General features: G+C 40.6%; 1 protein-coding gene across 2 annotated transcripts; it reads right to left on the bottom strand.

Moving 5' to 3' along the window:
• Positions 1-4,619: 4,619 nt before the first annotated feature.
• Positions 4,620-60,502, bottom strand: MED21 (mediator complex subunit 21). 2 transcript variants are annotated; one of them, XM_004006766.6, is made up of 6 exons: positions 60,446-60,502; positions 52,178-52,292; positions 51,539-51,639; positions 48,662-50,991; positions 9,703-9,812; positions 4,620-7,771 (listed from the first exon to the last, which is right to left on the bottom strand). In XM_004006766.6, exons 1-4 carry the CDS (start codon positions 60,485-60,487, stop codon positions 50,815-50,817), a joined length of 435 nt encoding a protein of 144 aa, XP_004006815.1. In that variant the 5' UTR covers positions 60,488-60,502; the 3' UTR covers positions 4,620-7,771; positions 9,703-9,812; positions 48,662-50,814. The 2 variants fall into 2 exon arrangements, with proteins under 2 accessions (XP_004006815.1, XP_060269278.1); XM_060413295.1 differs by lacking the exons at positions 4,620-7,771; positions 9,703-9,812; positions 60,446-60,502 and having other exon boundaries at positions 50,509-50,991; positions 52,178-54,834.
• Positions 60,503-67,319: the final 6,817 nt, after the last annotated feature.

Here is a 67,319-nt window from a genome sequence, read left to right on the forward strand (position 1 = left end):
CAAAGGGGTGAATGATATTGCTTTAAATCACAAGATTTAGGGGTGGTCTATTTTACAGTATTAGATAAAACAAATGATGTGGTTCTATTGACTGAAATTGGTCTTTGATTGTGGCTTTTCTTCCCTTGCTAATCATATTGCTTTCTTACACTTAACTTCATACTTCGATTTTCCCTTGTTTAATTTTGGATAATATTCTCAGGTGATTAGTTAGGATGATTTCTCAACATTATAAAATACTATGGAAAAATGCACATATTTGATGTATGCGGTTTCCCAGTTTTCAGCAGTATGATAATAATTTTTCATTAGGAAGATATACTTTTTCAAAGACCTGTCCAAAAACATATCAGGTTGCCTTTTGGTGAAATAATCAAAACTTTATTAGACAGAAATATAAAGGCATGTAGTACTCCTGTGCCTCTGACCAATATATCTTACTCAGGTTGGGTGGAGTTTGGCTGTGTTGTCTAACTCAATGAATGGACTTCTTTGTGAAAGATCACCTGCCTAATGCATGCAGCCATGTTAACTAAAAGTACTAACCATCTTACTTCTGTCCATTTGAAGCACTCTAGCATACATAGCTCTAAGAGTAGATAAGATATTCCATGCTGTAAGACTCTAGCAGGATAGAAACTTCCTTCTATTCCAAACTGCTTAAAGGTTCTGACCTTCAAAAAATAAGAAAAAATCCTGGACAATAGTAAATTAAATATCACATCAGGCTTGAACGTTAGTTCAGTTCAGTTCAGTTCATTTCAGTTGCTCAGTGGTGTCTGGCTCTTTGCAACCCCATGAATTGCAGCATGCCAGGCCTCCCTGTCCATCACCAACTCCTGGAGTTCACTCAAACTCACGTCCATCGAGTCCGTGATGCCACCCAGCCATCTCATCCTCTGTCGTCCCCTTCTCCTCCTGCCCTCAATCCCTCCCAGCATCAGAGTGTTTTCCAATGAGTCAACTCTTCACATGAGGTGGCCAAAGTACTGGAGTTTCAGCTTTAGCATCATTCCTTCCAAAGAACACCCAGGACTGATCTCCTTCAGATTGGACTGGTTAGATCTCCTTGCAGTCCAAGGGACTCTCAAGAGTCTTCTCCAACACCACAGTTCAAAAGCATCAATTCTTCGGCACTCAGCTTTCTTCACAGTCCAACTCTCACATCCATACAATGACTACTGGAAAAACCATAGCCTTGACTAGACGGACCTTTGTTGGCAAAGTAATGTCTCTGCTTTTGAATATGGTATCTAGGTTGGTCATAACTTTTCTTCCAAGGAGTAAGCGTCTTTTAATTTCATGGCTGCAATCACTATCTGCAGTGATTTTGGAGCCCCCCCAAAATAAAGTCTGACACTCTTTCCACTGTTTCCCCATCTATTTCCCATGAAGTGATGGGACCAGATGCCATGATCTTCATTTTCTGAATGTTGAGCTTTAAGCCAACTTTTTCACTCTCCTCTTTCACTTTCATCAAGAGGCTTTTTAGTTCCTCTGCACTTTCTGCCATAATAATTCACTTTAATTATTTGCATATATTTAACACACCATTTGACAACTTTCATGTGACAGCTACAAAACTCAGCATCCTTTTGCCTTAAAGCCAAGATATGCTTGGATGTCTATAGGTCTACTTTTCACTTTTAGGAGGAAGGAGATCAGTTCTGTTCATGTGTTTGTAGTAAACCATCTTTCCTAGTCTTCCCTATATAGCCTATTAACATAAGTGAACCTACCCCTTAATATTGTCCCCCTTCTAGGAACAATGTAGACATTTCTCTCTTAAGTGACCATCTCCACTCTCAGTTGGGAATTGACATTACTATACATTTGGCAATGTTAGTTATTCATTCAATCAATAAAATTTTTTGCTATGTTCCAGGCATTGTTCTGAGAACTTTATATTTGGCCATGAAACAAAGAGACAAGGTCTAGTCTCATGAACCTTAAATTTCAGGGGCAGGATGTGATTTTAGTCAATTAAAAAAATTGAACAACTTCCCTGGTAGCCCAGTGGTTAAGACTCCACGCTTCTAATGCAGGGGGTTCTGGTTCCATACCTGGTCAGGGAACTGAGATCCCACAGTGCTGTGCAATGTGGCCAAAATTTTTTTTAAATAACTTTTTTAAGAACTTGGGTTTTAAAAATAAAATTAAAAATTGAGTGAACAAGATAATTTCAGGTAGTGTTATGAAGAATATATAGTTCTGTAATGTGCTAGAAGGGCTTCCCTGGAGGCTCAGCAGTAAAGAATTCGCCTGCAATGCAGGAGACAAAGATTTGATCCCTGGGTGAGGAAGATCCCCTGGAGGAGGGCATGGCAACCCACTCCAATATTCTTGCCTTGGAGAATCCCATAGATTCTGGTGGGCTACAATCCATGCAATCACAATGACTTGGATATGACTGAAGCAACTTAGCACGCATGCAGTGTGCTAGAGTGTCGGGGGGTGGGGAGCTACTTCAAATTTGATGCCAAGGGAAATCTCTCTGAGCAGGGAACCTACAAACGTAAACCACCCTTCCTATTCCCAGCCTGGTCTGACAATGAGGGATTGAGAAAAGGAGAAAAGCTAGCTGAACTTCATTATGAAATACCTAAAAGCCTTCTTCAGTGGTAGTGGGGAAAGGAAAAAATCTTCAGGAGATAATTTTGATGTGAGCTGATTTTCTTTTCGTCTCCTCCCACTTCTTCTGGTTGGAGCTAAGAGAGACGACGTCAAAGTCCCAGATTTCAGGAAGCAGGCACAGTGTGTTTGTTTCCTAAGGGAGCCATCATAAATTACCACAAACTGAAACAACTGGAAATTTATTCTCTCGTGGTTTTGGAGGCTAGACAGACAAGATCAACTTGTGAGCAGGGCCCTCCAAAAGACTCTAGGGCAGGATTCTTCTTTGTTTATTCATAGCTTCTGTTGGTTGCCAGCAATCCTTGGTGTTCCTTGGTTTGCGGCATCGTAACTTTAATCTCTGCCTCAGTTTTCACACTGCCTGATTCCCTGTATCTCCTCTGTGTCTCTTTTTAATAGAAAAAATAAGTATTTTTAATTTGAAAATTTCCCTCTTTTTATAGATACGTGTCATTGGATTTAGGAGGGCTTCCTGGTGGCTCAGCTGGTAAAGAATCAGCCTGCAATGTGGGAGACCTGGGTTCCATCTCTGAGTTGGGAAGATCCCCTGGAGAAGGGAAAGGCTATCACATTCCAGTATTCTGGCCTGGAGAATTCCATAGACTATATAGTCTACGGGGTCACAAAAAGTCAGACACAACTGAGTGACTTTCACACACCCTAACCCAATAGGACCTCATTTTAGCTTGATTATATCTGCAAAACCCTATTTCAAATAATACCATACTCATATGTGCTGTGTAGACATGAATTGGGAGGAATTATTCAACCAATAACAGAAAGTCAGCTGGAACTCTCATCAGTGGGAGAAAATAGACCGCAACGACTGACGTCATCCAGAGACTAGAGAGGAAGGAAAAGTGTGGGGACCTGCAGAGAGGCATGGTCTGCGGAGCCTTGCTGTCTAATTTTAACTTTGCTTCTAGTGTCATCAATCTCTTCTCTTATCCTCAAGAACTGAGTTGTTTGTCAAACTGCTAAAGCCTCTTAGGAAGTGCTTCAGGAGAAGGCCCAGAGTAGTTGAGTCCATGATTAAGCAAAGTGGGTGAGGAGATCACAGCAACCCAGAGAGGCAACTGCCACACAGCCAGGTGGATCAGCAGTCTTGTTCTGAGAAGACAGCAAAAATCAGGACTACTTGGGTGTCCTCAGAACTGCTTGGTGACAAAATCTTTAATGTTGCAGGATTCATTCACAAACAGCATTCCTCAAATACCTGCTCTCTGCCAAGTACCTTGTTGATGCCGGGGAAAAAATGCTGAAGTACCAGAAGCTGGTCCCTGCTCTGGAGAATTTTATTGCCATCAAGGATGGTGAGAATTTGAAGGGTGATGTTCTTCAGATGTAAGGGAAAATGTGACCACAGGAGCTGAGTTGAGGACATGACTTACACTGATTATAAAGTGATAGGACTTCCTTCATGGAGTGGTAGATTAGAATCTGCCTTGCAATGCAGAGAACACCACAGGTTGATCCCTGGGCTGGGCAGAGTCCACATGCTGCAGAGCAACTAAGCCCAGGTGCCGCAACTACTGAAGCCCGTATGCCTACAGCCTGTGCTCCACAGCAAGGGAATCCTGTGCACTGCAACAAAGATTAGCCCCTGCTCACTGCAACTAGGGAAAGCCCATGCAAAGCAACGAAGACTCAGAAGAGCCATAAATAAATAAAATTATTTTAAAAAACTAAAGTGATGGCTAGCACAACCAATGTTTGTTGATTGCCTCCCACATGCCAGGCACTACATTGGATACCAGCATTCAAATGCAGCATCCACCCTACTCCTCGTCCTTTAGCTTCTCCTTCACTGTTTCATGGAATCTTTAGACACAACAAATTCTAAGACATTGATGTCCCTACAACCTCCCTCAAAATAATCACTTTGATTGGTGTGCTTTGTTTAGAAATAGCCCCATAATAGTATCAAATATCAAACATTTGATCACTCAGCATTCCAGCCTGAAAAACATAAATCAATGCCTCAATGTCCCTCTTCTTAACTTTTATTTAAATCCCTTAGCACTGGCACAGAAACATACAGCACAGTTTCTGGGACAAGGCAGACATTCATTCACATTCAAAATCACTCTGCACCGGGTACTAACCAAATGTTAGTTTCTGTTTCCTTCCTAAAAAAATATCACAGGTCTGCTTGCTGCTCATAGCAATGAGTACAGAATAAAAGAAATAAAATTCTGATGAGTGATCTCACTATGATTTAGCCGAAGAATCACTGTAGTTCAAAATTTCACAAAAGTTTTGCCTTCTCAAGATCTTACAAGAATTCATCTCCAGCTTTTCTTTAATGTTGAATTTCCCTCTGGATCATAGTTTCTGTTGTGTAATCCTCTGGTCTTCTCTTCTTTCTTGGCTTCTCCTTGAATTCCCCATCTAAGATAGAGAGTCCTCACTATTAAGTTGGTTAACTACATGCAACTTGTATTACTTCTGCCTAAATAAAATTTGGATGGGCAACTTACATCTATTGTATAAGAGCTTGTAGAAATCAATGTCTAAGCTGTCACTTGTGAACATACCTCAGCTGATGTGACTCACTTTTCTTTCACAATTATGCACATCATGATATTAGGGAGAAATATCAACAACCTCAGATATGCAGATGATATCACTTTAATGGCAGAAAGTGAAGAGGAACTAAAGAGCCTCTTGATGAAGGTGAAAAAGGAGAGTGAAAAAGCTGACTTAAAACTCAACATTCAAAAAACTAAGATCATGGCATCTGGTCCTATCACTTTATGGCAAATAGATGGGAAAACATGGAAACAGTGTCAGATTTCATTTTCTTGGCCTCCAAAATCAGTGTGGACAGTGACTGCAGCCATGAAATTATGACATTTGCTCCTTGGAAGAATAGCTATGTCAAACCTAGACAATATTTTAAAAAGCAGAGACATCACTTTGCCAACAAAGGTCTGTATAGTCAAAGTTATGGTTTTTCCAGTAGTTATGTATGGATGTGAGAGTTGCACCATAAAGAAGGCTGAGCACAAGACAATTGACACTTTCTAACTGTGGTGCTGGAAAAGACTCTTGAGAGTCCCTTGGACAGCAAGGATTTCAAACCAGTCAATCCTAAAGGAAATCAACTCTGAATATTCATTGGAAGGTCTGACCCTGAAGCTGAAGCTCCAATATGCTGGCCATCTGATGTGAAGAACCAACACATTGCAAAAGACCCTGATGCTGGGAAAGACTGAAGGCAGGAGGAGAAGGGGACGACAGAGGATGAGATGGCTGGATGGCATCACTGATTCAATAGACATGAGTTTGAGAAAACTCAAGGAGATAGTGATGGATGAAGAAGCCTGGCATGCTGTAGCTCAGGGGCTAGCAAAGAGTCGGGCACAACTTAGTGACTGAACAACAGCAACAACAGTGACATCAGAAGAGAACACGGTGTAATGAAAGACCAGGGCTTTGGGGTCAGGTCTAGTTTTGAGTCCCTATTCTTCCATTTGCTGCCTGAGTGGACATAGACAAGTTCCTTAATATTTTTCAGCTGGAAGTCATAGTATATTTTTGAACTATAGTGAGAACTGGAAACAAACTATGAAAACTGTCTGGCAAGTGATAGGCACTTAATTCCTGGAAGCTATTCCTATTATTCTAGTCATGCCCAGTAATCTACATAATCTCTTGGATCTATTTATGGTTGCTTCTGACATTTCTACTTTTGCCTTTTTTATATCGGTTATGAATGTACTTGTAAAAATAAACCTAGTGTCTTCCAAATGCAAGGGGGGAAAAACCCAATTAAGATTACATTACATAGAATTGAGTACTGGAATTCAAGCTGTGAGATAAAGTTTAAACAGATTAACTACCATGAGCTGGTGGTGAGGTCATAGCTTAAAATAATTTGGCAGAGTTAAACCAGACTAGCACAAACAGACTTCTGAATTGGCACATTTCACAAAAGGTGGTTCTCTTATGCCCAAATATAGAGGTTGACTCATGCAGTCTGGGTTAAACATCTGAGGAACCAAGTGATATCATTCAAGGAGGCAGGATGACATCATTCTGCAAATGTTTCTCGTCTGTCTGGTTTTGGCCTTGAGACTTCTGGGACTCTTGTGTCTCATGATTTCCAGCAGTTGCTCTTAAACTCTCCCCTCCTTGAGGGAGGCAACATTAGTCCTCACCTATCTTTATATTTCCTGCATGTTATAAATATTTTTCCACGTCTGGCACAGTATCTGGTTTCCACTCTGCTCGTTCTATTCAAACTGGTCTCAAAATGGTTGCTAAAAATAGTCTAGTTGCCCAATCCAGTGGATCCTTTTAAGTTTCCTTCCCTCTGGAACTGTGGGCTGTGATTGGCATGTGGGTCAACTCGTCTTCCTCACCCCCTTTCTTTGCTTCCTTATACCTGTCTCATGATTCTCTGGATTCTGAAGATCACTTCTTATGCACCTTCTTCCCTTGTTTCTCTTTGGTAACTCGCCCTTAGACGTTCTCCAGGGCTATCATTCCAGCTTCTTCTCTGGCCCCCGGGCCCCTTGGCAAGCTTATCTCCTGGCTCCCCTAGTCTCAATCACTGTTTCTGCAATGACCTTCTCCAAACCAAAGCCAGACAGGTGACTGTCCCAGCTAAGAACCTTCCATTTTCACAGTTGCTTTCAAGTTGGATCCATACTCTAGGAAGAGTGTCGACTCCTTCATAACCTGGTCTCAGCAAATCCTCTGACCTTCCTCTCCCACCATGGAGCTTCTCTGCCTATGGTCATGCTACTTCTCTGTTTCACCACCCTCTGCATCCAAAAATCTCACAGATCCTCTAAGATCCCATTCAAAGGCCATCTATACAAAGTCTTCCTTAGCAGCTTCCTCCCTCCACCCTGGTGGAATTAGTGGGCTGCCTCACCACACACCATGTTTGCCTACTTCTAGCAGAGCTCTTATCATGTTTTGTTACTGTCTGTTCTTCTCTTTTTTGTCTGTACCTTTAGACGATGATTTCTTGAGAGCAGAGATTTTACCTTCTTTGTCTTATTATTATTCATACCCCCCAGCACAGGCCTTGCAGATAATTACATTCTCAAGAAATACTTCTCCATTTGAACTGAATCTATGTTTTCAAGATCAGTCTTCTAATCAGATTCAGTTGCTTTGCTACCTGCAAAAGAAGAAAGAGAGAAACACAAAGTATCTGCCATGCACTCAATGTATGTTAGGCTATTGGACTTTCTTGGTAAAACTCTTTTCCACACTCTCTGTATAATTAAACTGTGGGCAAAGAAAGGCATGTTCCACGCTTTTTTATGCACAACCAACTCCAAGGTCAGCTAAATTCCAGTGCAGAATCATCAGAAAGATCCAGCATATCTAATCAACTCTATGTGAATCAAGGGCCTCTTCCATGAAGTTGAATAAGCCCTTCTAGGACATCAGGGTATCATTTAGTAAATTTCTTCTCCTGGCAGATTAAATAGGGCTTGGATATATGTTATAATAGAGGCACATAAGCTCTAATTTTGTTCAGCAAAATAAATGGTTACTTAAAATTAAGTCTGGATCAAATAAAATGTATCATGTATCACTCAGACAGAAATAAAGCTCATGATAATGGTTGTGGAGAGCACTGTTTTTCTACTTGCACCTGCTCCATTCAGTCAAGATCTGCTTCACCACTAAACTCTGTATAGGAATATCTAATGGAGTTCTTTAGCTCCGGATTTCATTGAGGCATCAGAAAAAGCCTACTGTGAATGACTGAATTTCTACTGCTTAATAAGGGTGCACACAACATATAATATATGTTTCTATAAAATAATAGATAACATATATTAAGCAATACCACACACATGTCAAGCCCAGGCTGTATTTCTTACAAGGATTATATCATTTCCTCACAATAACCATATGAGGGAAATTGCTATTATCTCCATTTTATAAATGAGGAAACTGAAGGTCAGAAGGTCAATAACTTCCAAACGTTACAGAACTACTGTGAAGTGAACTAGGAGTCAAAGATTGCCTCTTGCTTCAGTGAATTTAGAAGGTAGAGAGATGTCAGTAACAAGCACCCATTTATGAAGGGAAGGATGATGACTCATGGCCATGTTAATATGGAAACGTGATCGGTCAGGTCTCAATCTTTTGGCACTTTCTTCTGGCCCAATGTTTTTCAATTACAGGTACAGAAGACTTTATTTCTTTTTGAAGTGGGAAAGAGAGAGATGTAGAGGAAGTTCAACTATATGGATGCACGTTTTCTTGCTCAAATCTCAGCTTATGACTATGTTTGGATAACATAGTCTGGTCAGTATCTTTTAGGATATCAACGGTGGGTCTGACTGCATCTTAGCAGAAACCACTCTGCCTTTGCCTGGATCTCTCTTCCCCCACCCTAGGGGAGCTCTGTAGCACGAGCCCAGTGGGCTCCAGTACAGGATATCAAGCACTGTCATTCAATCGCTTCATTAAAGTGGACATTTCTTTTGTAAACTGATATTTCTCTTTCATTTTTCTAGTGTCTACTGGAAAAATACTCCCATATCATTTTTGAAGTGTAAGAGCTATAATATTGAACTGTATCTCTAAGAATAATTGTTACTATCTCTCAAATAAATCACTTCAAGGCTATCATTTAAAATAGAATTGAAATTATTATGAAATGCAATGATTAATGCATTGCATTAACTAAAATTGCATTTTTAAACATCTTAGGTGGATTACCAACAATCATTAATAATAAAAGTACAGAAAAATACAAAGCATTTGACAGCACACTGTATTACTGAGGGTGTGAGAAAACAGACATTCTTGTATATTGCCAGTAGGCATAGCAATTGAAATTTTTCATAGACAGCAATTTGGAAATAACTATTGAAGTTAAAAATGCATTTACAGATGATTCATAGGTAATTCACTGTAGCTTTGTTTGTAGCAGCAAGAGACTACAGCCTAACTATCCATCAATAAGGTATATACAGTGCAAACCTAAAAAGACTGAGGCAGCTCTGTTGGTGATAAGGAATGAGAGCTAAATTACACATGTGTGTGTGTGTGTACCATTGGTGTGCTGGCTAATGTTCAATTACCCACCTCCCCAAGGGTAGATCCACGGATGTTGGTTGACAAGTAAGATGAAAGTGAACCAGTGAAGATGTATCTGAAGCTTCATTGGTTCCTCAATGATGCCAGTGACTTCTTTGCTGGAATGGATAATAATTTCAAATAATGGAAGAACATTTCCTCAATTTTTTGTTATATTCACAACGACAAACACTTAGGTTTAATTTGTATTCTTAACATATTTACCATCCCCAGACAATCAATCAAACAAAAAATTAAGCCCTGATTTTTATGATTTGCTGATTTCTGGTGGAAATACTCCCACATGGCCAATTTCGAGTTGCCAATGTGACATCACTGAATACAGAGTTGGAAAAAAGTACACATACCTACATGGAGGTCATTATATAGCGTTTACCCCTTTAAATACAGTAGATGCAAATAACTCACAACAAACATATAACAGTAAAATATAGTAGAATAATTAGGATGTCATGAATTTTTAGTATTTCTTATCTGTTATAACTTAATTGTAAGTTTATTTTGAAATAGTGGCTGTGTTCAATAACCAACACACAAAATTCCTGAACATTTAACAATCAGCTGTCATGAGCTGATATGAGCTGGCACCAACATACACAACATATACAATGAGATAGTGTCCCACCAGGAAACAGAAAGCACACTTAGAGGAAACTCTGAAGAGAATTTGTTGAAGGGTATGATCGAGGTTAAGGAAACACAGAGAGAGGCTGACTGGTGTGTGAATACACACACAAAAAGGAATTGTACACTTAAAGTGAGTGATGTGTATGGTATGTGCATTATACTTCAACAAAGCTGTTTTGAAAACATGAGAGAGCTGCTGGGGCCTCCGGGGACCAGCACTGTCAGGAAGTCATTAACATCCCTAAACCTTATGGGGCAAGAGGAGGGAACAGTGTTAACAGAGCCTGTGTGAGATAAAGACCACGAGGAGGGGCTCCCTGCAAGAGCTGCAGTTGTGGATGGATTCATCCGCTGCCCCAACAGCAGTTCTGAAGCGAACGATGTTGTGGAGGAGGATAGTGCAGCCTTTCTCTTCTCCTGCCCTTCAATCCACCATGCCTCATGTTGGCCAAACTCAGCTCCAAGTCAGAGGGCAAGGCAACCTCAGTGATGTTTGCATACAAGTCAACCCCTTAGACTCCTTGGAAGGAAAGCTATGACAAACCTAGACAATGTATTAAAAAGCAGAGACATCACTTTGCTGACAAAGGTCTGTACAGTCAAAGCTATAGTTTTTCCAGTAGTCATGTATGGATGTGAGAGTTGGACCATAAAGAAGGCTGAGCGCTGAAGAATTGATGCTTTGGAACTGTGGTGCTGGAAAAGACTCTTGAGAATCCCTTAGAGAGCAAGGAGATCCAACCAATCAATCCTAACAGAAATCAACCCTGATTATTCATTGGAAGGACTGATACTGAGGCTGAAGCTCCAATACTTTGGCCACCTGATGCAAAGAGCCAACTCATGGGAAAGACCCTGATGCTGGGAAAGATTGAAGGCAAAGATGGTTAGATCGTCTCATGGACTCAATGGACATGAATCTGAGCAAACTCCAGGAGATAGTGAAGGACAGGGAAGCCTAGCATGTTGCCGTCCATGGGGTTGCAGAGTCAGACATGACTTAACCGCTGAACAATAATAACTCCTTAGAGCACAGAGCAGATCCATAAAAGGTAGATAATGAATCTGAGGGCAAACAGAAAATGATCACACACACATACCACACACACACACAAGTATTCGCTAATAAAGTATTTGTATAGAATATTTCTGGAAGAAACACAATAAAATTGTTAGTACTAGTTAGCTCCAGGGAAGGAGAAAGATTGAAAGACATAGACTTTTTCAGTCTATAATATTTTGTAGCTTTTGCATTTTGAACCTTGTGAATATATTACCTATTTCAAAAAATTAGTAACATTAACATTTAAAAAATAACTATAGAAACAATGAAGTTTTTGGTTGTTAAGGCTGGTCATGAATAGCCTGCTACTTTTCCCCCGAGTGCAGAGTAGGACTGTAAGTTAGGTGTCACTACAGAGTACATCATGAAAATGCTGGGTTGAAAGAAACACAAGCTCAACCTTCAGAAAACGAAGATCATGGCATCTATCACTTCATGGGAAATAGATGAAACAGTAGATACAGTGTCAGACACTTACTAAGAAAAGTTATGACTAGATAGCATATTTACTGCCAGGTTAGTCAAGGCTATGGTTATGTATGGATGTGAGCCTGAGTGCTAACTGCCTTTTGAGAGTCCCTGCAAGGAGATGTCCATTCTGAGTAGCATTTCTTTGTGAAGCTGAAACTCAGTACTTCCAGTGCCTGTTGAAGTTAGGTGTCACTACATGTCTTATTTGAAGGATAAAATATGAGAACTAATGTGCATCACATCAGGCAGAAGCTTTAAGAGCCAGTGCAGGTATTGCCATTTCCTTTTTTTGCCACCTCATGAGTCATGGAAGCATTGCAGAACCTCTGTCAGCCAGAGTCCAAGATATACAAGGAATAGACACTCTCCCTCCTACCCCACCACACTAACATTAGACTTTGAGTACGAGTGAGAAATAACCTGTGTTGTTTGAAATTATTGAAATTATAGGATTGTTTGCTACTAGAGCGTAAAATGGTCATAAATTTACATTTATTTTTGGCTGCGCTAAGTCTTCGTTGCTGCACATGGGCTTTCTCTAGCTGTGGTGAGGGGACTATTCACTACGGTGCTCGGGTTTCTCACTGCAGTGGCTTCTCTCATTGCAGAGCTCAGGTTCTAGGCACACGGGCTTCAGTAGTTGCAGCACGTGGGCTCAGTGGGTGTGGCACACGGGCTTAGTTGCTCTGCAGCATGTGGAATCTTCCCAGACCAGGGATTGAACCCATGTCCCCTACATTGGCAGGTGTACTCTTATCCACTGCACCATCAGGCAAGTCCTAAACTGGCCTACTTTTGTTGATAAAAAATGGAGCCAAATGACTCCTGGCATTATTTTCAAATAAAAAATATTTTATTTGAATGTACATAAAGAATATGTACATTTAGCCTCTTGTCTTACAACAATACATATATTTGGACCCATGGAAATATCATGGATTTTGACAATATGAATTTTATGAATGTCAATGCTAACTTTACATTCAGCAATTTATATCAACTGCCTCAAAAAAATGCATTTTGACCAAATAATTCTGTGCTAAGTCACTTCAGTCATGTGTGACTCTGAGTGGCCCGCCAGGCTCCTCTGTCCATGGGATTCTCCAGGCAAGGATGCTGGAGCGGGTTGCATTTCCTCCTCCAGGGAATCTTTCCAACCCAAGGATCGAACCAGCATCTCTCACGTCTCCTGCATTGGCAGGCAGGTTCTTTACCACTAGCACCATCTGGGAAGCCCTGAACAATTCTACTCTTAGGAATTAATCCTAATGAAACAACCGTAATAACAGCTAAATTTTATTGAACAGTTATTATGCAACAGACACTCTTCTAAGAGCTTCGCACAAATTAATTTAGTATGCTTATAGCAATCCTATGATGTATGACATTATTACCTATCACTGTTACACTTTTATACAAAGAGACTGAAGCTTAGAAAAGTTGAGCAACTTGTCAAAAATTATACAACTAATAGGCAGAGTAGCCAGGATTTAAATCAATTAGCTCAATTCCTGAGCTTATGTGAAATTTCAGCCACTGTGATATATTGCTACTTTTTTCCCTATCTATTCCTTCTTTGACCTACAGACTTCTTAATTTTCAAAGGTATGGTCTTTTCCTAGTGATCTTGTTCTTCTTGAGTTTACTGAGGAATATCTGATAGATGTAGTCATATATATTTAAAGTGCATGACATGATGATTGTATATATTATTAATGAAATGAAACAATTGCCAAGATCAAGATAATTAATACGTCCATCACTTAGTGATGAGGATGCTTAAGATCTATTCTCAGCAGCTTTCAAGTGTACAGTAACTTATCATCATCTGTAGTCATCATGCTGTACAGCAGACATTCAGAACTTGTTCTTCTGTAATTGAAAGTTTGTGCCCTTTGACCTACATCTCTCCATTTCCCCCTCCCAGCCACCCCTGGTAATCACCATTCTATTTTCTGTTTCTATTAAATTGGCTTTTTTTTGGTTTAAGATTCCACATGTAAGTGGTACCATACCTACTGCTACTTCTTAAATAGCTTTAAGGATATAAATCACAGGACTGCTTTAGAACCTTGAAGCTGGGAAGCAAATCAAGTGTCCAAACGTGAGACAATGTTGAATCAATTGCAGTCACACTGAGTGCTAGAATACATACTATGGAGAGGCAGTTGCTTCCTACAGATCACAAAGAGGCAAAGGAAAAATGATTGCAATATATAGAATAAGAATAAATTTTTACACTCTTATCCTAATTGTCAAAAAGTATGTGCATACACATATACTTTGCTGGTTTCGAGCTCTGGAGTGGAGCCCAGAGCAAGACAAGGATCTGAGCAAGTCCAGTTTTCAGTCTGGAAAGCTTATTCTTGGATAGTGGATCTTGCATGAGTTTTTCTTCTTAGTATCTCCATGCATTTTTAAATTTTCTGTAATACCACATACAAATTCTGTATTTAATGGTGCCACACTGAGCTCACATAGAAGATCCTGAAACAAGAACTTGCCCACAGTGACTGGTTTGGTCAGTGATACCAGGGAACAGGAGTAAGAATGTGAAAGTGAAACTATTGCTGGTAAATTTAAGGTTCTTTCTTCATGTTGAAAGAACACAGAGATGAAATAACAGGTAAGAAGTGGATTTATTTAGAGAGAAGCACATTCCACAGACAGAGTGTGGGCCATTACAGAAGGTGAGAGAGCTTTGAAATATGACATGGTTAGCTTTTATGGGCTGGGTAATTTCATAGTTAATTAGTGGCAGAATTACTCCAATTATTTGGGGGGAGGGGGGGCAATTTCCAGGGACTGGGTTGCCAACCACTTTTTAGCCTTTTATGGTCAGCCTCAGAACTGTCATGGCACTGGTGGGTGTGTCATTTAGCATATCCTGATGGTGTGATCACTCACCTAGAGCCAGACATCCTGGAATGTGAAGTCAAGTGGGCCTTAGGAAGCATCACTATGAACAAAGCTAGTGGAGGTGATGGAATTCCAGTTGAGCTATTTCAAATCCTGGAAGATGATGCTGTGAAAGTGCTGCACTCAATATGCCAGCAAATTTGGAAAACTCAGCAGTGGCCACAGGACTGGAAAAGGTCAGTTTTCATTCCAATCCCCAAAACAGGCAATGCCAAAGAATGCTCAAACTACCACACAATTGCACTCATCCCACAGCTAGTAAAGTAATGCTCAAAATTCTCCAAGCCAGGCTTCAGCAATACATGAACCATGAACTTCCTGACGTTCAAGCTGGTTTTAGAAAAGGCAGAGGAACCAGAGATCAAATTGTCAACATCCACTTGATCATGGAAAAAGCAAGAGAGTTCCAGAAAAACATCTATTTCTGCTTTATTGACTACACCAAAGCCTTTGACTGTGTGGATCACAATAAACTGGAAAATTCTGAAAGAGATGGGGATACCAGACCACCTGACCTGCCTCTTTATATGCAGGTCAGGAAGCAACAGTTAGAACTGGACATGGAACAACAGACTGGTTCCAAATGGGAAAAGGAGTACGTCAAGGCTGTATATTGTCACCCTGCTTATTTAACTTCTATGCAGAGTACATCATGAGAAATGCTGGGCTGGAAGAAGCACAAGCTGGAATTAAGATTGCCAGGAGAAATATCAACAACCTCAGATATGCAGATGACACCACCCTTATGGCAGAAAGTGAAGAGGAACTAAAAAGCCTCCTGATGAAAGTGAAAGAGGAGAGTGAAAAAGTTGGCGTAAAGCTCAACATTCAGAAAACTAAGATCATGGCATCCAGTCCCATCACTTCATGGGAAATAGATGGGGAAACAGTGTCCGACTTTATTTTTTGGGGCTCCAAAATCACTGCAGATGGTGATTGCAGCCATGAAATTAAAAGACGCTTACTCCTGGGAAAGAAAGTTAAGACTGACCTAGATAGCATATTCAAAAGCAGAGACATTACTTTCCCAACAAAGATCTGTCTAGTCAAGGCTATTGTTTTTCCTGTGGTCAAGTATGGTTGTGAGAGTTGGACTGGGAAGAAGGCTGAGCGCCAAAGAATTGATGCTTTTGAACTGTAGTGTTGGAGAAGACTCTTGAGAGTCCCTTGGATTGCATCCAACCAGTCCATTCTAAAGGAGATCAGTCCTGGGTGTTCTTTGGAAGGAATGATGCTAAAGCTGAAACTCCAGTACTTTGGCCACCTCATGCGAAGAGTTGACTCATTGGAAAAGACTCTGATGCTGGGAGGGATTGAGGGCAGGAGGAGAAGGGGACGACAGAGGATGAGATGGCTGGATGGCATCACCGACTCAATGGACATGAGTTTGAGTGAACTCCGGGTGATGGTGATAGACAGGGAGGCCTGGTGTGCTGCCATTCATGGGGTCGCAGAGAGTCGGACACGACTGAGTGACTGAAATGAACTGAACTGAACTGAACTGAATGTATTACAATGAGCATACAATGAGGCTCACGGTTTATTGGAAGATGAATCTTCTCCATCTTGAACCTAGTTATTTCTAACTAGTTTTTGTCATGGCCTATAAGCCATGTTTTTCTTTAAAGGTTGTGCCCTGCCCCCTTCCCTCTTGTTTCAAAATCAAGGGTGTGATGTGTTATAAAGCTGCTCACCACTATGGGAAACTGAGGTATTCTTTCTAGAACGCTCTCTAATGAGCCAAGTAGAATGGACTGCCCCACCATCTGTCTGAGGGACATAAGACAGGTCCTCAGCGCCTTCTCCATATGTCAAGGGTTTTAAGTCCTTCCTATTTCCAAGTTTGCACGTTTGTCAGAAAAGCTAAGAATTTGCTGAAGATGACCCTCTGCAGAGCAGAGAAGCCTCTAAGCAGCAGACTAGAGCTATGAAGGGCAGCTGACATGAGGTGTTGGAATGGAACTGAGGTGAACAAGGTGAAATGAGAGGTGAGCCTTGAGACACAAGAGGTGCACCATATATAGCTTTATGAAGTTTCAGGATGGAAATTGCTGACTCTTCCAGTCATGACTCTTCTTATCTTGTTTTTCTTTTACAGTAGAGCTTCACTGTAGAAGAAAATGTCAAGTGGGATTCCCTAAAACTATCAACTTCTGCATCCAGCCAAGATGGTAAATAAGAAACTGAGTTACATCTCAGAGGAGCGTGGCAGAGATCAGAGCCATCCTCAAAGATTGAAAGGCTACCCTGCTGGCTCAGTGGTAAAGAATGCATCTACCAATGCAGGAGACACAGATTCAAACCTTGGGTCAGGAAGATCGCCTGGAGGAGGGCATGGCAACCCATTCCAGTATTCTCGCTTGGAGAATCCCATCGACAGAGGAACCTGGTGAGCTACAGTCCATAGGGTCGCAGAGTCCGACACAACTGAGCAAATAAACAACAACAAAGATTTAAATGCTGCAAAGGTGGTGGTGCCCATTTAATTGTTCTGGAATGTATGAAAACCAGATGGTGGATGATCATGCATTATGTAAATATAACAAAGGAGTAGCCCAGTTGCAGCTGCTGGGCTGGATATGGGACCTCTACTGAAGCACGTTAATAGAGCCTCAAGTATGTAGTGTGTGGTTGATCTGGTGAGCATATTATTTTTCATATCAATCAAAAGAGGAACCTAAAGCAGTTTTCAACTGGCACAAAATGACAATAATATATATTCACATACTGTTCATGGGGTTCTCAAGGCAAGAATGCTGATGTGGTTTGTCTAGTCAAAGCTATGGTTTTTCTAGCAGTCATATATGGATGTGAGAGTTGGACCATAAAGAAGGCTGAGCACCGAAGAACTGATGCTTTTGAACTGTGGTGTTGGAGAAGACTCTTGAGTGTTCATTGGACAGCAAGGAGATCAAACCAGTCAACCTTAAAGGAAATCGATTCTGAATGTTCATTGGAAAGATTGATGCTGAAGCTGAAGCTCCAGTACTTTAGCCACCTGATGCAAAGAGCCTACTCATTGGAAAAGACACTGACTCTGGGAAAAACTGAGGCCAGGAGGAGAAGCAGGCAACAGAGGGTGAGATGGTTGGATAGCATCATTGGCTCAATGAATGTAAGTTTGAGCAAACTCTGGGAGATAGAGAAGGACAGGGAAGCCTGGTATGCTGCAGTCCAAAGAGTCAGATATGACTGAGCAACTGAACAACAATATATTCTCAGGATTTCCCCAGGACCATGTTGATTCTCCCAATTTCTCTCACAGGGATCCTTGCTATTTGGATGTTTCACAATTACCATTTTGAGGAAATGTTAACGAACAAGATGTGCCATGTACCCTAGAGGCCTTGATGAGACATATCGAATCCAGAGGGCGAAAAGTTAGCCCTAGAAAGATCCAGAGGCCTGCCAGATTAGCAGACTATTTGTTTGCAGACTATTCCATACTGAAGTACACTCCTTCAGTCCATTTACAGGGTGACTTGGAAGGCTGCCAGCTTTGGAGTGGAGCCCAGAGCAAGAGAGGGGTTTGTAGCATGTCCAGTTTTCAGTAAAGGCAGCCTTGCAGCTTGGGATCCCATGCCTCAGCAGATCCCAAAAGATGTCATATGAGCTCTTGGGCAAGTCTCAGTAGGAAGAGCACAATGCAGACCTCCAGGGTTCTCAAAGAGATGCTATGCCACTTGCTGCAGAGACTAGGAAGAGAAAAACAAATACCATATATTCATGCCTATATGTGAGATCTAGAAAAGTGGTACAGATGAACTTATTTGCAGGGCAGAAATAGAAATCCAAGCATAGGCAATGCACGTGTGGACACGTGAGGAGGACGGGTGGGGGGATGAATTGGGAAATTAGGACTGACTTTGTGCACTGTACATTGTGATGTATAAAAGAGATAGCTAATGGGAAGAAGCACGAGGAGCTCAGTCGGTGCTCTGTGATGACCTAGAGGGGTGCGATGGGGGCGAGGGGAGATGAGGAGGAGCTCCAAGAGGAAGGAGATACATGTAAACATATAGCTGATTCATGTTTTTGTAGAGCAGAAACTAACACAGCATTGTAAAGGAACTATGCCTAAAATTTTTTAGAAATGCAGCTCCTGGCAGGCTCCTGGGCCCTGATGTAGTCTAGCCTCTACCATGGGACATCAAGGGACTCTGTGTCCAGAATTGCTCATCGTGAGCTGGATGCTCTCGGATCCCCAGGTCACATGTTAGGCTGGCCTAGCAGCAATGCTTTATTGTAAGTGAGAAGCTGTACCCTGGAGACTGTGCTTGAGCAAGTGCAGAAGCCAAAGAAACTTTGTGAAAGATGACCCCAGCCCCTAGAAAAGCTATTTAATCTCTCCTGACCTTAGTGTCCTTTTTGAAACAAGGTGGATGATACTTTAACTAGGCTCTTGAGAGGCCTGTCAAGTACCATTGTGCAGCCAGCCTGTGAACTGTACAAATGTACTGAGTAGAGGAGGTGAGAAGAGGCTGACATTCCAGTTGGCCTCAAATCCCTGGGCAGCATCTACCAAGCAGAGGTACCCATTTCTAATTTGCAGAGGTACCCATTTCTAATTTGCACAAGGCCCCCTGTGGGCTACTTCAGGCCTGTCTATTGTCAGGATTTAAGTGAGATCACAGATGTAAGGCACCTATTAATAGTAAGTGGTCATAAATGGTAGTTGCTGCTGTATTCTGCTGTCTCCAAGTCCATCAGTTACTGAAAGCCTAAGTTAAAAGGGTGACGCTAGTGGTAAAGAATCTGCCTGCCGAAGCAGGAGACTCAGGAGATGCAGGTTTGATCCTTGGGTTGGGAAGACCCGCTGGAGGAGGAAATGGCAACGTACTCCGGTATTCTTGCCTGGAGAATCCCACGGACAGAAGAGCCTGGGGGGCTATAGTCCACGGGGTCACAAAGAGTCAGACATGACTGAAGCAACTTAGCATGCATGCATGCATGCTAGTTAAAAGTAGAAGTCAGCACTGAAGCCCTACATGACAAAAATGGTCACAGGGGAATGGCATGTCTCTGACAGAATCAGCTTCCCCCAGTGGACTCCAAGGACCATGAGGTGGGGATCTGCCTCACTTACTCCTGGATGCTCCTGGGACTTAGTAATACAATAAATACTAACTGAATGATTGGGTAATTGAGGGAAAGGATAATTTTACTTTTTGAAAAAAATAAAGTAACAGCATCTTTGAAAATATTTGCTTGGAGGTCTTCTTGAATATCTTTCCATATCTTGATTTCAGCTTGCCAGTTCTCAGAATTTTCTGTAGTTTTGAGGCCACTTCTAGAATAAATCTAGGTCAATGTTCAGAATAACTTGCTTTAACTCTCTAGAAGTTAGAGAGAGAATCCTCAATAAGGCAACCAAGCAACAACAGTCCCACAGAATCTCCAAGTTCAGCTCTTTGTCTTGGTTACTATGTAATCAGACTATATCTCTTGGCCCATTTATGTTACACTAATCAAGTTTAAAAAGACACCATGAAATTAAAAGATGCTTGCTCCTTGGAAGAAAAGCAATGACAAACCTAGACAGCATATTAAAAGGCAGAGACATTACTTTACTGACAAAGATCCATCTAGTCAAAGCCATGGTTTTTCCAATAGTCATGTATGGATGTGAGAGTTGAACCATAAGGAAAGCTGAGCACCAAAGAATTGATGCTTTTGAACTGTGGTGTTGGAGAAGACTGAAGAACTGACTCATTGGAAAAGACCCTAATGCTGGGAAAGATTGAAGGCAGGAGGAGAAGGGGATGACAGAGGATGAGATGGTCGGATGGTAATACTGACTTGACGGACATGAGTTTGAGCAAGCTCCTGGAGTTGGTGATGGACAGAGAAGCCTGGCATGCAGAAGTCCATGGGGTCACAAAGAATCAGACACGACTGAGCGAATGAACTGAACTGAACTGATCAAGTTTAAGTCTGATTCATTTAAAGTTACCCAGCTGACCTTTGTTGTCACTTTTAGACTATGTAGAAAGAGTCTGATTACTTACATTAAGCTTTAATTACTGAACTGTGTGATTGGTTGATAAGATGAGAAATAAGTTTCTGATAGAACCTTCTCTGGTCCTATCTAGACTCTTCTCCTTTGCTATTGTGCAGTAGAGAATCAAACCTCCTTGGTGGCTTAGATGGTAAAGAATTTGCCTTCAGTGCAGGAGACCCAGGTTCAAAGCCTGGGTCAGGAAGATCCCCTGGAGAAGGGAATAGCTACCCATTCCAGTATTCTTGCCTGGAGAATTCCATGGGCAGAGGAGTCCAGTGGGCTGTAGTCCACGGAGCTGCAAACAGGCAGACATGACTGAGCAACTAACACACTTCGGCGTCCAGCAAAAGACTGTTTTCAGTTCAGCAAATTTAATTTTCCTCTAGTTACCTCTGATTCAGTGTAAGTGGTCTGAACTAGCTCTAAAATATGATATGGTGTGATGAGGTGCAATGTGATAAATTGTGATAAGCCTTACTCTTATTAGTCATTTATTCTGTGTGTGCTCCCTCTCTTTTGTTCCATTGCCTGGTTGAATTCCTCTGTTCCTCCTACCTCACCACTGACTGGGCTGATTCACTTGTCAGAACTGAATTTTACATGTTGCAGCACCACTTTTAAACATCTCTGAGGACTCCAGGCTCTGTGACAGTAAAAGCAAGAAGGAGCTTCACAAACTTCCCCATAGAAGGGCAACCTCATTGAGGATCAGAAGGGCCTTTGTTCTTCCTCAGAACACTTAATCTCTCTTGCTAAATTTGCCTTCTACACTGTCCCAGAGACTTCTGAAGAGTTCTGTTCTTGGAGCATTTCTCTAGTCGCTCCCAAGATGCTTTACTGTCCCAGTAAGCCATGTCTTTTGCTTGTTTTAGTTGCCTGTTTAAAGGCTGCTTTTAAAATAGTCTTCTTTCAAATTAATCTTTATATTCACTAACTTGGATGGTAAACAAGCAGTATTATGCTGTCATTTCTCTATGAGAACAGAATTTCCTAGAATTAATTATATTAAACACAAGATAGCAACATATTGGGGCATTTTGAGAACCCATATCTGTAAATGCAATTTTAAAATCTTTTCTGTATAAGTACATTTTATTAATGCTACTTACTTCACAGAAAAATGGTAAGAGGAAGGAGGAGAAAATTACATTCTGCATAATAATTGTGTTTTGGAAAGCCACATTTTAAAAATCACAAAAATTTGAAGAGAAGACGATACAGATTTCTTTAGGTAAGGTTTGCCATTTTCGGTCTTAGTAGAATAATTGATGCCTGGCATTCTATTCCTGATCTAAGAAGTTCTAGATTCCTTTCTTTTCAAAAATATTGGCTAAGACTCACTCCATTCCCAGAATCTTCTCAGTTCAGTTCAGTTCATTTCAGTCGCTCAGTTGTGTCCGACCAAATTGTCTTTCTCAGATACCCCTATACTGCTCAATTAACACCTCAAATCCCATTTCTCAGATAACCTAGGAAAACAACAGCAGCGCTAATCCTTGTAAGGGAATGGCTAAGAGCATGCATCCTAATGCTAGACTAGCTCTACCACTTACTACCTGTGTAACATTGGGCAAGTTGACTAAGTTCTCTGTGCCTCTTTTTTCCATTTACAAAATGAGGATAGCTATATTATGTACCTCAAAGCATTATTAGGAGGAGTCAATGATTTTCTCTACTTAAAGTATTCAGAATAGTAGGGAGTAAGAACTATATGAATGTTGTTAAATAGACGTTTATAAAACAATGTCTAATCCTGACTTTTTCTCTCTAAAATCTTTTGATTATACAAGATAGACCAACACTAAACATTAATTATCCACAACATAAAAAAGTATTTTTATTCCATAAATCCACTGGAAGAAATTGTTAGTAATTTTTAATGTCTATTATATTATAAACATATCTAATACGTATCTTTATCACTGGTTATAAACAAACTAGATGTTTAACAATACATGAAGATATCAAGATAATATATAATTTGTATATATATAATATATAATTTGTAAAATGAAGTACCAATTTATTTTCAATATGTTTAAGTGAAAAAAAGCAGGTTCCATGAGAACAGTATGTATATGATTCTATTTTTTCATTATTTATTTATTATCTTTTTACTTTCGGTTGCACTGGGTCTTCGTTGCTTTGAGCAGGGTCTACTCTTCACTGCGGCGTGTGGGTTTCTACTCTCAGTGGCTTCTCTTATTGCAGAGCACAGCTCTAGGGTGAGTGGGCTCCAGTAGTTGCGGCACACAGGCTTAATTGCCCTACGGCACTTGGAATTTTCCCAGACCGGAGACTGAACTTCTGTCCCCTGCATTGGCAGGCTGATTCTTATTCACTGTACCACCAGGAAAGTCCTGATTCTATTTTTTTATTGAAACAATATGTACCAAATAACAGGTTAAAAAAAGCCTGAACAGATAGACACCAAAATGTTCATAGTGGTTATTTTTAGGTGATGAAATGATGAATGGCTTCTATTTTCTTTTTTTTTTCAAAGTCTGGATCTTCTAAACTATCTTCAAGGCTATTAATTACTTTTGAATAAAAGGTGTGTGTGTGAGTCGCTCAGTCATGTCTGACTCTTTGCGACCCCATAGATTGTAGCCCGCCAGCTCCTCTGCCCATGGAATTCTCCAGGCAAGAATACTGCAGTGGGTTGCCATTCCCTTCTCAAAAAAAACTAAAAATTAATCATAAGAATATAGCTTAATTGTGGAAATTTATTTTCTCTCCATGGGAATCTCTAAAGAAAATGGCAAAATGCATTGAATTCCTCTAATTAGATACAATCACAACTTCCATAAACCTCAAGTTTAGTAAGATTTCTTAAATCCCATTGCCTTTAAATAACTTAAGACACTAAAAGGTATTTTAAACAATCTTGCACTTATTACCTTGGATATTTTAGTCATTTGTTCTCACTTTCTTCTTACATTGTACATGTGCTTAGTCACTCAGTCATGTCTGATTCTTTGCCACCCCATGGACTGTAGCTCACCAGGCTCCTCTGTCCATGGGGATTCTCCAGGCAAGAATACTGGAGTGGGTTGCCATGCCCTCTTCTAGGGGATCTTCCCAACCCATGGATCGAACCCAGGTTTCCCACATTGCAGGCAATTCTCCACCATCTGAACCACCAAGCAAGCCCATGAATACCTATATTAGCTGTGGATAATTAATTTTTAATGTTGGCTTATTTTGTATAATCAAACTTCTAAAACAATTTATTACACTAAATTAGAGAACTGAAACATTTTCTGTGAATAAAATAATTTTAATTACTTCAATTTATAAAATAGCAGAAATAAAAAGTTTTAAGGTACTTATTATGAGACAAGATAGATGACTACTTAATTGAATACATTTTCCAAAAATCAGAGAGAAAAATTAAATATAGCATCTTATGGAACAGAACAGAGAGCCCAGAAATAAGCCCGTACACCTACAGCCAATTAATCCTTGACAAAGGAGGCAAGAATACACAATGGAGAAAAGACAGTCTCCTCAGCAAGTGGTTTTTGGAAAGTTGGACAGCAGCATGTAAATCAATGAAGTTAGAACACACCCTTACACCATACACAAAAATTAAACTGGCTTAAAGACCTAAACAGAATACATGACATCATAAAACTCCTGGAAGAAATCATAGGCAAAACATTCTCTGATATAAATTGTACTAGTGTATTCTTAGGTCAGTCTCCCAAGGCAATAGATATAAAACAATAATAAACAAATGAGATATAATCAAACTTACAAGTTTTTGCACCACAAAGGAAACTATAAACAAAACAAAAAGATTACCTACAGAATGGGAGAAAATATTTGCAAGTTATACAAACAACAAGGGCTTAATTTCCAGAATTTACAAACAGCTCATGCAACTCAAAAACAACAACAAAAAAACCAATCAGAAAGTGAGCTGCTGCTGCTGCTGCTAAGTCGCTTCAGTTGTGTCCGACTCTGTGCGACCCCATAGACGGCAGCCCACAAGGCTCCCCTGTCCCTGGGATTCTCCAGGCAAGAACACTGGAGCCGGTTGCCATTTCCTTCTCCAATGCACAAAAGTGAAAGTGAAGTCGCTCAGTCATGTCTGACTCTTAACGACCTCATGGACTGCAGCCTACCAGGCTCCTCCGTCCATGGGATTTTCCAGGCAAGAGTACTGGAGTGGGGTGCCATTGCCTTCTCCAGAAAGTGAGCAGAAGGCCTAAATAGACATTTCTCCAAAGAAGAAATACAGATGGCCAATAGACACATGAAAAGTTGCTTAACATTGCTAATTATTAGAGAAATGCATATCAAAACTACAGTGAGGTATCACCTCACACTGGTCAGAATGGCCATGATTAAAAAGTCTACAAATAACAAATGCTGGAGAGGGTGTGGAAAAAGGGAAACTTCCTACCCTATTGGTAGGAATATAAGTTGGTTCAGCCACAATGGAAAATAGTATGGAGGTACTTCAGAAAACTGAAAATAAAATTACCATATGATCCAGCAATCTCACTCCTGGGCATATAGCCAGACAAAACTATCACTCAAATCAATACACACACCCCTATGTTTATAGTAGCACCATTCACAATAGCCAAGATACAGAAACAAGCTAAATGTCTGTCAACAGATGAATGGATAAAGATGTAGCACATATATACAATGGAACACTGCATGCGTGTGTGCTAGGTCACTTCAGTCGTGTCCAGCTCTGTGCGACTCTGTGGACTGCAGCCTTCCAGGCTCCTCTGTCCATGGCATTCTTTAGGCAAGAATACTGGAGTGGGTTGCTGTGCCCTCCTTCAGGACATCTTCCTGATCCAGGGATTGAACCTGTGGCTATTAGGTCTACGTACATTGGCAAGTGGGTTCTTTACCACTAGTGCCACCTGGGAAGCCCCATAGTGGAATACAACTCAGCCGTAAAAAAAATAGTGAAATAATGCAACTCGAGAGTATCATACTAAGTGAAGTCAGAAAGAGACAGCCAAGTACAGTGTGATATCATGTATATGTGGAATCTAAAATATGACACAAATGAGCCTCTCTAAGAAACAGAATCACGGACATAAAGAACAGACTGGTGATGGCCAAGGGGGAGGGGTTTAGGGGAGGAATGGAGTGGGAGGTTGAGATTAACAAATGTAAGCTATTATTAATATATAGCGGATGGATAAACAAGGTCCTACTGTATAACACAGGGAATTACCTTCAACATCCTGTAATAAACCATAATGGAAAAGAATATTCGAAAAAAAAGAATGTGCACATATATATGTATAATTGAATCACTTTGTTGTAAAAAAACAAAAAAATCAAAAAGTAACACAGCATTGTAAATCAGCTGTATATGTGTGTGTGCATGCATCCATGAACAGTCATGTCTGACCCTCTGCGGCCCCGTGGACTGTAGCCCGCAAGGTTCCTATGTCCGTGGGATTTCTTGGGCAAGAATACTGGAGTGGGTTGCCATTTCCTCCTGCAGGGAATCTTCTGACCCAGGGATCTAACTCTCATCTTCTGCATCTTTGGCAGTGGCAGGCAGTTTCTTTACCACTGAGTGACCAAGGAAGCCCGAATCAACTCTGTTCAATTTTTAAAATGTGTAAAGGTGCCATCTTAGCATTTAGGCGATTACATGGGTCACTTCTGGTTTTGCCTTTCTTCAGGTGTGACTTTGTTTCTCCTCAGGCTCAGCTGTAATATTTTTTCAGGCTCATCTGTGACCCCTGTGGTTCTTCCTTTAATCACCCTTTAAAGCGTTCCACAGATTAAGAAAAATCCTTGCAAAACTACCAACTGCTCTTTTTCCTTTTTTTTCTTTTTAAATTACACTGGCGATTATCTTTCTATCTCATACTAAAAACCATAAAGCTAAGAGCCACAATGAATCAATACATTGGGGAACTAATAAATCAATACAGTTAAATATGACGGAAGTCAGCTGATTTTTGTTCTCCTACAAAACTGAGAAACCAATTTCTGTCACTTATTTAATCAAAAATTAACCCACTAATTTACATAATTTTCCCCCGAAATATTTATTTCAACCTTGCTAACTCCATGCCTGGAAAATCCCATGGACGGAGGAGCCTGGTAGGCTGCAGTCCATGAGGTCGCTAAGAGTCAGACACGACTGAGCGACTTCACTTTCACTTTCGTGCATTGGAGAAGGAAATGGCAACCCGCTCCAGTGTTCTTGCCTGGAGAATCCCAGGGATGGGGGAGCTTGGTGGGCTGCCGTCTATGGGGTCACACAGAGTCGGACATGACTGAAGCGACTTAGCAGCAGCAGCAGCAGCAACTCCATACAACCCTCCTCTCTAGCTAGTTTACTCATTTTTGTCTCTAAGGGGAATCCCCCACTGGATTGTTGAAAACCTGCTACCTTTGTTTCCCTTGAATTTGTTCTCTGACTTTTCTCTGAAAGAAAAAGTTCTGGAAAGAAGATGACCCAGTTTTTCAGAGTGAATAAAAAGTTTCTTCACCCACAGTAGAAATCTTATAGTAGTTTTTTCCCCAGGGCTATAAGACAGTGGTGAAGGAATATTTTTTCTTATTTACAAGTACTGAATAAAAAGTTTTAAAAAGCTTAAAAGATTTTCTTACTTAGAAAATCTACTAACCAAGAATCAGTAGAAAACACCCAGAAAACTACAAAGAGGTTTTAAAAAAAATTAAGTCAAAGACTCTTCTCTTATAATCTAATTTCTCTAACTACTGAAAGGTTCGATGAGTATTTCTATTCCAGATCTTATAGTATAAAGAAAGACATGGGTTCTTATTTGCAAAACTATTCCACAGATATTGCTTTTATATATTCAAAATATACTCCCTTTTGCTCCATTTGGAAATCTGTAACTCTAGATAAAATTACTCTTAGGTTTTATTGAACGGAGCCACATTAGATAACTTTTATTTCCAGCTGTTGCTTTATTATTTATTTTGAATCATTGTAAAGAAAACATCCCTGGGACTTCCCTGACTGTTCAGTGGTTAAAACCCCAAGCTTACACTCCGTGGGTCACAGGTTCGATCTCTGATGAGGGAACTAAGATCCTGCATGCCGCATGGCCACAGGGGGAAAAAAATTTTCTTCTATCAGAATTTTCCTAAAACTCCAAACATACTTGGTCACTTGTCATTGGGCTGTTCTTATCTGCTTTTTAAAAGTTTATTCTTATTTAAAATAAATACATGTATATATAATAAGGAAAATATTACTATTTTAGTAGTAAAATAAAATGAAAATTTACAAGCCCTGAGTCAGAGATAATCACAATTAATATTTTGTTGTATGCTACTGCTGCTAAGTCGCTTCAGTCGTGTCTGACTGTGCGACCCCATAGACGGCAGCCCACCAGGCTCCCACGTCCCTGGGATTCTCCAGGCAAGAACACTGGAGTGGGTTGCCATTTCCTTCTCCAATGCATGAAAGTGAAAAGTGAAAGTGAAGTTGCTCAGTCGTGTCTGACTCTAGCTACCCCATGCACTGCAGCCCACCACATACATATAATTCATTATATCTCTTCAGAATTTTCATAAGGTAATTAAGTAAGAAACAAACAAAGAAATGTTTCCCCTCAGCTATAATCAATGATCCATTCCCATGATCTTCTGTTAAATAGTAAATTATATAAACATTTATTGAGTCACTGCTGTCTGCTTCTCACAAAAATGGCACGATTCCTTTATGTTTCCACATAAGCAACATTGCCACCAGGTTCCGTTATTTTACTTTACTTATCTCTTAGCCTTATTTTAAATTCTAGTGGATTTTTCCTTTATCTCATAGATTGTGTCTGTCTGCTATCAACTCAGCATTTCCTTCTATAGAAATCACTAGGAATCCTGATTTTATAATCTGTCATTTGAGCTGAACCTCCTACTTTTGTGTCCTCAACATACTTGAAAATAATTTCTTCTAAGCGTTCATTTAAATTGTTCGTTAAAAATGTCAAACCATTTGTAGAATAAGATTAAGCTGGCTAAAACAAACAAACAAAAACACACAAGGATTCCCTGGCAATCCAATGGTTAAGAAGACTCCATACTTCTAAAGCAAGGGGTGCAGGTTCAGCCCCTGACTGGAGAACTAAGATCCCACATGCCACACAGCGCATAAATTTAAAAAGACAGACATAGAGAGAGAGGACAAGAACAAAGTAGCTCACGACACAGTTCCAGTGTAAAGACAACTGGAGAACAATAAGGAAGTGCACCGTGGATGCATAGCCGGAAGTCCAGTTTAAAAGAAGGGGAGGAACTGAATCTACACTGTGTTCCAGAAACAGTACCCACCCTGAGAAAAAGTGTTAGAATGAGGAACTGAATTCAAACAAATCTGCACAAATCTTTTGATATTACATGAGGGAGGGTTATATACCTGTATGATTGCAAAAACTTGCATGCTTATGCCATGTAAGTTTGCCTGGAATGTTACAATAAAAATATATGCTTTTCATAACCAATTAGAGGATGGAAGGAAGATTTGATTGCTGGGGTTTCAGTCAGCAGCGTGTGGACTAGTCTACATGGCACCTGTGTGCAAATTAGAAAAAAAGGACTCTTCCTCAGGCTGCCAGAGCTCCGCACAAGGGCTTGGCAAGAACAGCAGAGGTTGGACTTTCGCCCTCACTGGCCCCCTTGACAGGAGTCCGCGTGCATGGACACAGAGGAGTTTGCTGCAACTCTACAAACCACATCTCTGCTTTGGCAGCAGCTCCTTGTTAGGCTCTGACAATACGGGGTGCTAGAGAAGGCAATGGCACCCCACTCCAGTACTTTTGCCTGGAAAATCCTATGGATGGAGGAGCCTGGCAGGCTGCAGTCCATGGGGTCCCTAAGAGTCGGATACGACTGAGCAACTTCACTTTCACTTTTTACTTTCATGCATTGGAAAAGGAAATGGCAACCCACTCCAGTGTTCTTGCCTGGAGAATCCCAGGGACAGGGGAGCCTGGTGGGCTGCCGTCTATGGGGTCGCACAGAGTCGGACACGACTGAAATGACTTAGCAGCAGCAGCAGCAGAGGGAGCAGGAAGGGCTGGAGGAGGAAGCAGGGCCTTGTTCCTGCCCGTGGCCTTCCAGCTGGCTATGGTTATTGCCAGCAGCACCCCATTAACTCTTATTCCCTGCAGCAGCACGTAGATCCAGTATGCAGTTTTCTCAACTTGCAGGACAAGTTGCCTTGCGTCCCCTCAAGGACACTAGGCAGCGGACTCTTCCTCAGAGTTGGGTCCCAGCTCAGGGGGGCTCCTCCTCCGACCCAGAGACGCCAGTGCAGCCTGAGAAGCACCCTCTTCCTCAGATGGCTGAATTTCAGCTCCTCAGGGCCCCTTCTCTAAGTTTCTCCGTTTTATTAATCATTCCAATCTCTTGCCAACCATTTCCTCGATCCTGAAGGTAATTAACAGTTTCCTGTAGTTGCTACGTGGGCAGTATGTTCAATTTTTCTTTATGCCTTTATGGTTACCAACTTGACGATCTTATACCTAATTGACAGTTCATTATATTAAATTCTTTTTGTCAAATAACTGTGCAGTTCCTGTCTCTTGACTAGACTCTGGTGCAAAGAGGAAGACGCAGTGGAACAATAAAGGGTACAATCTGCATATGTGGTCTTTTTCAGACATTACTTGAACTGCCCTAACAGCCAGGTTACTCAAAAAGGGGAAACTTTCCATCAGCCCCTTGAGCTGAGGATTATTGCCAGAATCAAAAAACTAGCTGGCTTAGCTGACAAACTCTCCTTAGAGAATCCTGGTTGAGGAGTGATAAACCCAGCTTACATCTTTCCAAAGAGGTTGTATTAATCGCAAACAAGTTATGCTACAATAACAAACAACTCTCCAATTAGCAATGGCTTAGAATAGCAGTCCCCAACCTTTTTGGCACCAAGAACAGTTTCGTGGAAGATAATTTTCCACCAACCTGGGAGAAGATCGGGGAGGGATGGTTTCCAGATGATTCAAGTGTATTACATTTATTGTGCACTTTATTTCTGTTATTAGTACATCAGCTCCACTTCAGATCATCAGGCATTAGATTCCAGTCATTGGGGACCCCTGGCTTAGAACATTTACCTATCTTGATGGTTTCCTGGTAGCCAAGGATCTGCTGCAGCTCTGCCCCATGGTTCTGCTCCAACTATCTCCTTCATTTCAGGGCTTGGGCCAAAGATGATGCCCCTCCTTTTCTCTTCGCAGAGAGAAGAGCGTAGGAATGGAACCAGGCAATGGCTGCTATGTCTATTAACAGTCAAAGTTAATAAGGTAGTCAAAGCCATTATCAATAGGGCAGGTTGGATAAATAATTAACAGAATCTTCCCTTGCTGTTTAAGAATTCGACCTTCAGTTAATGCGCTAACTCTGTTCCCCTGGACCCAGAGGAGAGTAATGTGTTAACAGTGTTCTTCAACGACAATGCTCATAGTAAATATGATCTCAGATTGGAAACTGCATTTGTCCTGAGAGGAACTGGACTTCCACGGGGGCTCAGTTGGTAAAGAATCCTCCTGCAATGCAAAAGATCCAAGTTCAATCCCTGGGTCAGAAAGATCCCCTGGAGAAGGAAGTGGCAACCCACTCCAGTATGCTTACCTGGGAAATTCCATGGATGCCAGTCCATGGAGTTGCAAGAGTCAGACATGACTTAGAGACCAAACCAACCAAGCAACAACTGGGAGGAACTATAAATGCACAATAGATCCCTGATGGAGGCTGTGTAGATGTAGGTCCTCTGAGTGTGGTGACAGTTTTCACTGAGCATGTCCTTGTGGGGCTGCTAGAAGCTATGCTTCTGAAGTTTTAAAGGAGATATTGGCTCCTGTGGGGCGTGAGTGGATTCTGCACCAGTCCCAGCTATGTCACGTCTTGCACTTGAGCTGTCCCCAGGAAGCTGTGTGATTTGATGGCCCATAGAAGAGGAACACTCGATGCTTCACTGCTGGCAAATTGTGGTTCCTGTCCTATGTGCTTCTGCTGAATCTGATGCCAAAGTAATCGATGGTAGTTTTGTGCATCTGAATATTGAGTTGAATCTAAGAATACGCCATGGTGGAAATGTAGGTGGAAAATGTATCAATATAGTCTCCAATGGGGAAGCACTACAAGGCTGTAGGCTCTTCTTATAGGGAAAGGAGCAAATAATTAGGTGTGGTAATAAATTCTCCTGGTGGCTCAGACGGTAAAGAATCTGCCTGCAATAAGTCGGACATGACTGAACGACTAAATACACACAATAAACTCTCCAAGGGAGATTCTCCTACAGGACCCTGGTACCTTTCAGCAAACAATAGATTGAGAACCACTGATCAATAGAGGCAAAATGGAAAAAGTAATGGGTTTGTGATCTCGAAGATCTCCGAAGCCTGCCTCTCCTGCTTACTGCTTATAACTTGAGTGATTGAGCATCAGAATCCTCACCTATGACTATATTATCATTCTGGCCTTGTTACTAAAGAGAAAAAAGTTGAAACGAGCAAAAAAAAAAAAAAAAGTGGAATTATTTGTCCATGTGATTGGAAGGGGCTGAGATGCAGTCAGAATCTAATGAACTTGAGTTTCTAGGACTCAACTTTGTCCCCATCTCTAATTTTTTCTCTCTTCATGCTAACCTACTTCAGGGAGGATTTTTTTTTTCACATGACAGAGCTATTGGCAGTTCTTGATCACAGTCTTACAATGAGCATATAGAAGTCTTTTTAAATTTATGATTTCATTTTACTATGTGGCTGGGTTCTCTCATTACCACACCGGTCTTAACTAGACTGTCTATATTTAGGCAGATTGTTCTGCTGTTTGTAAACTGAAGGCAATCCTTCCTGCTAGAGAGCCTGGAGCAAACGTAGAAAATGAGTAAGCTGATTATCATGAAGTACTACGAATGGTCAGGACCATGGAGATCATCTAGTCCATGCGCTCTGTGTTCATTTAACCTTTGTCTAACCTGTCTTCATGTAACTTTGATCTAACTTTCCCTGGTGGCTCAGATGGAAAAGAATCTGCCTGTAATGCAGGAGATCCAGGTTCGGGCCCTGGGTCTGAAAGATCCCCTGGAGAAGGGAATGGCCATCCACTCCAGTATTCCTGCCTGGAAAATCCCATGGACAGAGGAGCCTGGAGGTCTACAGTCCATGGGATAGCAAAGAGTTGGACACAACTGAGCGACTAACGTTAACTGTCTAACATCCTCTCCAAGATGCTGGCTTACCTGTCTCTTGTTCTTGTTCAGATAATGCCTTAAAAATCTTTCCATTTTTATTAAGAATTTTCACAAACGTACTCTTATTCTGGACTTTAATCTTTGCAGCCATCCTACTGTCTTCTTATGTTTCTCCTACTTTTTTTCCTTTGGAATTTTTACATTTATGCAATGAGATAATGTTTTAGAATGTTCTCCTTTTTTCCCTATTACATATGGTATTTCCTTGAATTTTTGCAAATCCGCTTTGCTAAACATATCCATTCCATTGGAATGTAATTGTTGTTTAGTCACTAAGTCATGTCTGACTCTTTTTCAACCCCATGGACTATAGCCCGCCAGGCTCCTCTGTCCATGGGATTTCCCAGGCAACCATCCATTTCCTTCTTCAGGGGATCTTCCTGATCCAAGGATCAAACCTGCAACTCCTGCATTGGGAGGCAGATTTTTACTGCTTAGTAATTTCCCTAATATAATCAATCTTTTCTTTCTTATTGGTAGGAAAAAAATTAGAATGTTGAGTTTCCTTTTGATTTTCTCTACTTTCTAAGAATGTTTCAGTTAGAGTTCTTGCAAACAAAGAAAATAAATGTAATTTGCCCAAGGAGAAAAATAATTTTGGGAGGGTTTGAAAGTTACACAATAGGCAAGAAGACCAAATAAACAGACTCAGGCAGAAACATACATGGACAAAGTGCAGCTAAGACCCAGCCAATAGAGCCGTCTGTGAAGGGTGCCCTATTGGCACTGGCCCTGCTGGAGAGACACAGCTGTGCTGCTGGCATCTGCTCCCTCTGGACACTTAGGCTAGTGCCTCTGAACTCACTGTGTCTCTGTAGATACAGTAAAACTTGTTCAGTCATGTCCGACTATTTACAACCCCATGGACTGTAGCCCACCAGGCTTCTCTGTCCTGAATTATCACAATTAGCTGTTAACTTGGACAGCCAGGAGACCAGTCAATTCTAAACGAAATCAGTCCTGAATATTCACGGAAAGAATTGATGCTGAAGTTGAAGCTCCAATACTTTGGCCACCTGGTGCAAAGAGCCAACTCGCTGGAAAAAACCCTGATTCTGGGAACCATTGAGGGCAGGAGGAGAACGGGCCCATAGAGGATGCGATGGTTGGATGGGATCATTGACACAATGGGCATGACTCTGAGCAAACTCCAGGAGATAGTGAAGGACAGGCAAGCCTGGTGTGCTGCAGTCCATGGGTTTGCAAAGAGTCAGACACGACTGAGCAACTTCAACAACTATTAACTAACCAGAAAGACTGTCCTTCCCTCCAGTTTCCATATCAATCAGAGCTCTTCATTTTTTATTTCTCCCCTTATGATTCTCTCAAAGAAGACGTTCATGTATTGGGCTACCAAAACAATAAGAGATCATTACAAAAATATCCAAGAAATGCAAGGATTTGTCAGTGTCATTCCTTTAACATAATTAGTTTTCAGGGTGTTGGTATATTTGAATTCCTACATTACCACTCTAATCTGTCCTCTGTAGTTTTCATAATTCATGAGGAAAACATCTTTTGTATAATTTATTATCCTATGGCCTCATTATAATCTAAAGAAAATAGCATTTTTGTTTGGCTCTGTTTTTATCCTAGTCTGAGGTCTTATGAAATGTTAAAACTGTATTTGGTGGGGAGAAAATTACCAAATAAAATTGAGAAGCGCTACAAACTCAAAGTGTAGAAGCACTACAAACTCCCTTTTGAAAAATTTCAAACACAATAGCATATTAAAGGTTTGGAGAAATCATGAAGCAAAAAAAAAATTTTAAGGTTAATTAAAATTAATGGATTTTAATTTAAAATTAATTAAAATTAAATGAATTTAATTTTAAGTCAATTTTTATTATTCTTACTAGAGTATTGTTCTAGTTACTTGACTGTTGGCCTTCAACTTCATACTATTCTTCCTGCCTCTCAGGGGCTAGAAGCCTGAAAACCACATCTCCAGACTCTCCCATCTGCTGGGTCTGATTAGGTTCTGGCACAGAAAGTCCTGGCAAGAGGTTAGAAAGCAGGAGGAGCCAAGGAGCCCTGATTTTCCTCCTTCTGCTCTGGCTGCAGCAGCTGGCCAGCTGGCCATGGCAGGTCATCACAGGCCACACAGGTTGCTATAATGGTGGTATGGTCATAGCAAAAGTGCCAGAGGACAAGTAGCAGCTTCAGCAGCAGCAGCAAGTCTATCAGCAAAAGCCAGAAAGCTGGTTTCCAGAATCCTGAACCATCACTTGGACTGCTGGCTTCACGTGAAATAGCAGCTCTGGTGGTTCCAGCAGCAGAGCTCTCAAAGCCTCAATAGCACAGCACTCACAGGATTCAGGAAGCATCCTTTTCCCTTCTGCTCCTTCTGCCATGCAGGTTGACAGCTTCCTGGACTTAGTGATATCTGGGGAGCATCCTTTCACCTCTTTACACCTTCAGCCCTTCTAACACTTTTGCAGACAATCTCTATATTAGGCTAAAGGCTGAGTTGTTTCCACTGTTCTGGTTAGACACGGAACGATACAAACATAGTATTTCCCTCCCAGCAAACATAAGATCTTTTATAACTACAGTATTCTGCCTGACTTTCCAATACTTTGGCCACCCGACGCCAAGAGCCGACTCACTGGAAAAGACCTTGATGCTGGGAAAGAGTGAAGGCAGGAGGAGAAGGGGATGACAAAGAATGAGATGGTTGGATGGTATCACCAATTCAATGGCAAGCTCCAGGAGATGGTGAAGAACAGGGAAGCCTGGCGTGCTGCAGTCCATGGCGTTGTAAAGAACTGGACGCTACTGAGCGACTGAACAACGAGCAACAACATTCTGCATGACATGGTTTAGGAAAGGCAAACAGCCCAAATCATCTCTGCCTTTCTTCTGTTTTCCAGTTGTTGATTTTTCTATAAATAGGTACTTTGACTATTTACAATGAGTGAGAAAAAATAGGAAGAAATTAAAAGTGGAGTTACAGTAAGATCTTCTATTTTTCTTAGTGTGAATCATCATGTGTGCTTAAATATTAGATTTATAAATAGGAATACCAAATTTCATATCCTTGGTGAAGTTTACTAAGAGAAACTAACATTTCACAAATGAGCCAAATGCTCCTCAGTGTAAAAGTTTGGTTCTCAAATATCTTCAGGAAAACCATACACATTTCAGCACTGTAATAAGAGTCAACAAGCTGGAACCAGTTTTGCCCTTTTAAGCACTTCAAAGGAAAGGTGTACCTCAGCCACTCCTATTCTTTTTTTCTAGAAGGTAAATAAAAGTGACTAAAGCAATTGGTAATCCCAAGCCTGTATTTTTCTTATGTGGACAAAAAAGACCTCATAAGGATTTTGAGTTTCGTTATTCATAATGAGCCCCTCCTTTTATTCTTATAACATGCCAAGCTTGTTCCCAGTGCCTGAGCCCTGGCTCCTTGCTCAGTTGGTTGTTTTTAATGATCAAAGTCTCAGCTCACATTGCCACCCCCACAGATAGGTCTTCCCAGACAACTGCACCTGACTTCCCCACCACACCGCAGCATCTCTCCCATCAGCCTGTATCCACCACTCTGTTTTATTGTCTTCTTAGCTCCTACTTACACTATCTGAAATGACCATTCTGACGTATTTGCTTACTTGTTAATTGCTCATCTCCTCACTCCAGTATGTGATCTCTTTAAAAGTAAAGACCTGGTCTGGCTCACTCATTGCCTATCCCAGAGCAGTCCCTGCACATATTGGGGGTGTTACAAATATTTGCATCATGAATGAAAAAGTAGCTGACCTCTCCCCTATTATACTCAGCTGTTTAGGCCACGCTGCTGGACTCTCTACCATGCTAAGACAGTCCCTGCTCTCCAGAATTTTGAGAAACTACCACATTCAATGTGACCCAATTATCCTAAATATAAAGTTTGGGTCCATAAACAGCTACTGATAGAGATGAATCTTAGTACCATGTGAAAGTAATAAAACAATATATTTTTTGTTGTTTATTTGCTAAGTCATATCTGACTCGTGGACGCCACAGTCCATGGGGTCACAAAAGAGTCAGATATGACTAAGTGACTAAACCACCATCACCATGGACTGTAGCCCACCAGCCTCCTCTATCCATGGGATTTCCCAGGCAAGAATACTGGAGTGGGTTGCCATTTCCTACTTCTGGGGATCTCCCCAACCCAGGGATCGAACTCACAGCTCCTACACTGGCAGGTGGATTCTTTACCTCTGAGATACCAGGGAAGCCCCAAAACAATAGTAAACAGAAAATTAAATAAATCCAATAATGAATGTTTGTTCACAAAGGTTCAAAGTTCAAGTTTATATGCTTATCTAGATTCCATAAATTCTCTGAATTTATTAAATGAGGTATAAGATTATGTAAGAGTTCAAGCTTTTATGAGTCTTGTTCCTATACTTACAAGATTCAGGATGGAGAATTAGGAAGTGCCCTGAGTTTGGAATCAGAGGGCCATGGGCTCTGGGTCAATGGACAGTTAACTGCTGACCCTCAGTATTTCCTTAGAAATAGTGATTTCTACCTCACAATAATCACAGAGCTGTGGGAGGTTAAAGAAATAAAAGAAAACCAATTATAAATAATGTTTACTGGTTACTTCATATCAGACCAAATACATTTATTATTCATATCAACAACATAATCCTATGAGGTTGGTCATTATATTTCTTATTTTAGGGATTCAATATCTGAGTGGTAATGTCACTTAGCCAAGGTCACGTGACTTGTAAGTGGTACGGCCAGGGCTAAACCTGGAGCCTATATACTAAACTGTTACATCTTATGGCTTCTACAAAGAAAAGAGTTGTTCAATGCTGATCTATCAATAATCTTTCAAGAAGTTCTTGCAACAGTAATCGGGAGACTGCAGAGTAAGATCCTATTTTCCTAAGCTCAGCTTACATCTACTGACCCTGAAGCCAACGCTTCTGGTATTCTCAGTAGCTGCATCTAATTTCTAGCAAAATCAAGGGAGTAAACTTCGATTCGGAGTCACCATATAAGTCCTGGATTCTGCATAGCGTGCTTTATTGGCAACTATTCCTTTGTTTTGATTTAGCAAAACCAAAAAAAAAAAAAAAAAAGGCTGACATTGAACTCGCATCTCAAATCTGAAAAAGCCTCTCTGAATTCCTATGTATCAACCATTGTTAGAAAGAACAAGTATAAATCAAGGGAATTAAGTTTAATCCCCCTAATAAATAAAGAGAGCCCCAGCCAGGGTTAGGGGGAAATCTATTCCAGCAGCACTCTCAGGAAAGATAGAGATTTACTGTACTGTTTGGTGTTATTTGCTGAAGCATTTAGAATAAGCCACTGTCTGACAGAGTAGACTACGTCAGGAAGGAGCTTAACTCTTCCAAAATTAAACTGCGCATTCAATCGCTTATTGGATTTTTTTTCCCTCCAAAAGCACCTGTGTTTAATAAGTAATTTTTTCACTATGGGTTGAGAAAAATAATTTTAAGATCATAGTATGACCCTGGTGTCTAAGGATTTTCTTAAATTTTAGCTCTCGCAGAAGAGTGTACTTTAAGTAGAGTCTTCCAACTTTAGCCAATCTTGGGTCTGAGAAATAAAAAAGATTAATATAAACAGTCTAGAAGCAACTGACAAGAAAATGCTTCATTGTCATGCTCATCAGGGTTGTGTGACTTATGATGTACCTCCAGAGCGTCAGAATTCTTCTTGCCATAATAAAATAATCAAAATAAAATACCAAGCTATACCAGGGGATGGAGAAGGCAATGGCACCCCACTCCAGTACTCTTGCCTGGAAAATCCCATGGACGGAGGAGCCTGGAAGGCTGCAGTCCACGGGGGCGCTGAGGGTCGGGCACGACTGAGCGACTTCACTTTCACTTTTCACTTTCCTGCATTGGAGAAGGCAATGGCAACCCACTCCAGTGTTCTTGCCTGGAGAATCCCAGGGATGGGGGAGCCTGGTGGGCTGCCCTCTATGGGGTCGCACAGAGTCGGATACGACTGAAGTGACAGCAGCAGACCAGGGGAAAGAGTAAGGAGAAAAAATGTAGCCACTGATGGTTACACCTGCCACCTCACTTCTCTCTCCGAGACCCTTAAGCAATCTTAGAAATGTAAAAGTATTGTCTTATTTTTCTTTTGAGGCAGCGGTTCTGTTTATACTCTTTCTATACTCTTAAAAATTATCAAGAACTCTGAAGAATTTGGGGTTGGATGATATCTAACAAATGGGAAATTGTTAACATTCAGGCATACCTCAGGGATATTGTACCTCAGAGATATTGTGGATTCTGTTCCATCTAAAACTAATCTCACAATAAATCAAGTCACATGAATATTTTGGCTTCCCACTGCATATAAAAGTTATGCTTACACTATGTTGTAGTCGCATTTTGTCTAAACTATGTACACACCTTCATTTAAAACTATGCTGTTGCTAAAAAATGCTAACCATCATGTGAGCCTTCAGTGAGTCATAATCTTTTTGCTAGTGGAGGTTTTTGCATCCATGTTGATGGCTGCTGACTGATCAGGGCAGTGTTTGCTGAAGGCTGGGGTGGCTATGGCAATTTCTTAAAACAAGGCAATGAAGTTTTCTTTCACAAATATTTCTCTGTAGCATGTGATGCTACTGAGATGACCTAATAATTAAGTGTAAGGGTTGCTTTATTATCACGTAGGCGTTATGATCCCAAATTTTTTATTGGATACCCCATCCAAACAAATGTTGAGCTGATATTCCTGATATATTCCTGATATATGAATATATTTTATAAATTATTTTATATATATGAATATATTTTTATATATGAATATATTTTATAAATTATTTTATTTTTTATAAACTATATACATAATACTGTGCTAATATATTTCAGTTGTCATACTTCTAAAGACAGAAATTTTGAAAGGATTTAAAACTATTCTTAGCAGCATGCTTGGGGCTGGTGCATGGGGATGACCCAGAGAGATGTTGTGGGGAGGGAGGTGGGAGGGGGGGGTCATGTTTGGGAACGCATGTAAGAATTAAAGATTTTAAAATTAAAAAAAAAATCTACCACAAAGTTAAAATAAATAAATAAATAAAATAAAAACAACCTTAAAAAAAAAAAAAACAAAAAACTATTCTTAGGACTTCCCTGGTGGTCCATTGGTTAAGGATCCGCCTTGCAATGCAGGGGACACAGGTTCGATCCCTGGTCAGGGAATTAAGATCCCACGTGCTGTGGAAGAACTAAGAGCAATGAAGATCTGTCGTGCCGAAACTCAGACTGACACAGCCAAATAAATATTTTTAAAACAAATTTCAAATTACTCTTTAATATTTTTATTTTATGTTTTATAAAACTTTTCTTGGACTTCACCAAAGAAATTTTAGTGAGAGAAACGTAACTGAATAGCTTTGTTTCTATAGTATTTGGTTTGGGACTGTGGGATAAAGTGATATGAAATTCTGGTTTCAAGTTTAGTTTATTCTAATGTTTGATAGTAATGGCTCTGACAGCTAAAAAAGATCTTGCAAAAAATTATGAATTCAAACTTAAAGGTAGCTGCATTTACTAAATCAGTTCATCCACCTGTTATAAAAGGTTTTTTTTAGCATTTAAGTAGTAAATTTCCACCTTCCCAGATGTCAATACATTGTTCTTGCAAAGACTAAAACTTTTTCTATTTCTATATTTTAAATAAATTCTTTCAAAACTAATGTTTGGGAAATTTTTAAAATAGATCATATAGTTTTATTTTAGAGATACTGTAAGTGTTTAGATAGGAGAGTTTTTATAGATGATGAAAATCATTTTTGGCGAAAAACACCACATAATGACAAGGTCTACTGTCCAGAGAACTACATTTAACATCCTGTGATAAACTGTAAGGATAAGAATTTAAAAAGAAAAAAAGAATGTATATATGTGTATGACTGAATCACTTGGCTATACAGCAGTAATGAACACAACACTGTAAATCAGCTATGCGTGTCTGCTAAGTCACTTCAGTCATGTCCAACTCTTTGCAACCCTATGGACTATAACCTGCCAGCTCCTCTCTCCATGAGATTCATCAGGCAAGAATACTGGAGTGGGTTGCCATGCCCTCCTCCAGGGAATCTTCCTGACCCAGGGATCAAACCTGGGTCAATCTTCAACAAAAAATAAAAACAAAACAGGAGAATGTGTCCAGAAGAATGATGCTAGACTACTGTGCCCGTATAGTCATTTACCCTCCATAATAACCCCAGGAGGTAATTAGTAATATTATTGCTATTTTTCAGCTCTGCATGGACATAGGTAACCTGCCCAAGGTTGTACAACTAATAAGTGGCAGTGCAAGCCAGGTGGTGCATGCACCTATACTATTAATCACTTTTTACTTTGTCTCTCCTGCCTTCAGCCAGGTCTCTGCTATGTGACCTGTCCAATGAAGGTGGACATAAAAGATAATTCACCATCCAGAAGAAGTGCTCAAGGAACATCCTCTGTGGTCATCACTAGGACTTAACAACTTCTCTATGTCCCTCTCCTTTTCAGACAAGAGTAGACATTTGGTCATTGTGGTCGATTCTCAGTCCCTAAGTTGTGCCTGACCCTGCAACTCCATGAACCACAGCAAACCAGGCTTCCCTGTCCTTCACAATCTCAGAGCTTGCTAAAACTCATGTCCATTGAGTCAGTGATGTCATCCAACCATCTCATCCTCTGCCGTACTCTTCTCCTTCTGCCCTCAATCTTTCCCAGCATCAGGGTCTTTCCCAATGAGTCAACTCTTCGCATCAGGTGGCCAAAGTATTAGAGCTTCAGCTTCAGCATCAATCCTTCCAATGAATATTCACGGTTGATTTGCTTTACGATTGGTTGGATCTCCTTGCCGTCCAAGGGACTCTCAAGATCTCCAGCACCACAATTCAAAAGTATCAATTCTTCGTTGCTCAGTCTTCTTTATGGTCCAATTCTCACATCTGTACATGACTACTGGAAAAACCATAGATTTGACCATGAAACCTTTGTCTGCAAAGTGATGTTGTCTCTGTTTTTTAATATGCTGTCCTGGTCATAGATTCAAGTTTCTGGCTCCATCAGGACACTAGTTCAAATCAGAATCACAACACTAGCTTTGAGTGGATTCCAGGGGACTTGTGACGTCTGCTACCAAGCCAGCTAGTGCTCAGGTTCCTTTCTAGGACACATCAGCTTCCCAAATAGAACCAAAGTTCAGGGTCAGACTGCCCTCTTGTGGTAAAAGATTGTTGCCTGTTTGGTCTCGGAAGACTCAATCTGCATCCTTAAGGCATCAGTGCCTTAAGGGAGTTTCTTTTCCTCCATCGAAGGCCTTTCTCAGGCAACCAGAAGAAAAAAACAAAAATGCAACCCTCCACAGGCAGGAGCAAGGATGAAAAGATAGGACACGGCGGCAGGCAGTTCATCTTTCTTAATTCCACTTAGTGTCGAACTTTTGAGGAGTTCAGGAGACAGAGTGAGAGTTAGTCTTGTGGAAACACATCAGAATGCCTTTTCCAATGATATCTGCAGTGGCTAATAGCAAGCCAGTTCTGCTGAATGGTTCTATGAAGACCTACAAAGCCTTCTAGAACTTACACCCCCAAAAAATGTCCTCTTCATTATAGCAGACTAGAAAGCAAAAGTAGGAAGTCAAGACACACGTGGAGTAACAGGCAAATTTGGCCTTGAGTACAAAACAAAGCAGGTCAAAGGCTAACAAGAGTTTTGCTAAGAGAACACACTGGTCACAGCAAATACCTTCTTCCAACAACACAAGAGAAGACTCTACACATGGACATCACCAGATGCTCGGTACCGAAGTCAGATTGATTATATTCTTTGAAGCCAAAGATGGAGAAGCTCTATACAGTCAGCAAAAACAAGACCAGGAGCTGACTGTGGCTCAGATCAAGAACTCCTTATTGCCAAATTCAGACTTAAATTGAAGGAAGTAGGGAAAACCACTAGACCATTCAGGTATGACCTAAATCAAGCCCCTTATGATTATACAGTGGAAGTGACAAATAGATTTAAGGGACTAGATCTGATAGACAGAGTGCCTGATGAACTATGGACAGAGGTTCATGACATTGTTCAGGAGGCAGTGATCAAGACCAGCCCCAAGAAAAACTAATGCAAAAAGGCAAAATGGGTGTCTGAGGAGGCCTTACAAATAGCTGAGAAGAGAAGAGAAGCTAAAGGCAAAGGAGAAAAGGAAAGATATACCCATCTGAATGCAGAGTTCCGAAGAATAGCAAGGAGAGACAAGAAAGCCTTCCTCAGCGATCAATGCAAAGAAATAGAGGAAAACAATAGAATGGGAAAGACTAGAGATCTCTTCAAAAATTAGAGATACCAAGGGAACATTTTATGCAAAGATGGGCTCGATAAAGGACAGAAATGGTATGGACCTAACAGAAGCAGAAGATATTAAGAAGAGGTGGGAAGAATACACAGAAGAACTATACAAAAAATATCTTCATGACCCAGATAACCATGATGGTATGATCACTTACCTAGAGCCAGACATCCTGGAACGCAAAGTCAAGTGGGCCTTAGGAAGCATCACTACAAAGCTCGTGGAAGTGATGGAATTCCAGTTGAGCTACTTCAAATCCTAAAATATGATGCTGTGAAAGTGCTGCACTCAATATGCCAGCAAATCTGGAAAACTCAGCAGTGGCCACAGGACTGGAAAAGATCAGTTTTCATTCCAATCCCAAAGAAAGGTACATGCTAGCAAAGTAATGCACAAAATTCTCCAAGAGAGGCTTCAATAGTACATGAACAGTGAAATTCCAGATGTTCAAGCTGGATTTAGAAAAGGCAGAGGACACAGAGATCAAATTACCAACATCTGCTAGATCATAGAAAAAGTAAGAGAGTTCCATTAAAAAATCTACTTCTGCTTTACTGACTATGCCAAAGCCTTTGAATGTGTGGATCACAACAAACTGTGGAAAATTCTTAGAGATGGGAATAACAGACCACCTGACCTGCCTTCTGAGAAATCTGTATGCAGGTCAAGAAGCAACAGTCAGAACCGGACATGGAGCAACAGAGTGGTTCCAAATCGGGAAAGGAATACATCAAGGCTGTATATTGTCACCCTGCTTAATTAACTTATATGCAGAGTACATCATGTGAAATACCGGGCTGGATGAAGCACAAGCTGGAATCAAGAGTGCTGGGAGAAATATCAATAACCTCAGATATGCAGATGATACCACCCTTACGGCAAAAAGTGAAGAAGAACTAAAGAGCCTCTTGATGAAAATGAAAGAGGAGAGTGAAAAGGCTGGCTTAAAGCTCAACATTCAAAAAACTAAGATCATGGCATCCAGTCACATCATTTCAGGGCAAATAGATGGGGAAAAAATGTAAACAGTGAGACTTTATTTTGGGGGGGGGCTCCAAAATCACTGCAGATGGTGATGGCAGCCATGAAATTAAAGGATGCTTGCTGTTTGGACGAAAATCTATGACCAACCTAGACAGCATATTATAAAGCAGACATTACTTTATCAACAAAGGTCCATCTAGTCAAAGCTATGGTTTTTCCTGTGGTCATGTATGGATGTGAGAGTTGGACTATAAAGAAAGCTGAACGCCAAAGAATTGATGCTTTTGAACTGTGGTGTTGGAAAAGACTCTTGAGAGTCCCTTGGACTGCAAGAAGATCCAACCAGTTCATCCTAAAGGAAATCAGTCCTGAATATTCATTGGAAGGACTGATGTTGAAGCTGAAACTCCAGTTCTTTGGCCACCTGATGTGAAGAACTGACTCACTGGAAAAGACCTTGATGCTGGGAAGGTGGGAGGAGAAGGTGATGACAAAGGATGAGATGGTTGGATGGCATCACCGACACAATGAACATGCGTTTGAGTAGGCTCTGGGAGTTGGTGATGGACAGAGAATCCTTGCATGCTGCCGTCCATGGGGTTGCAAAGAGTTGGACACGACTGAGAGACTGAACTGAACTCTGCTGAACTCAGTCTCAAGTAAAACAATGTGTTATGCTGCTTAAAAATGTGCCACTTTAAACCTTTTCATTGAAAACACAACCCTTAAATGTAGTTTACATAAAATGTTGAGTTGTATTAAATACATGCCTCTCTACTCAAGGAAATATTATTACACTACACTAAAAGACCCTCTTTCAGCTTCTTTGATAGCACCAATTTCTTTCCATCAGAAAGGTAATCACTGCCTTGCATTTTGTCTTTGGAGTCTCCTTGCTTTTCTTTAAGTTATATAAGCATACATTTATAAGCCTGCCTGAACATATGCACCCCTGGCCAAGAATACATGCAAGCCTAGGGATCATATACACTAATGTATGAAATTTATAAGTCAAGCTAGTAAAGTGTCAATTTAAAAAATACGTTTTGTCCCCCTGCCCAGAAAAGTGAATCCTGAAAACCTAGACAGCTAGATTCAAATTTCTGATTATCAGTAAGGTTGAGCATTTTTGCACCTTTATTGGCCATTCTTCTGCTGTGCAAAGATAAAGTGTCTTGCAATTCTTTTAATGGGCTTTCTTTTTTTTTGACTGATTCATAGAAGGGTTTTATATTCTAGATACTACCCTTTGTCCAGTTACAAGTGTTGCAAATATCTGCTCTCCCCCAAGTTGAGCTTGTGCTTTCATTCTTCTCAGAGTATTTGTATAAACACAAAGTCTAAATTTTTACGTGTTTGAATTTACTGTACTGCACTGTGCTCAGCTGTGTCCAACTCCTTCCTGTCCCACGGACTATAGCCTGCCAGGCTCCTCTGCCCATGGGGTTTTCCAGGCAAGAAGAGTGGAGTGGGCCTTTGCTAAATTAGTTAATATATATAAAAGTTTGAAGCAGTATGATACACGTTGCTTACTGTTATTTTTATATTCTTTTCTTTTATAATGTGAACTTTTTAGTTAAAAAAAATCCTTTCCTGGCCTGAAGTTACACAGATATTTCCTTAAGAATGTCTTTTTAAAGTTTTAGATATTTGCTCTTCACCTGCCAAGAATTTTTTCTTTTTCATAACAGCTTTATTGAGAAGAATTAGCATGTCACTCTTTTACAGTATATCATTGTTTTTCATTAAATTCACATTTGTGAAAGAGTCACCACTATCTAACTCCAGAAAATTTTCATCACCCCAAAAAGAAACCCCGGAGGTACTTTATATTATGACTTTAATATATAGCATGTATATAATCAATATTCTAGCACAATTTCTATTCTTTCCCCAGTGATTTGCAACCTTATCTCTGTCACAAGTCAAGTTTTCATATCTGTGAGGATCTGTTTGAGCTCTTCCATTGGTCTAATTATCTATCCTTGCACTAACAAATGCTGTCTTAATTAGTAAATACTATTAAAGCAAGCTATCATTGTTATTTTTTCATGAGAATATTAATTTCTACTGACACTTTGTACTTCCATATAAATTTAGAAGTAACTTGTCAACTTCCACAAGAATCTCAGTTGGAAACTTAAAATTCCATTAATTCATGAGGAAAAAAAAATGATATATTTACAATATTGACTCCTGTTTCATAAAGATATTATTCTCCATTTATTCCAGCTCTAAAAATGCTTGAAAATAGTTTTACAATTTTTCAATTTTTGTTGTATTTCTCCTTAAATGTTTTACATCTTTACTGTAAACTTGAAAGGTTTTTTTGCTATTGAAAATGTTTTTTTCAAAAGCTTTTTTTCCTATAATTTGTTGCCAATGCAGTGTACACTGTTTTTGTCTAACATGCAAAACCTCCTGAAGCCTATTTATGGAATCTTTTCTTGCTAAGCAATTATTTCATCTTTAAATAATAAGAAATCTTGTTTCTATAATTTTTCTTTTTAAAGCTTAAATGTGTTGGTTATTACTGTCAGTATAAAATGAATAGATGTGGTTAATAGCAGGCATCCTTGTCTTGTTCCCAAACTTGAAGGGAATGCATTTGATATTTCAATATGTTTGCTGTATTTTGTAAGTCACTTGCCACATTAAACATTTTTTTGTTTCTCCTTTGCTAATTTTTTCACAAATGATGTTGAATTTTATCAAATGTTTTTCCTGTACCGTTAAATGATCATGATTTTGATTTTAATGTTAATATGACAAATTACATTACTATTTTAAATCAAAGATCCCATGAATTCTGACACATACCATGACTTTATGCTCCATTAAAGAATGAAACAACAGCTCCCCACTGAATATTAGAATTTAAGATACAGTTAAGAAAATACAGGCATTTTAGAATTGACAAAATACAAAGTAAATCATGAAGAAAAACTCCCATGCACTCTTGGGATTAGACACAGACTGTGATGCACACAATTTTCTCTTTAGTACTTCACATTATTTAAGTCATCTCTCTTTTTTCCTTAATCAAACTCACCTAGGTTGTTCATTACCTTAAGTCTTTTTGAATCCCAACTTTGGACTTTTCTTATTCTCTCAAGGTATAGTTGCCTTCTTAGTTTTCTGTTCTGATTTAGTATTTCCTTCTTTCAGTTCAAAGTTTAGCTGATTAATTTTCAGCTCCCTTTTTTCTAATATAAGCAAGGAATACAATATTGTACCTCCTAAATGCTGTCTTAGCGAATGCAATGTTTCTATATGTAGTTTGGTTTTATTTAGTTCTGAATTATGTTCTAACCTCCACTATCATTTCCTCTGATCTCCAAGTTGTCTCTTAGTGTTAGTTTTTTAGCATTCATCTTAATTTTATCCTGAACATGCACACAAGATATTCTGAATCAGACAGATTTATTACTTGAAGTAAATACCTCCACACCCTTTACCCCAGACTTAGACCTGGGGCTATGTGTTAAAGAGTCATGGGATTTTTTTTCCTACACAGTGAGTGGTATTAAAACAAATTCAGACTTAAGTGTAAGACTTTGGGACACCAGAGGAACTACTGCAAACAGAGGCAAGGAGGCTATAGCAACAGGATTCACAGATCGGTTGGAAAATCCTGTTGCTATAGCCTCCTTGCCCATTTGCAATAGTTCCTCTGGTGTCCCAAAGTCTTGTACTTAAGTCTGCAAGCTGCTCAAAAACAGATGGTGTGTATGTGCTCAGTCATGTCTGACTCTTTGCGATCTCAAGGACTGTAGGCCACCAGGCTCCTCTGTCCATGGGATTTCCCAGGCAAGAACACTAGAGTGGGCTTGCCATTTCCTCCTCCAGAGGATCTTCCCAACCCAGAGACTGAACCTATGTCTCCAGCATTCTTTCGCAGATGGATTTTTTCCCACTGTGCCACCTGGAAAGCTCAAAGACAGATCAGATCCTTTTAATAGGAACAAGTAAGCAAGGCTAGAAAGATCTGGGTGTGAGGGCGTGAAAGGGAGCAGATGACAGAATGGGACAGTTGATCAGGGAATGTTTTTTCTGTGGTCCATTTTCAGGAGGTGTGACTGAGGACAGTCTCTTCCACATTCCAGGGCTGGCTCAGGCTGATGGTGGATTCCAGTTCAGGGGACTGTGGGGGACAGCCTAAAGTGTGATCAAGTCAAGTTAGAGGGCATTTTGTACAGAGTGGTCTTTGGGAACAACCAGTTCAACAACCAATTCATGAGATAAAAAACAGGAATCTGTGGAGGGTCTAGGTCTGGCTGTGTCACAGGTAGTCAAAGGATTCATCCACTCATCATACCTTAGTCATATTGGAAAGGTGGTTCTCTGCAGGAAGCCACTTCCTGGAATACAGTAGGGGGATTTCTTCACTGTTCTGCCCATACATTTATTTCAGCTCCGAGGACCTCCTAATCCAATAGCCACAAAATGGTGCCTAAGAGAAGCTGCCGCAAACAATCTTTATGAATTATGTTATACAATCTTTATGCATATTTCAGAATATGTGTTGTCCTCTTTCTATAATACCTTAGGCTGGGGTTGGAAGGGGTGGTTGGGAATGCCAATCTCAAATATAAGAAGTTTCTTTCAGGGAAGAGTAATATCTTAACAGTAGTCAGTCCACCATTTAAGGCTGTAACTTATTTCTCTCTTGGGGTTAACTGCATTGAGTATGCTCAGTCATTCAGTTGTATCTGCTTCTCTGCAACCCCGTGGACTACAGCCCACTAGGCTCCATTCCAGACAAGAATATTGGAGCAGATTGCCATTTCCTACTCCAGAGGATCTTTCTGACCCAAGGATCAAAACCAAGTATCTTGTGTTTCCTGAGTTGGCAGGCAGATTTTTTACCACTGCGCCCTGGGAAGCCCAGATTGTTTTGAATAGGGTTCATTATTTTGAAGACTACTTTCTTTTGTGAGCTCCTTTACATCCTTTATTCTAGTGTTTAAAAATAAAATGAACTTAAAGTGATGTCAGAGAGAATAAGTTTAACATTTAAAATTGTTAGTATGCATCACATTTAACAATTTAAAAAGTTAATGATCTGTAAGTTGTCTTACTCGAGCTAAATGTACTCTCTAAGCAGTATTTTTCAAAAACTGTAGAAGTGCTTGATTATGATGGAATTCAAGGAGATCCCAGAGTTGGATGCATAAGCATACTTGAAAGAGCAGACACAAATGTCAGCAATAATAAAGGGCTGGACTTCCCTGGTGGCTCAGTGGTAAAGAATCTGCCTGCCAACACATGAGACATGGCTTCCGTCCCTGGTCCGGGAGGATCCCATATGCCTTGGAGCAACTACGCCCATGGGTAACAACTACTGAGCCTGTGCTCTAGAGCCCAGGAGCTGCAACTACTGAGCCCACATGCTTCAATTACTGAAGCCCAAGTGCCCTAGATCACATGCTCTGCAACGAGAAGCCACTGCATTAAGCAGCCCGTGCACCACAACGAGAGAGCAGCCTCCACCCAACACAACTAGAGAAAAGCCCGTGCGACAACAAAGACCCAGCACAGTCAAACATAAATAAATACAAAGTTTTTAAAAGGGCCAGTGGAGACAATGATATTGAAGTAGTAATAACTGATGTAGTGGAAGCGCGTTCTGGTCAAATAGAATGCAGCAATAAAGCCTGAGAGGTTTACAAGATCAGAAACAAACTCTGGATAAATAAAAAGAATCTATGACTCAGGAAACATACTTCACTATTTCACTAGGCAAATTAAGGAGAAAAACAGGGGGGAAAAAACAGGCAAAGAGATAAGAGGGAAAAAGTTGAGATTGAAGGAAATTCTTCTCACAATAGCATGAGAATTACAGAGACGATTTCTTTATTAGAAACAAATGTGGAGATGAACTAGAATGGGTTTGAGGTTCTAGGAAAAGCGGAAAAAGCCTCCAAAAGTGACCTAATATCTCATCCAGCCATATGAACTCTTTGTTTCTTTAAAAGCAACGTGGTTTCATTCCTTGCTCAAGTCCCCAATTTATACCATGTCGCCATTAAAGAGGTAGAAGGATGTCAACCTAAATTCAAAAGTCCATGTTCTCTGCATTTACCACCTCTTGAGGGATGTTTTGATTTGTAAAAACTTCAGAAACATGACAAAAATAAAGAGAGAGATTATGTCACAACAGAATTTTACAGTACAGCTGTTTATTAATTATATTATGAACATTAATGCAATATTGGCCTCGATAATTTCACTCAGATAATAAAAAATAGTGGCATAGTGACAGTTTTAAAGCTGGTTCATTCATGATTTTACAGGCTTATTTATTAAGAGTGAAAACAGAAGACTATTTAAAATAGATGAAAAGATAACATGTGTCATAGTGCTCAATGCTTCTGAAACTGTTGGTAAGGCTTACACCTAAATCTGATGCAGAATTCCTACTGGCATTGAAACAGTTCTTTCCTCACCCGCAGTATGTATACACTGGTGCTATGAGTCTGGAAGAGACTGGCTATGGGTGCCGCTTCTCGTCTTTAGCTGGGACTGTGCAATATCAGCAAGAGCGCTCTGTATCTTTTCCAGAAGCATGTCCCCTCGGTAGACAACATCCTCCAGACTGGTAGCAGCCTCGTGGTTTTCCTCTTCAAGCTTATATAAGCTAGCAGCCTTTGTGAGCAAACACAAATTTAAGAATAGTTTGAGAAATGAAAAACTTGGGTGACTGATAAAAGTTGAGGAGGAAAGAAATTGCAATGAAAGTATTTACTTTTAAATCTGAGGACTATGCGACCACTGTGATAGATTTTTTTGCTAGTGGCAGAAATCCTAAGATCAGATATTACTTGAGAGTCTTCCCTGTATGAATTATTTAAAAGTTGACTTTTCAATTAGAGATCTCTGGATGGCTACATGAGACTCCTTTCCACACTGCTTTCAGACACTGCTATTCTACTCCATGTCCAGAATGGTCCCTCGCTTGTCACTACTGGCAAGGAAAAGAACCCAACTGAGGAAAATGGCAAGTTTCCTTGTAACTCAAAACTGGACAACTATATATTTTCAGCACAGTCTTAAACAGGCTGCAGTAATTTACAATAAAACTCCCATTTTAAAATTTAGAGTAACTTTGAATATTGTAATAAAAGGTACTAAATCTATTTCCTTGAATTCAAAATTTTTTTCATAAAATTCTGAAAGGAAAAGAGATTTTTACCTGTAAAGCAGCTGTAGATTCTTCACTGGGTAAGGAATCTATCAGAACATCAATGTCTTTTGCTGTTCGTGCAATCAGCGCTGCAAAAAGCTGGGCATATTCTAGAGAAAGATAGCACTCATTGAGGATATTAGAGAATCTCAAGCTTTCAGAAAGAGAAATTAAAGTTTAATGAAACCAGGAAACTTCATTACTTTTTCTGTATTAGGCCTCTAATGATAAAAGTGTAATTTTAACACATCAATTCTATTATGTCTGAGAATTAGCTTTAATGTTAACTCAAATTAGAACTGAAGCATAATGTATTATCATTTCATTATTAGGACAATACGGTGGCCCCTTGAATAAAGGAATTTGTAAATTGGATGCCATTTTCATTAAGGTCCCACAAGTAACAATTCAGCTAAATTCACACAATTCTCCTTTAGAGGAGTAAAAAAATATGTTATTTCACATGAAAAGAATTATGAGTTATATAAATTTACTGTAATGAATTCATTTAAGACAAACTTGTTATATTCTCAAACAATAACATTTTTAGAAAGCCATAAATAAGCTGAATCTTTCAATAAATCTGATTTTAATGTATTACAGGTAATGTGAGAGTCAAACTAAGAGAAGCCAAGAAAACCTATTTACCTTCTGTAGGGTTAGCCGGCTGATCTTTGTTAATGGCTGTCTGAATATTACTAAAGGAGGCAGGAGGGCCACACTGCTGCAGCACTCCAATGGCGTTACAAAACTGATCCGCAAGCTGGAGGCAAAGGAAAGGTGGCCAAGTTAGAATGGATTTATCCTCTGTAAGGATTTTATTGGTAACTGTGGCAGCAATGTTTCTATAATGTTCTCTGAGCAAAGATAAATAAATAAAACAGAAAGGAGTAATTCTGGAGAACAAAAACCAGTTACTAACAATGATTAAACTTTTTTTTTTTAAAGTTAAAAAAATTTTCATTTTGTATTGGGGTACAGGTGATTCATAAACATTTTAATCATGCAAAGAAACTAAATTCTCAGTGGCTCAGTCATGTCCAATTCTGCAAACCCATGGCTCCTTTGTCCATGGGCTTTCTTCAGGCAGGAATCCTGGAGTCGGTTGCCATTCCCTCCTCCGGGGGATCTCCCCTACCCAAGGATGGAACCCCAGTCTCCGGTGTCTCTTGCACTGGCAAGCGGATCCTTTACTGCTGTGCAACCTGGGAAGCCCTAAGGAAACTATGTTTGGAATCAATTTAGTTGAGACAGTTAAAAAGAAAAACAAAATCATCTTTCTTTTCTTCCCAAGGTAACAGAATGATAAAAGACATATATGCCAGTACTTTCTGCAAGCACAAGTAAATACTTTTGGGGGAGCAGTGGTGGAAAAAAGCACATCTGACACCGACTCGATGGACATGCGTTTGGGTGGACTCTGGGAGTTGGTGATGGACAGGGAGGCCTGGCATGCTGCCGTTCATGGGGTGGCAAAGAGTCGGACACGACTGAGCGACTGAACTGAACTGAACTGACAGGAAACATCTCAGAATGGCCCCAGGCTAAATTTTTAAATATGACTCATATACAAAGTATATGACCCCTTTTCTGAAACCAGAGTAAATTACAAGTCGAAAGAAATAGTGGCGGGAAAAGACTGCACCTTAAGCATGTCTGAAATGTTTTTCTCCAGGACTCAAAACTCCTAGTGCTCTAAAAGCATTTCTTAAGCAATTCGAAGACTGAGAATACCAAGTCCTTACTGAAACTGTGTCCCACGCGGTTAACGGAAGCTGGCACCTTAAACGAAAGACTGGAGCACGTCTTACAGAACAGCAGGTAAGGAAACAGCTTGTGACAAAACCCTTTGTAATCTGCCTCTGATGATTATGTTTGCTTTGGCTTTTCTCTTTCCCTAATTGCATACCTTCCAAGCTTCACATAGCCCACATAATACAGCACCAGACTTCTTAGCACCCCCAACAGATAATGCTCCTGATGTGTGGGTCGCTACAGTAAAAGGGACTTTAGCTGTTTTTCAAAAATTTGAAAAATTTGGAGTAAGGTCTTGCCCAGTTCAGATCAGTTAAGAACAGTTGGGAACAACGACCCTACCTGGGTCTCCTGCATTACAGGCAAATTCTTTACCATCTGAGCTTTACCAGGGAAGCCCCAAGAACTGCTCCTGAGCAGAATACAGATTACCTTCTCCCTACCTCCAATCACCCTACCCCACGCCTGAGACCACCCTACTTCTTTATCCCATAAAATCTCAAGTGTCTTTATTTTCTTATTGTTTCCCACCCCCACCCACCACCCCCTGGCCAAGAGGCATGTGGGATCTTAGTTCCCTGACCAGGGATCAAACCCATGCCCCCTGCATTGGAAGTGCAGAATCTTAACCACTGGACCACCAGGCAAGTCCTCCAAACCTCAAGTCTCTTGCCTTCTGGGAAGCAATCTGAGATCTGCCCTCCTATCTTGTCACTCAGCTGCTTCCCGAATAAATAAACCCTTTCTCTGGCTGCAAAATGATGTCTCAGCCTTTGGCCAGATGTGGATCCAGCAAAGTTAGCTTTGTTAACATTACCTTTTCCAAACCTAAGACTCCTATCCTCCCCACCAACTTCTCTCCATAGTCCTGACCACTCAAACTGCAATTCCTTGTCTGCAATCAGTGAATCAGCGTTTCCACTAAGTTTCACTGCCATTATTTGAACGACAGAATTCAAAAGTCAACTATTTCCTTTAGTATCCAATTTGTATTGAGAATCTTCCAGTCAACCAGCCTACCTTCAGACTCTTAACTTTCATCTTCAAATCCTGCTAATGTTACTACAAATCTTTCCCTTTTCCTTCTACCATCACTGATGCTGTTAGTGCAACTAATTACTTCACACAAGAATTGTTTACAATAGCTCCCTACTATTTTCTAGTTCTTATTATTTTCTAGGTTATTTTACTCTGCTCCAAAATTCTGAGCTTGCCCCAGCATGGTTTTCAAGATAAATCTCCAAACCTTCAGGCCATTTCAAAGCTTTCAATAATCGAACTCAACCCTACTTGTTCATTATCTACTCCTCCTTTATATATGCCTAACTAGTGAAAATTCATTCCTGACTACACTGCTTTTGTTCACATTTTTGCAAAGGTATTGGGTGGCAGTAAGTGCTCTGCTGCTGCTGCTGCCACGTCGCTTCAGTCGTGTCCAACTCTGTGCAACCCCATAGACAGCAGCCCATCAGGCTCCCCAGTCCCTGGGATTCTCCAGGCAAGAATACTGGAGTGGGTTGCCATTTCCTTCTCCAAAGCATGAAAGCGAAAAGTGAAAGTGAAGTTGCTCAGTCGAGTCCCACTCTTCGCGATCCCATGGACTGCAGCCCACCAGGCTCCTCCATCCATGGGATTTTCCAGGCAAGAGTACTGGAGTGCGTTGTGCTCTGAGCCTGTACAAATATAGATTTTGATTCTGGTAACTAGAGTTTGTTAACTGAGAACATTCTCATATTAGGTTAAATACAACGGCTGTTTGTTCTGCCCATATGAAGCTCTCAAAATCCATTTACTCAACAAATATTTATCAAAATAATTCTAGGGACTTCCCTGGTGGCTCAGTAGTAACAAATCCATCTGTTAATGCAGGGGACACAGGTTCAATCCCTGGTCTGAGGAGATTCCACATGCTGCAGGGCAACTAAACTCCTGCACCAAAACTACTGAGCTGGCGCTCTAGAGTCCCTGACCCTCAGCTACTGGGAAGGCCACGTACCTAAAGCCTGTTGTCCACAGCAAGAGAAATCACTGCAATGAAAAGCCTGGGCACCGCCCCCACTACCCCAACAGCCTCCACTCAGTGCATCAAGAGAAAGCCTGTGCACAGCAATAAAGACCTAGTGCAGCCATATATAAATCTTAAAGGATAAAGAAAACTTAAAAAAAAATCAGCTCTACGAGAAGCACTGTGTGTATAATTGTATAAACATTATAGTGACAAAGCGAACAAGACAGCTCTCATGGAGTTCTCAGAGGGTAAAATAACTCTACTTAAAAACTTTTACAAACAATTATGATTCATACAAATCCTAATAAGATTCCCTCTACTTTAGTTAATATCACCCAATAATCCAGTTCAGCACTTATAGCTGAAAGTTCAGTTCAGTCGCTCAGTGGTGTCCAACTCTTTTCAACCCTGTGCACTACAACACACCAGGCCTCCCTGTTCATAACCAACTCCTGGAGCTGACTCAAACTCATGTTGGTGATGCCATCCAAGCATCTCATCCTCAGTCATCCCCTTCTCCTGCCTTCAATCTTGCCCAGCATCAGGGTCTTTTCTAGTGAGTCAGTTCTTCACATCAGGTGGCCAAAGGATTTGAGCTTCAGCTTCAACATCAGTCCTTCCAATGAATATTCAGGACTGATTTCCTTTAGGATGGACGGGCTGGATCTCCTTGCAGTCCAAGGGACCCTCAAGAGTCTTCTCCAACACCACAGTTCAAAAGCATCAATTCTTCAGCACTCAGCTTTCTTTACAGTTCAACTGTCACATCCATACATGACTACTGGCCAAAAAAAAAATGTCCTTCACTAGACAACCTTTGTTGCCAAAAAAATGTCTCTGCTTTTTAATATGCTATGTTGGTCATTGCTTTTCTTTCAAGGAGCAACCATCTTTTAATTTCATGGCTATAGTCACCATATGCTGTGATTTTGGAGCTCAAGAAAATAATCTCTCACTGTTTCCATTGTTTCACCATCTAAATGCCATGAAGTGATGGGACCAAATGCCATGGTCTTAGTTTGTTGAATGTTAAGTTTTAAACCAGCTTTTTCCTCTCCTCTTTCATTTTATCAAGAAGCTCTTTATCTTCCTTTCTGCCATAAGGGTGGTGTCATCTGCATATCTGAGGTTACTGATACCCCAGCAATCTTGATTCCAGCTTGTGCTTCATCTAGCCTGGCATTTCACATGATGTACTCTACATATAAGTTAAATAAGCAGGGTGACAATATACAGCTTTGACATACTCCTTTCCTGATTTGGAACAGTCTGTTGTTCCATGTCCGGTTCTAACTGCTGCTTCTTGATAAGCATACAGATTTCTCAGGAGGTAGGTCAGGTTGTCTGGTATTCCCATCTCTTGAAGAATTTTCCAGTTTGTTGTGATCCACACAGTCAAAGGCTTTAGTGTAGTCAATAAAGCAGAAGTAGATGTTTTCCTGGAACTCTCTTACTTTTTCTATGATCTAGCAGATGTTGGCAATTTGATCTCTGTGTCCTCTGCCTTTTCTAAATCCAGCTTGAACATCTGGAATTTCACTGTTCACATACTGCTGAAGCCTGGCTTGGAGAATTCTGAACATTACTTTGCTAGCATGTGAGATGAGTGCTATTGTGCAGTAGTCTGAACATTCTTTGGCATTGCTTTTCTTTGGGATTGGAATGAAAACTGACCTTTCCTAGTCCCGTGGCCACTGCTGAGTTTTCCAGATTTGCTGGCATTTACTGAGTGCAGTACTTTCACAACTTCATCTTTTAGGATTTGAAGTAGCTCAACTGGAATTCTATCACCTCCACTAGCTTTTTTTGTAGTGATGCTTCCTAAGGTCAACTTGACTTTGCATTCTAGGATGTCTGGCTCTAGGTGACTGATACCATCACGATTATCTGGGTCATAAAGATACTTTTTGTATAGTTCTTCTGTGTATTCTTGCCACCTCTTCTTAATATCTCTTGCTTCTGTTAGGTCCATACCATTTCTGTCCTTTATTGAGCCCATCTTTGCATAAAATATTCCCTTGGTGTCTCTAATTTTCTTGAAGAGATCTCTAGTTTTCCCCATTCTATTGTTTTCCTCTATTTCTTTGCACTGATCACTGAGGAAGGCTTTCTTGTCTCTGTGCTATTCTTTGGGATGCTGCATTCAGATGGGTTTATCTTTCCTTTTCTCCTTTGCCTTTAGCTTCTCTTCTGTTCTCAGCTATTTGTAAGGCCTCTTCAGACACCCATTTTGCCTTTTTGCATTAGTTTTTCTTGGGGCTGGTCTTGATCACTGCCTCCTGTACAATGTCATGAACCTCTCTGTCCATAGTTCATCAGCATTCTGTCAGATCTAATCCCTTGAATCTATGTCACTTCCACTGTATAATCATAAGGGGCTTGATTTAGGTCATATCTGAATGGTCTAGTGGTTTTCCCTACTTTCTTCAATTTAAGCCTGAATTTTACATAAGTTCATGATCTGAGCCACAGTCAGCTCCCGGTCTTGTTTTAGCTGACTGTACAGCGCTTCTCCCTCTTTGGCTGCAAAGAATATAATCAAACTGATTTCAGTACTGACCATCTGGTGATGTCCATGTGTAGAGTTGTCTCTTATGTTGTAGGAAGAGGGTGCTTGCTGTGACCAGTGTGTTCTCTTAGCAAAATTCTGTTTGCCTTTGCCCTGCTTCATTTTGTACTCCAGGGCCAAACTTGCCTGTCACTCCAGGTGTCTCTTGACTTCCTACTTTTGCATTCCAGTCCCCTATGGTGAAAGGGACATCATTTTTTGGTGTTAGTTCTAGAAGGTCTTGTACGTCATCATAGAACCATTCAACTTCAGCTTCTTCAGCATTAATGGTTGCAGCACAGATTTGGATTACTCTGTTATTGAATGGTTTGCCTTGGAAACAAACGGAGCTCATTCTGTTGTTTTTGGGATTGCACCCAAGTACTGCATTTCGGACTTCATTTAACCTAACATTCCAGGTTCCTATGCAATATTGTTCTTTACGGTATCAGACTATATTTCTATCACCAGTCACATCCACAACTGGGCACTGTTTTCGCTTTGGCTCCCTCTCTTCATTCCTTCTGGAGTTATTTCTCCACTCTTCTTCAGTAGCATACTGGGCATCTACCAACCTGAGGAGTTCTTCTTTCAGTGTTCTATTTTTTGCCTTTTCATACCGCTCATGGGATTCTCAAGACAAGAATACTGAAGTAGTTTGCCATTCCCTTTTCCAGTGGGAACTCTCCACCATGACCCATCCATCTTGGGTGGCCCTACATGGCATGGCTCATAGTTTCATTGAGTTAGACAGGGCTGTGATCCATGTGATCAGTTTGGTTAGTTTTGTGTGACTGTGGTTTTCAATCTGTTAAGATTAGGTAACCATGGGTTTTAAAAAAGGGGTGTCCTTATGTGATGTTGGAAACTTACTGCTCTAATGTGGCTGATGGGACGCTCAGACCCTGTAGAGAATGCAGTGGTATCTCTAGAGCCAGAAAATTCTGCCTACCGCTGAAAACACTCGATTAATTACAACTCCTAACCACATACTGCTTTTTGCATTATTTAAATGTCTCGAGTATATGAAGTTTTTCTAACCAGACTGTAAACTCCTCAAGGAGTAACTCTCTGTAACCATGACAGTGTTTATATATACCATACCAGATAATCTAGAGGCTTTCCTCCAAAATCCAATGATCATCCACGGAGTTAAGGGCCATATTCACTTTGTCCTTACTATCCTTCTGGCTATGAAACATATACGAATATGCAACATTTCCCCTAAAATAATGTTTGTATCCAGCAGTCATTACAATTTAATTCTGTAAAGCCTCAAAGAAGTATCTCCCCAAGGGAGACTGGCTGGCCACCCAGGCAAGTCACCAAAGGTAGAATTCATCTTGGTGAATTTATCAACATTAAGAGGCCGGCCCTCATACACACAATAGATCCATTTCTCACAGGCAGACTCACACTGTTCAAGTGTACAAACACTGAGTCATAACAAGAATACCAACTTATTACCTTCCAGTGAGAAAAAACTGGCAAGAGCTTAAGGACAAGAGACTAGTTTGATTTTCCAGTCAACATCTACAGGTATCTTACCTAAGTAAGTAAGTAAGTAAAGTCATTCAGTCATGTCTAACTCTTTGTGACCCTGTGGACTGCAGCCCACCAGGCTCTTCAGTCCATGGGATTCTCCAGGCAAGAATACTGGAGTGGGTTGCCATTTCCTTTTCTAGGGGATCTTCACGAGCCAGGGATCGAACCCAGGTCTCCCGCATTGGAGGCAGACGCTTTAACCTCTGAGCCACCAGGGAAGCCCTGTATCTTACCTGGGACATCAAATTATAAACAGAATGACAGAAATGTAACTACCAGTGAAAAACAATTTAGCTCTTAATGGTAACAAGTACATGAATGCTTTGGTTTGCATATACTTTCCACGTAGACATAAAAAACGGGAAAAAGAACCAGAAAGATCATCAAAGTAAGGGGGGCTATTTACATCACCTGACCTTTCATAGGGAGAAGATTCATTAGCAGATGTCTTAAAAATCTTAAAGATATACGAAGACCGTAAGATTCACTATTATAAGATGTCACTTTCCCTTAAACTGACAAGCTGGGGGAGCGGCCAAGAGATGGAACCCTTGGTCTATAGGAACCAACTAAGATGAAACAAAACTTTTCACATTAGTATCACTCCAGCCCCAATCTGAAAACTGTAGCCAAAGAACACCCTCGGCTAACATCTAATGACAAAGATCTAATCATTAAGAATACGGATTTATCTCCGTGGGTTAAAATTCGTAAGGGGTAAAAAAAATTCCGCTTCAAAAAAAAGGTAAGATCCATAAGCACCACTGACAAGAAAATAAAACTGGTCCCCGAGAACAAGGCAAGTCGCTGAAGCCTGACAGTCCACGCAGTGAGATCCTCCACTTGGCAGGCGAAGAGGCCGCCGGCTCTCGCCCGGCCCCGCAGCCGGCCTCAGACCTTCCAGACGGCGGCGCCGCCTCCAGCCAACCCCAGCGCTTGTTGCTGAAGCCCAGCCTCTGTCTACTTCCCTCTTCCGAGTTTCGTCCCTCACACCTCTTTCTCTGCCATGCTTTCTCTCGGGAAGGAAGACGACTGAAATTAATCGAGTGCAATTGCTCACCGAGTTCACAGCGTCCTGCAGCTGCGTGAGCCGATCCGCCATGTTCCTCCCGCAAACAAAGAGACGTGAAAGCCGCTGCTCCTACTCAATTGGACAGTCATGGCCAATCACAAGGCTGCGTTCTTGGAGGGGGTGGAGTCAAGCCAAACCCAAACCCCGTAGCGAAGGGGCGGGGCTTTCCCGAGCCTTAACTTTGTTCAGACTAACTCCTCTTGAAATTAACAGAAGCAGCCTAGAATTAAAAGACACTTACTTCTGGGAAGAAAAGTTATGACCAACCTAGACAGCATATAAAAAAGCAGAGACATTACTTTGTCAACAAAGGTCCGTCTAGTTAAGGCTATGGTTTTTTCCAGTAGTCATGTATGAATGTGAGAGTTGGACTATAAAGAAAGCTGAGCGCAGAAGAATTGATGCTTTTGAATTGCGGTGTTGGATAAGACTCTTGAGAGTCCTTTGGACTGCAAGGAGATCCAACCAGTCGGTCCTAAAGGAGATCAGCCCTGAATATTCATTGGAAGGACGGATGTTGAAGCTGAAACTCCAATACTTTGGCCACCTGGTGCCAAGAGCTGAGTTACTAAAAAAGACCCTGATGCTGGGCAAGTTTGAAGGTGGGAGGAGAAGGGGATGACAGAGGATGAGATGGTTGGATGGCATCACCGACTCAATGGACATGAGTTTGAGTTAACTCCGGGAGTTGGTGATGACCAGGGGGACCTGGCGTGCTGCAGTCCATGGGGTCGCAAAGAGTCGGACATGACTAAGCGACTGAACTGAACTGAACTCCACTTGGGATAACCCTGCTGTGCCACTGTCTAAGAGTCAGTGGCTTGTCGCGAGTCTCTCGGTTTTGGAGGCCAGCATACTTTCTCATGACTTAAGTGTTAAACACTATACAGAGATTGTTCGATTGTGGGGGTTTTCAATGTAATTCCTTACCCTCCCTTGTATCCATTCTTAAACATCGCCTTGAATACTTTACATATTTTACGTTGCTTTAGCTTCTAGGCGACCACAAAACATACACAGCAAGCAGCTAAAGAATACTTGCGAGTCATGATACTGACTTTCATTTTAAGAAATACGAATTAAAATTCAGCAAGCGATCAGGACGGACTGGGTTCGGGTGCCCCTCTGTTGCATTTGAGTGCAGAGTGCCTTAGCCAAGTGGAGGCTGGAGGCGTATTTAACTGTGGGTGTGCTGGAAGAGTTGACATATATGAGATGGAAAGCATCCAAAACAAGTACTAAAGGGAGCTGTAATGTCCGTGTTGAAAGAGTAGGAACAAGAGAGGTCTTACGGGCTAGAGAGAGAAGAGGAAGATGAGCTAGGTAACGGATAAACAGTTGGTGTGTTAGCAACCTCAGTAAGGAACGGAGAAGGCTTGGTGGAGAGGAGAGTGGAAGTCTCACTGTGTAGTTGGAAGAGAAGAGGTTCCTAGAAAATAAGCCAGGTGCAGAGGTGGGGCGAGTTCAATTTTAAAAATGATAAACTGCAATTTAGGCTTACACTCGGGCCTCCTAAGGGTATCAGTCTGAAGAGTGATACTAGAAACTTGGTATTTAAGGGAAGTTAGCCTGGGGACAGTCTGGAAAGAAACGGGGCTGGAATCAGCTAATGACAAACTCCCAGATCCTGCTTCTCCGGTAGATTATCCCTGGGGATGATCTCCCAGGGCTGCGGGTGGGTTGAGAAAACTATCCACTGGGAACTTGGCTTGTTGGATCTATTCCAACCTTCTGTTTCACCCTCATACCCACCCCATCTCCAAACAATGGACAAACCTGCTGGGACCTAATTAGGAACCTCTCCAGGTTTCCCCAGTTCATGGGATAAATGAGAGAGAATTCCAGTTTGTCTTAACTGTAATGTGGGCTAAGCTTGTGACCCTTTCCACTTGGCCCCAGCTGAGAGTGTATATTACTGAATGCCTGCCGTGTGCCAGGAAGTATGTCAGGGGTGCTGAGTTTGCAAAGATGAATAAGTCAGGGGCTCACAAGGAGAAGGGGTTTGCCGTTAAACCCAAGCAGAAAGGGCTGGGTATCAACCTAAGAGTTCTCTGGAGTTACTGGAAACTGTAAGAAAGAGATCTTAGGTTGCTGTCAAGGCCTTTCTACTTGGGTTTCAAGGTCGACCATAACCTGGCTCTAGTAAACCGATCCTCCTCATCTTGCAGTCATTTTCTGGATGAAATAATCACTTCAGATTTTTCAGCCACAGCTTCTGAAAAACCCTTGTTTTTCCCAGGCTTCTTCAGCCTCCTCTGGCCACGGACCCTTTAAGAATTAGAGGAAAACTGTGGACTTTTCCCCACACCAGGCTCTCAAAATTTTGCATACATTTAAGGGATTTATGAATCTCTTGAAGCTGCGAACTTCAGGTAATAACTCCTCAGCCTAATACAGTCTTAGATATGTAGCTCAGGATGTCTCGACAACACCTCTATTGACATTTTGGGTTGATTATTCTTTGTCCTAGGGGTGCTGTCCTGGGCATTGTAGAATGTTTGCCAGCATCCCTGTCCTCTATGCTTGAGATGACGGTAGCAACGCCCTCCCCCTTCCCCAGTTGTAACAACCCAGAATATCTCCAGATAGTCCCAAATATCTCCTGGGAAGTGTGGGGCAAAATTTCCTCCAGTTGACAACCATTTCCGGTGGCTCAGATGGTAAAGAATCTGCATGCAATGTGGGTGACTCAGATTCGACCCCTGGATCAGGAAGTTTCCCCAGAGTAGGGTATGGCAACCCACTGTAGTACTTTTGCCTGGAGAATTCTGTGGTCAGAGGAACCTGGCAGGCTATGACTGGGGTCCAAAGAGTTAGAAATTACTGAGCGACAAAGGTTTTATCAAAACAATTTCTTTGCTGTTATTTAATTCATACTCTGTCTTTTAAAGTTTTGTTCCATTCAGTCGCTCAGTTGTGCTCAACTCTTTGCGACCCCATGGACTGCAGCACGCCAGGCTTCCCTGTCCATTACCAACTCCCAGGGTTTGCTCAAACTCATGTCCATTGAGTCAGTGATGCCATCACACCATCTCATCCTCTGTCATCCCTTCTCCTGCCTTCAATCTTTCCCAGCATCAGGGTCTTTTTCAGTGAGTCAGTTCTTCACATCAGCTGGCCAAAGTATTGGCATTTCAGCTTCAGTGTTAGTCCTCTCAATGAATAGTCAGGACTGATTTCCTTTAGGATTTTTTAGTAAAAAGTTTTACTATTTTCATGCAAATTTTTTAAATTACTAGAGTCCACATGGGTTCCCTTCTCTCTCTTTTCATGATTTTAACATTTTTTTCACATGCTTTTTCGTTTGATTTTCTTGAATTCCCAGCTGTTTTAAGAGGAGGAACCCAGTATTACGTATCTCTTATTCCCAGGAGGCTCAAACAGTAAAGAAACTGCCTGCAATGCAGGAGACCTGGGTTCGATCCTTGGGTTGGGAAGATCCCCTGGAGAAAGAAATGGTAACACACTCAAGTATTCTTGCCTGAAGAATCTCATGGACAGAGGAGCCTGATGGGCTACAGTCCATGAGATCACAAAACGTCCGACACAACTGAGTGACTAACATTCTCTTTTAAACACAATTTTGGTAAGTATGTTCTGTTAAGCTTTATATTATTAAAAGTTTCAAATATACACAAAAGTAAAGAGAATAGTAGAGAGAACACTCATGTACCCATCATCCAGCTTCACTTTTTTTAAATCAACTTCAGAGAAGGCAATGGCACCCCACTCCAGTACTCTTGCCTGGAAAATCCCATGGATGGTGGAGCCTGGAAGGCTGTAGTCCGTGGGGTCACTGAGGGTCGGACACGACTGAGCGACTTCACTTTTACTTTTCACTTTCATGCATTGGAGAAGGAAATGGCAATCCACTCCAGTGTCCTCGCCTGGAAAATCCCAGGGACAGGGGAGCCTGGTTGGCTGCCGTCTATGGGGTCACACAGAGTCAGACACTACTCAAGTGATTTAGCAGCAGCATAGCCTATCTTGTAGTATTTTAATTTGTTTAATCTGTAATAACATTTTTTCAGAAAAAGAAAACTTTAACAGTTCTTTAACTTGACATTCTAGACCCTTAACTACCTTTATTAACTATTCAGTCACAATTTATTTAACTTCTAAACTGTTCCAAGGACTGTGCTGAAATACTGTAAGCATTTGCTATAGTAGATTACTTGCGATTCCCTATAGATGCTCTGCTGTTTCACACGCCTGTGAACATCATATAAGACACATTAATTCTCTTTTCTGGTATGAAAAGCCCACACTTCATTCCTACCTTGATTTTGTTCCCTTGTTGATCATCCATTTAGCTTTAAACCTCACTTTAAACAGTTCATTTTTTGATAATACATTTCCTGAAACCCTAAAGTAAGTTAATTGCTCCCAATCTTTACCACAATTGTTCCTTGTACTTCTGTTATTACACTTAGCAAATTGAGGTTTAATTATTCATACATGACTCTCATTCACTCACCACCATTAGCTACTTGTGAGCAGGAAACATATTTTAATTGTTTCCATATTTCTAATACCTAGCACCTAGCATTTAGCCTGACACATAGAAGCCACTGAATGCGTATTTATAGACTAAGTGAATGAATTTCCTAGCATAATGATTTCCATATAAATTAGTAAATAAACATTTATTGAATTTAATTTAATAAACACAGTCCAAAGAATGTAACCAGCAGGAAAAACAAAAGTATTAAAAAATACAGAGCTAAGGTAAGTTTAGAATGAGATAGGATAGGAACTTCCCTGGTGGTCCAGTGGCCAAGACTCCATGCTTCCAATGCAGGGAGCCTGGGTTTGATCCCTGGTCAGTAAACTAGATCCCACAGCCACAGTGAAGATTCTGCGTTCGGCAACTAAGACCTGGAGCATTCAAATAAAAAAAAATTTTTTTTTTTTTTAAAGAATGAGATACGATAAATGGGAGAGCTTCACATAGAACCTTTTCTGCCTTTCCCCTGAAACTCGATTCCCATCTCCATCCAAATGTCTTCAGTTCAGTTCAGTTCAGTTCAGTCACTCAGTCGTGTCCAGCTCTTTTCAACCCCATGGACTGCAGCAAGCCAGGTTTCCCTGTCCATCACCAACTCCCGGAGCTTGCTCAAACTCATGCCCATCGAGTCAGTGATGCCATCCAACCATCTCATCCTCTGTTGTCCTCTTCTCCTCGTGCCTTCAATCTTCCCCAGCATCTTGCATTTTGTCAAAAATCTAGGATAAATTGCCCACTTTCCTTCCTTTACTAAACTTTAAGCAGTCCTTAAGGCTCTAGTTATCTATTTCTTGGATTTGTGTTTGGTTTCAATTCTTAGGAATAAAATCTCATCTGCAAAGCTGCTGGGCCCATTTGCTTCACAGGTTGCCAGTGGAACTCTGACATGAGCAAGGAACCCCAGCCGATACTCTTCCCAAGCTGTTACAGTATTCCAGAGCCAAGGTAATGAGATCCTCTTCTGCTTACTGACACATTTGTCATCATCTGTCTTCTGCAGATATGGGGAACTGCAATGCAAAAATGTGGAGAAGGGAGAATAGGGTTAGTTCAGGGAAGTGAAACTAATTCAGCATGGCTAGCGCACAGGAACTGAGTTGCACCAAGAACCTGGAAAGCTGGATGGGCACTAACTACATCATGAAAAATATGTCATTCTCAGGAAGATGGACTGTTACCCTGAATGATTTTACCAGAAAACCTTCAGAACAGTATCTTAAAAAAAAATTATTTTCTTAATCAAAAGCTATATACATTCATAGAACATTTTACAAAGGACAGAGAAAATCATTCTTTTTAAAAAAATTAGTTAACTAATTTTGGTTGTGCTGGGTCTTTGTTGCTGTGCACAGGCTTTTTCTAGTTGTGACTAGTGGAGGCAACTCTCTAGTTATGGTACATGGGCTTCTCATTGCAGTGGCTTCTCTTTGCAGCAGAGTCTCTGCTCTAGGGCTTGTGGATTTCAGTAGTTGTGGCACATGAGATTAGTCGTTGTGACACACAGGCATAGTTGCCCTGAGGCATGTGGAATTTTCCCAGACCAGAGATCAAACCAGTGTCCCCTGCATTGGCAGGTAGATTCTTTACCACTGGACCACCAGGAAAGTCTGAGAAAATTATTTTTAATTCAATCACCTGGAGATAATCTATTTTAAACATTGTGATAATGTTCTTTCAAACTTTCTGACATATAAACATGAATGCATATCAAAAAGAAAACAAATAAAGCTTATAATATATATATATATATAATTGCTTTTTAACTTGTCTTTTCAGAAACATTTCCTGATCAATCAGTTGCCTTTTAAAGCATGATTTTTGATAGGCTACACAGTATTCTATCACATGGATGCATTACAGGTTAATTACTTCCTTATTGTTGGGGATTTAGGCTGTTTTCATTCTTTTTGCTATAGTAAATAGCACCTTAAACAGTTTTGTACACTATATATATAAAATTTTTATACATATTTACACACTTAAATCTAAAAGTGTAATTATCACACTAAAGCTATGAGTATTTTTAAGATTTTTGATGCAGCTTATGCTATAAAAATGTGTATAAAATTACACTGTCACTAGTCCCATCATAGAATGTCTTCTCAAATCTTTCATCCACACTCAAAGTTCTTGTTCTTTTGAAATATTTGCAGCTTAGTTTCTTGACTTGATTTTGTATGTATGTTTGTTACTAGTAAATTTGAACTTATTTTTCATGTATTTATTGGGCATGTGTGTTTCTTTTATTTTTTTAAGATTCCCTATTCAGATTGTTTGCTAACTTTTATTTTTGGCCATCAACTTGATCATACTGTTCATGGTGTTTTTGACTTTAATTAAAAATGTTAAGTAGCC

The sequence above is a fragment of the Ovis aries genome, chromosome 3, assembly GCF_016772045.2.
Source record: "Ovis aries strain OAR_USU_Benz2616 breed Rambouillet chromosome 3, ARS-UI_Ramb_v3.0, whole genome shotgun sequence".
Classification (NCBI taxonomy): domain Eukaryota; kingdom Metazoa; phylum Chordata; class Mammalia; order Artiodactyla; family Bovidae; genus Ovis; species Ovis aries.

Excerpts from the sequence above, each read along its gene's own strand:
- MED21 (XM_060413295.1), bottom strand. The coding sequence starts at position 52,493 with ATGAAAATTTTTTTAACTTTAAAAAAAAAAAGTTTAATCATTGTTAGT. Across the intron at positions 51,640-52,177 it reads GCCGGCTAACCCTACAGAAG|AATATGCCCAGCTTTTTGCA; the intron begins GTAAATAGGTTT and ends ATCTTTCTCTAG. Across the intron at positions 50,992-51,538 it reads AATCTACAGCTGCTTTACAG|GCTGCTAGCTTATATAAGCT; the intron begins GTAAAAATCTCT and ends TTGCTCACAAAG.